Below are 52,123 nucleotides of genomic sequence, written 5' to 3' on the forward strand. Positions count from 1 at the left end.
GTAAAGACTCTTTTAAGGGAAATCATACCAGGACATGGGATCCCTTGGGATGGGTTAAATTCAGATAATGGGCCACATTGTGCGGCTACAGGGGTTCAGGAGGTGGCAAAATTTCTTGACACCCCCTGGATGTTACGTGCCTCTTGTCGGCCAGAGGTATCGGGGCAGGTTGAGAGACTGAACCAGACAATAAAGGCACACCTCAGGAAATTGTCACAAGAAACTAAACTAGGCTGGGTGGATTTGCTCCCACAGGCACTGCTATGAATTCGAATCCTGCCTGGAGGAAAATTGGCAATAAGCCCCTTTGAAGCCCTCCATGGAGGTCCATATAGAGTCAGTTCCCTGCCAGGACACAAGGAGAAAGAAAGTCTCAAAAAGGGGGGAGCTGATTTGAAGGGGTATTTAATAAACGGGTGCTCTTGGAGAAACAACTCCAATCCTTATCTGAGCCTCTGCATCCATTTCAGCCCGGAGATTGGGTATATGTGAAGGCGTGGTCTAAAGGCTCTGACCATCTGTCTGAAAAGTGGAAAGGCCCACTCCAGGTGCTCTTGACGACCCCATCCAGCCTGAAGGTTGAGGATATTCAGGCGTGGGTGCATTATCAGCGGGAGAAGGCTGCCTCCCCACCAGGTGACAGCGTTGTCCCATCACAACATCAGCAACGGAAACCAAAAGCCCAGTGGAAAGTTCAAGGAGTGGATGGCCTTAAGCTGGTTTTCTCAAAGGGACACTAAAGACACTGAATACATTTGTGGGCAATGAAGGTTCAAAGCATCTTTGACTTGTAAGGATTTGTAAGGACACTCCTTGCCCTTCCCGATTTCCGGAGGATCCGGTGGATGGAACAGAGAACAGAAGGGGAGGTATTTGGAAAATCCAGCATGTCGCTCTTTCTTTTCTGTTTGTCATTTCTTTTCTTCATTTCCCAGGTAGTGATCGCTGACTGGTCACATAATACTTTGATACAACTTCATAATTTGGTTGTTAATGAAACCAACCCTCCTGCTTGCTGGATTTGCAGTTATTTCCCTACTCATAGCCAGCAAGGGTTAGTTGTTTTGCCAATACCCCTAGGCTTGGACAGAGGGTATAATTACTCAGTTCAGAGTTTTAACTCAGGCTATGCGGATCCCAAACCTTTCCAGTTTCTCCACCCCATACCTGATGCCCCTTTTTGTTTCCAGAAGAGGGGGGGAAATGATTTTGTTGGGGACTGGGAGGGGTGCGTGTTTAAGTTTCCATGGGATAGTCCTGGATGGTTGCTGTTTAACAAGTCAGTTCCTATATTTGATGGTTCCTTTACTCGATGGCTAGAAAACCTTTTTCCCCAGGACTCCTTTAAATCAGGCACCTTTCTTCCTACTCTCAAGATTATTCTACAGGTTCTAACATCTAAACGACCGATCCGTTTAGGTTCAGGAGTCTGGTGGTTATGTGGCAATGAGGGACTTAAGGAAATGCCACCTGCCTGGTCGGTGACTTGCACTATAGGGTGGTTATGGCCCGGTGGCATTCATATGGTGCCAGTGGAAGCCATTCGATACTCTACTAGGCATACTTTCCACTGGGAAAGGAGAGCAGAACACCTAGAATGGTCTACGGGAACCTTCATTGGCAGGAGTCTCTTCCCTGCGGTGGGAGTTGCTCAGAATTACAAAGATATACATAAACTTGCCTCCTTTCTTTACAACACTTCTATGGCATTGGAAAATGGGAGAATATTACATTGAATCTGGAGGAACACTTACAAGATGAAGTCCTCTCCCTTAAGGATGTGGTCCTCCAGAATAGGACGGCCCTAGATACGATCTTGAAGAGTCAGGGGGGTGTTTGCGTGTATATTAATCAGTCATGTTGCATGTTCCACGACCAGACAAAAGGACTCCTGGTTGACCATAAACTGATTGCTCACACTGTGGCAGAAATACGAAAAGATAGAGAAGAGTATCTTGAAGACTGTAATAATTCTAGGGGGGACTGGTCTTGGTTAACCTCCTGCCTGCCTAATTTTTCATGGCTGCGCTCTCTTTTTATTGGCTTAGTAGTTGTAATTGTTTGTGATTTATTAATCTGCACATGTCTGTACTGCTTCCCCATCTTTATTTCTACACATAGCACCTGTACACGACCAAGTTCTCTGCAGAAAAACAAGTACCTTGCCTTGGTACAAAAAACCTTTCCTTACAAGGTTTAAATTCTTGGTTTAAAATATTAAGAATTTAAAAAGGGGGGACTGAAATCTTATGAAAAAGGGCTCTTAGTTTCCATCATATTCACTTCCTTACATTTGAAAACCAAAGGGATAGCACAGACACAGACATCCATGAATGTTCACACATTTCTCTCATTCAGACATCCTGTCTCCATAAGGGTCGAGCCCATAAAGACAAAGGGGGGGGGGGGTGCCCTGAACTCTGACTTGTATCCAATAGGTCATCAGGAAGATAAATTTCCCCAATCATAAGAAGGATCCAAAACTTATGCCAATTTCAACCAATCATTTGTCCATTGCTGTATCTCTCTGTAAGAAACATGTATAAAATTGTCTTCTTTGGGCGTGGGGGGGGGGTTTCCTCTGCCTTAAGGGGAGACCCCAGCTGACTCTATTGGCAAGCTTTCAATAAAACTTTAAAATCTCAGCTGGTACTTTCGTGTCTGATCTTCTGCTGGACTGAATCCTAACTGGGGAGAGTCAGAAACTCTCAGATTTTGCTAACAACAACACAGCCCACTTCCTCCTGACCCCATGGAAATAACCCCCTTTCTCCCTTCTTTGCAAGAGGCCCTGCATTACACACGGCCACCACCAGGGGGCTCGCTCTAGAAGGAGAGGGGAACACCATGCGCCTCAGTGTTAGGCCACTGGAGGGCGGTAGCCACAGGTGGCTTCCCAGAGGTGGGTGGGAAATGGAGTGACATCACTACGTCTTGCCTCTCTAGGACGTCACACTCTCTCTCTTTAACCCTCTGAGCTTCGTAGGAGGTAAAAAGGCTGCAGGAAAGTCTTGCAGGGAAGAGATCCTGGGAGAGGGAGAGTTTGCATTGAATCTCTCCAGCAGGAAAGAAGAAAAGCCCTGCAAGGAAAGAGGTGCCCGAGGTTGTGTCTGCATTCTCACCACGCGCTGATGAGGCTGAAATAGGGCTGGATCCTCTGCAGTTCGACATGTCTTAGGAGGGTGAGTGAACCAGGAGACCCTCTTAAGCTTCGTTCCTGCAAGCCCTGTGCTTTGTGCGAACTCGGCCCCTGCGGTTGGGGGACGTGTTTGGGCTTCGGGCAGGTTGTCTGAACCCGCCTGGGTGTTCTGGAGTGACTTGGCTCTTAAAAGCAAACCCTGAAGAAAGGGAAATGGAACATCCCAAGCCAGGCTCATTTCACTGGCATTGCATTTTATCTGAACTGGACTTTGGGGGTTTGTTAACCTGTTTGGGATTTGGCACACATGTTGTGTGACTCCCGTTTGGAGGGAAACGTAGATTCTTTGGTTGGTTTGTACTTCCTCCCTGAGATTTATTTTTATTTTATTTTATTTTATTGGATTTCTCCCCCGCCCATCTCCCCCACAATAGGGGACTCTGGGCGACTTACAAAAAACATTAAGACTATACATACATCTAAAACACATAAAACATCCAAAATTTAAAACAATGCTAAAGAAAGGAAGATCCAAGCAGATGGAAAATCAGGCTGCGGAGAGCTGGCCACTGTGGGGCTACCCATCCCCCTGCTGGAAGTATTCCCTCCCCACCCCAGGCCAGGGGGCAGAACCAGGTCTCCAAGGCCCTTCGGAAGGCCAGGAGCGAGGCGGCCAATCGCACCTCCGGGGGCAGAATGTTCCAAAGGGCGGGGCTACAGCAGAGAAGGCCCGCCTTCTGGACGCCGCTCGCTCGGTGGAGTTCTTTTACTGAGGGGGTCCGAAGCACGCCCTCTCTGTGCGATCGGGTGGGACGGGTTGAAGACATAGGGGAGAGGCGGTCCCTTAGGCAACCTGGTCTTATTAGGATATCTTTTTTTTTAAAGACCAGTACATAACTCTCCTTTTGCTACTTACTCTTCCTACTATTAGTTTATAATAATTAATTTATTCAAAACTTTCTCAAGAGATAGGAATAATATTATTAGGAACTGCTAAACAGAGACCCATTCATTTTTCCATTCTTTGAGTTGGAATTGTGCAAGACTGCTCAAAAATAACTAAATACTCAGACTGGCACATTGCCATTTTTAAAAAGCCTTGTTTCCAACCAGTGATAAGAAATATCAGCACATCAGATTAAGACATAAGACAGACTATTAAAATCCAATGAAAGTGGCCAGAGAGAAAAGTCTAGAAGTAAAAATGTTCTGAAATGTTGTTGAGCGTGGGCACGACTGGTCCTTCTGGGGACACCGTAAGCCCTTTGCTGAAATGCTAGAAAGGATCCCCCTGCCCCCCGATTTCCTTCTGCAAGCACAGGAAGCATTGGAGACACTGATAGGTGGATTTTCTGAACACCATCTGCCAGTTGGTCCTCTCAAGATGTTGAGAGGTTTTTGAAGGTGCCTGCATGGATTGACTGATTGATGGATTGATCCAGAAGGAAATTGGGGTTGCTATCACTGAATGGCACTGAAAGTCCTGCAGAAGCAATCAAGTTGAACAGCCCTGCCTCAAATATTTCTTCAGTCAAAAGTTTTGGCTCTTTCCATTTTCTCACCTAAACCCTGGAATCCCACAAAGCCCAGCCATTTAACTTGGTGCATATCTTTGCTTTGGGAATTTGTGGAGAATAGGACAGATCTTGCAAATCCTACGGGCCTGTTCTGTTCTTTTTTTTTCTTTCTTCAGGAGGGTCTTGTGTCCTTCGAGGAGGTGGCTGTGTATTTCTCCAAGGAGGAGCGGTCTCAGCTGGATCCTCACCAGAAAGCGCTGCATTGGGAAGTCATACTGGAAAATTATCACAACGTGGTCTCTATGGGTAAGGGTTTGCTTCTCCCCCACCAGAGAGTTTGGGAAGACATTTTGTAGTTAGATGCCATCAGCTATATCTTATTTAAAAAATCGCCAACCAGATGTCCACTCTTGGGAGGGAGAAGGAAAAGATCTGGCCTTCTCCTGCTCTGAGGAAGGAAGGACGTCAGTGGCTGTCTGCTTACATGCATTTCTTATCTGGTGAATTTTTCAATTTCTATTTAAAGGTATCAGTGAGAAACTCACTCCTTGGCTTGAGGAGAGGCTCAACTCCATCACACTGATTTCAGCTTTTTGCGCCCAGATGCTTCCCTATCTGTCCTATGAAGGATTCTCATTTATTCAGGCTGTTGGGTTAATGACGTGTCTTCCTTTTCATTTCTATCCTGAGCCTTGGGGTGAAGGGCAAAATGGTGCTGTTTTGCCATTGCAAACGTGCTGTTTACAGTTAATAGAAGAGCACTAGAATTTTTTTCTCTGCAACCATGTGATTTTGGCAAGAGAAAAATGAATAGCAAATGGAAGGTAGTTTGGGTAGGAAGAATAGGTAAATTTTCAAAATTGATTCAGTTCTCACTGGTCTTTCCTGTGATTGACCCCCCACTCCTCCAAAAAATGTTAGGTTTTCTCCTAATGCCTCGTTGGATGTTTCCCCGGATTTTTGCTGAACTCAACACTGACTCCGGGTAAGGTTTGACTATAGAATGATAATTCTAAAGTAACCGGATGTTGTAGATATTTTCAACGTTTTTATGGGTTATGAATATAGAAATTATCATTTCTATACCATGCCATTGTAAGGATGCAAACATGCCATTCCTACAGTTTGATCTTTCCCCCAACCTTGCTATCATTTTCATTTCTCTTTTCCTTTGAAGGTGACCATGGCTATAAGAATAAAGATTCCAGTGAAAAAATCGAAGTGATCAGGCATGGAGGAAGAATGGACAAGAAACTAGAGATGCAACTAGAGAAGCATGAGAGAAACAACTCAAAACATTGGAATCAGGAAAACCCATCTTCCATGGATGCTGAGACGCAAGGCTTTCTTGCCCAACCAGGAAAAATAAAGGAAAGGTACATGGGAAAAAGTGTAAGACTATTAAAAGACAAATTAGTGGAAAATGAACACTCTCCAACCCAAATCAAAGGAGAAGATTATATCTCCAGAGAAAATGGAAAAAATCACACTTTCACTCTTTCCTGTGAAAATGGGTCCCTTACGTCTCATAAAAGGCTCCACACAGGGGAGAAACCATATAAATGCATGGAGTGTGGAAAGAGCTTTACTCAGAAGGATCATCTGAATTGCCACAACAGGATCCACATAGGAGACAAACCATATAAATGCACAGAGTGTGGAAAGAGCTTTACTCAAAGCAATAATCTTACTTCCCATAAAAGGATCCACACAGGGGAGAAACCATATAAATGCATGGAGTGTGGAAAGAGCTTTACTAACGGCGGTCATCTTAATTCCCATAAAAGGCTCCACACAGGGGAGAAACCATATAAATGCATGGAGTGTGGAAAGAGCTTTTCTCAAAGCGGTAATCTTACTTCCCATAAAAGGTTCCACACAGGGAAGAAGCCATATAATTGCACAGAGTGTGGAAAGAGCTTTCGTACTAGGAGTGCACTTACTTCCCATAAAAGGCTCCACACAGGGGAGAAACCATATAAATGCATGGAGTGTGGAAAGAGCTTTACTAATGGCAGTCATCTTAATTCCCATAAAAGGCTTCACACAGGGGAGAAACCGTATAAATGCATGGAGTGTGGAAAGAGCTTTACTGACAGCGGTCATCTTAATTCCCATAAAAGGCTCCACACAGGGGAGAAACCATATAAATGCATGGAGTGTGGAAAGAGCTTTTCTCAAAGCGGTAATCTTACTTCCCATAAAAGGCTCCACACAGGGGAGAAACCATATAAATGCATGGAGTGTGGAAAGAGCTTTTCTCAAAGCGGTAATCTTACTTCCCATAAAAGGTTCCACACAGGGGAGAAACCATATAAATGCACAGAGTGTGGAAAGAGCTTTACTCAAAGCTGTCATCTTACTTCCCATAAAAGGATCCACACAGGGGAGAAACCATATAAATGCATGGCGTGTGGAAAGAGCTTTACTAATAGCAGTCATCTTACTTCCCATAAAAGGATCCACACAGGGGAGAAACTATATAAATGCATGGACTGTGGAAAGAGCTTCAGTCATAGTAATTCCCTTACTTACCATAAAAGGATCCACACAGGGAAGAAGCCATATAATTGCACAGAGTGCGGAAAGAGCTTTTGTACTAGGAGTGAACTTACTTCCCATAACAGGATCCACACAGGGGAGAATCCATATAAGTGCCTGGAGTGTGGAAAGAGCTTCAGTCATAGTTCTTCCCTTACTTACCATAATATGATCCACACAGGGGAGAAGCCATATAAGTGCATGGAGTGTGGAAAGAGCTTTACTGACGGCAGTCATCTTACTTCCCATAAAAGGCTCCACACAGGGGAGAAACCATATAAATGCATGGAGTGTGGAAAGAGCTTTACTAATGGCAGTTATCTTACTTCCCATAAAAGGCTCCACACAGGGGAGAAACCATATAAATGCATGGAGTGTGGAAAGAGCTTTACTCACAGCAGTAGTCTTACTTCCCATAAAAGGCTCCACACCGGGGAGAAACCATATAAATGCATGGAGTGTGGAAAGAGCTTTACTAAAAGCAGTAGTCTTACTTCCCATAAAAGGATCCACACAGGAGAGAAACTATATAAATGCATGGACTGTGGAAAGAGCTTACATCATAATCATTCCCTTACTTACCATAATAGGATCCATACAGGGGAGAAGCCATATAAGTGCATGGAGTGTGGAAAGAGCTTTCGTACTAGGAGTGAACTTAATTCCGATAAAAGGATCCATACAGGGCAGAAACTGTATAAGTGCATGGAGTGTAGAAAGAGCTTCAGTTATAGTTCTTCCCTTATTTACCATAATAGGATCCACACAGGGGAGAAGCCATATAAGTGCATGGAGTGTGGAAAGAGCTTTACTGATGGCAGACACCTTACTTCCCATAAAAGGCTCCACACAGGGGAGAAACCATATAAATGCATGGAGTGTGGAAAGAGCTTTACTGACGGCAGTCATCTTACTTCCCATAAAAGGATCCACACAGGGGAGAAACCATATAAATGCATGGAGTGTGGAAAGAGCTTTTCTCAAAGCAGTAGTCTTACTTCCCATAAAAGGCTCCACACAGGGGAGAAACCATATAAATGCATGGAGTGTGGAAAGAGCTTTACTGACGGCAGTCATCTTACTTCCCATAAAAGGATCCACACAGGGGAGAAACCATATAAATGCATGGAGTGTGGAAAGAGCTTTTCTCAAAGCAGTAGTCTTACTTCCCATAAAAGGATCCACACAGGAGAGAAACTATATAAATGCATGGACTGTGGAAAGAGCTTCCATCATAGTCATTCCCTTACTTACCATAATAGGATCCATACAGGGGAGAAGCCATATAAGTGCATGGAGTGTGGAAAGAGCTTTACTAACGGCAGTCATCTTACTTCCCATAAAAGGATCCACACAGGGGAGAAGCCATATAAGTGCATGGAGTGTGGAAAGAGCTTTACTAACGGCAGTCATCTTATTTCCCATAAAAGGATCCACACAGGGGAGAAACCATATAAATGCATGGAGTGTGGAAAGAGCTTTCGTACTAGGAGTGAACTTACTTCCCATAACAGGATCCACACAGGGGAGAATGCATAAATGTGTCGAGCATGGAAAGACCTTCAGGAGGAGGAGTGACCTACTTTCCCATGCACAGATCTGTTTGGGTGAGAATCCATGTAAATTCTAGATTCAGTTTGTTAAATCTATACATTTTCTACAGGTGCAACTCAAAAAATTAGAATATCGTGCAAATGTTCATTTATGTCATTATGGCAATTCAAAAGGTGAAACCAATAAATGAGATAGACGCATTACATGCAAAGCGAGATATGTCAAGCCTTACTTTGGTATAATTGTGATGATTATGGCGTACAGCTTATAAAACCCCAAATTCACAATCTCAGAAAATTAGAATAGTGTGAAAAGGTTCAATATTCTAGGCTCAAAGTGTCCCACTCTAATCAGCTAATGAATCCATAACACCTTCAAAGGGTTCCTGAGCCTTTAAATGGTCTCTCAGGCTGGTTCAGTAGGAATCACAAGCATGGGAAATACTGCTGACCTGACAGTTGTGCAGAAAACCATCATTGACACCATCGATAAGGAGGGAAAGCCAATTGCAAAAGAAGTTGGATGTTCCCAAAGTGCTGTATCAAAGCACATCAATAGAAGGTTATGTGGAAGGGAAAAGTGTGGTAGAAAAAGGTGCACAAGCAGCAGGGATGACCGCAGCCTGGAGAGGATTGTCAGGAAAAGGCCATTCAAAAGTGTTGGGGACTTTCACAAGGAGTGGACTGAGGCTGGAGTTAGTGCATCAAGAGCCACCACACACAGACGGATCCCGGACATGGGCTTCAAATGTCGTATTCCTCTTGTCCAGCCGCTCCTGAACAACAAACAATGTCAGAAGCGTCTTACCTGGGCTACAGAAAAAAAGAACTGGTCTGTTGCCCAGTGGTCCAAAGTCCTCTTTTCTGATGAGAGCAACTTTTGCATCTCATTTGGGAACCAAGGACCCAGAGTCTGGAGGAAGAATGGAGAGGCACATAATGCACGATGCTTGAAGTCCAGTGTGAAGTTTCCACAGTCTGTGTTGATTTGGGGAGCCATGTCATCTGCTGGTGTTGGTCCACTGTGCTTCATTAAGTCCAGGATCAATGCAGCCGTCTACTAGGAGATTTTGGAGCACTTCATGCTTCCTTGTGTTTTCCCATCAGTTTTCCCATGCGGTCTGTGACAGATGGACGGTGTCGCCATGGGAAGCCCCCTGAGCCCAGTCGTAGCAAATTTCTACATGGAACTTTTTGACAAACGGGCTTTAGAAACCGCACCCGTTACCCCAACAGTCTGGTTCCGATTTGTGGATGACACCTTCGCAATTTGGAGTCAGGATGAAGAAGTCCTAGAGAAGTTCCTGAATCACCTAAACAGCGTCCACCCCAATATACAATTCACCATGGAAAAAGAAGAGGACGGCCAACTTCCATTCCTAGACACGTTGGTCATACGCAAACCAGACCTCAAATTAGACACAAAGTCTACAGAAAACCCACCCACACAGACCGGTACCTACACAAAAACTCCAACCACCACCCACATCAGAAAAGAGGCATTATCAAAACCCTCATGGATCGTGCCAATCGGATCTGCGAAACCCAATTCCTAAACTCTGAACTTAACCACCTTAATTGGGTCCTATAAGCGGATGGCTACTCCAAGAATGAAATAAAAAGAGCCATCAAACCAAGAAAGCAACATGAGACTGAAGAAGAAAAACAGCCACCCACCAACAAAGTATTTCTGCCCTACATCAAAGGGGTCACAGACCGCATGGGAAAACTGATGGAAAAACACAATTTCCAAACAATCTTCAGACCCACCAGAAAAGTACAAGAAGTGCTAAAATCAGCAAAAGACAAAAGGGATCCCCTCACCGCCGCAGGAGTATACCGTATACCATGCAGTTGCGGGCAAGTATACATCGGGACCACAAAACGCAGCATCCAGACCAGGATAAAAGAACACGAAAGACACTGCAGACTACAGCAACCAGAAAAATCTGCAGTAGCTGAACATGCTCTCAAGCACACTGGACACAAAATCCTATTTGAAAACACAGAGATATTGGACAACACCAACAGCCACTATACTAGGCTATACCGGGAAGCCATTGAGATTCACAAACACCAGCACAGTTTCAATAAAAAAGAGGAGAGTCTAAAAATCAACAAAACCTGGCTACCAATCCTGAAAAATACAGCCTGCAAAAGGTCAAGGAACTCAGCTCAACCACCAGGACATGTGAACAGTTCACACAATGAACTTGCTAATCACCCCCAGCAGCCCCTCGTTAACAATTCAATAGAAGAAAAAACCCTGCCTAATCCCCAGGAAGATACACACAGATTCAGACACCAAAACAAGCAGCCACTCAGTAACCCAACCCTCCCCCCCCCAATCCCCCCTCCCCCCCCCCGATCTCTATAAATACTCACAAAAGGTACATCACCCTGGACACAGAGAGAACTGCTCCTGTCTGTGCTCCTGCACTCTGAAGATGCCGGACACAGGTGCTGGCGAAACGTTAGGAAACAAAACTTCCAGAACATGGCCACACAGCCCGGAAGACCCACACCAGCCACAGAAGAGGATCATCTGTGGGGCAGCCTTGCTCGTGTTTCCCCAGGAGTTCCTTTATAGGGCAGATCATCTTCTTCCTGAAAAGGTGGGAAGGAATCCCGCCTTCCAGGAATTCTTGGAAAAGGTGATTCCCAGATTCCAAGAGAGGTGAAATTGATTGGGTCTTTAGAAGGGAGCGTTTTGAGGTCAGGCGCCCTACTGAGTACCGGTTTCCTGTGGTTCCCTTACCTGGCATGGTCTAATTGGCACCTAGATCCCTAAAGAGAATAAATCTTCTTACAATTTGATTAAGGCTTCAAGGAATGTTGGGCCTTCCTGCCAGGTCCTTGTTGTTTAATTTTGGGCTGGGGTGGAGGACTCCCAATTCTTCCTGCTATGTTTTCAATCTTTTTCGGTGAGCCTGTTCTTACTATAGTTTAGTCATATGACTTCATTGCTGTTCAGATAAAGAATGGAAGCATGAGACAAATGGGAAGCTTTGACTTCCTGCTGACATGATGGGGGTGGGGGAGAATTGGATTTCCTTCTCACAATCCCTCCTTTTTCTTTTGTGCAAAAACAGAATATTTTTTGCACAATCAGTTAGGGAATCTTTTGGCTATACATCATCCTGTGACTCAGATTCGTATTTTTGGCCATTCTGCATCAAGATTAGGGATCCCTGCCTTGGGGAAAGGGTGTTGATCTTGCTTTGAGAACAGAAGAGCATTCCCTACAGCACCCCGAGCAGGAGGGTAAGCCCTGAGCAAAACAGCAAACAAATATTCCTATTACCACCAAGCCCATCATCCACAGAAATGTTGTCTTCAGCCAGGCAAAGTATGGTAACCAGGAGGTAAGCTGTGAGAAATCAGAGAAGCCCTGATTGTAGCCAATGTTGTGAACCAAAGTTTTGAAATCCTCTATGCTTCCCTCTATCAATTTGGAATTATCAATCGAATTAAAAGAGCAAATGTCTCCCAGAGGGAGAAAGACAATGGCTCAGGCGGTTGAATACAGGGCAGTCCACCCCTGGGGAGTCCTTGGGGCTCTCTGAGCTTGGTTGTTTTCTTGCAAACGTTTCTTGCTAGCACTGAAGAGGTTACCTAGCCAGGTATCGAAACATTTGCAAGAAGACAACCAAGCTCAGAGGACCCCAAGTTCTCCACATTTGAATCCTGAGCCGTACATATTCTCTTCTATTGGTCTGCCCACCCCTCAGAGCTCTCTCTTGCAATCAGCTTGCACAGCCTTCCGCAGGATGCCCCGAGTTTCACTTGAGGGGCTTTACCTGCCCATCGTATGTACTGTAGACAACAATAAAAGCACATTTAGAGGTTTGGTTGATTATTAGAGACTGCTGAGTTTGCAACCACTCTCTCACAAAGTCAAAATAGTCACCAATTTTAGAGTCATTCAATGGCTTTGTGTAGACAGGGAGCCTTCCTTGCCAGTGATGAGGCACAGACGTGGAGACCCAATATTTATACTGCTGTTCAGCGATGACAATCTGGCAGTTGAAATGTCCGTGTATGCAGCGGTCAGCGGGAGGAAGAGGCAGGCGTTTTCAGCCAGCGCAGGGACCTTTGCTTGAAACAGATCCACACCCCAACTCAAGAGCTTGGAAGACTCCTCCTGAGGTGACTGCAATTCTCCTGGTGAGTTCCTATTGAAGTCCACTGAACAACGGGACTATCATTCGCAACTCTTGTCAGGGAGTCATCTTCTATCTGGAGATGTGAAGCATATTTTTCCACCAGGGCAGAATACTTTGCCTGCTCTCAAACGCCCGATGCCTCCCTTCATCCACACTTTTGCTCCTGTGGCCTCAAACTGTCTTTTCCCCTTTCCTTCCCTCTGGGCAGGGGGTTCCCTTTGTCACAGGAGGGGAGGGGATGTTGTGCAGGATTAGTTGCACCGCTCGCTCTCCTGCTGTGAGGCTCCCTTCAGGTCTCTCTGGGCCTAGCTGGAGAAGCATTCCTTGGTGCCCAGGGTCTCTTGCATCCTCCCCCGTACATCTATGCCCAGTAACACCAAGTCTGTTGTTTTTTATTGACATTGATGTCGCTGGGCACTCTTGGTCTGTTCCTGCACCTTATTGCAACCGCCAGCAGGAAAACATCAGAGTCTGACATCCACACATGGAGCGTGAGGACCTTCTCTCCTGGGGGAGGTTTTGATATTGGGCATAGACTAGGTGGGGGTCAACAAAGCGTTGGAGCTTCAGGATGGCTTGGTCCAATAATGGTCTCCTCCCCTTCAACCATTTGTCCCAGAGAGGAGGTGGACTGGATGCCTTGGGAGGCCTTCCGTGTGAAAGCCCAGTGCCAATATCCCAAGAGATCTCCAAAGGTTGGCTTTGCCTCACAGGGCAGAGAGTGGCCGAGTCCCAGATCCAGTTGGTCACCTTCGTAGGGATCCTTGAGCCATGTTAGGATGAATTCCCTGATCATGCAGTGTAAGATGAAGCTGCTAGGCTGATTCTTACTGCCACAGGGAAGACAAATCATGGGAGGTTAGCATAATTGTAGAAATGCATCCCCAGATAGCAGGCCATTGTGCTGTGAAAGGGTGGGTGAATGCACGCAGCCCTGAGGCAGAACGTGGACTGCTCATCACATTTCTAAGATGAAAACATTTTTATATACTTCAACTGCAAAGGACTTTAATATCTCCTCGTTCCTGAAAAGGCACTAGAATCTCAGATCTGTTGGAGGGTGGGAACTAATTAGGTAATTACTTAATTAGGTAATTAATTCTCATCTCTGGTAAGGAAGATCTCCAGGACCTGCATCAGGTCTGCCCAAGATGGGTATGGCTTTCAGTAATGGCCTGCAGGCTCCTAGTGACCATCTGTGGGTCCTTTGGAAAGGGAGGAGTGTCTTCTGTCCAAATTTCCAGGTCAGACGGGTAGAAAGGCACGTGGGTAAAAACAAAATGCAATTATCTTCTGCCTGGCCAGCTACGGGATTCTTTCATAAAGGCGCCATTCAATTTCCTTGCAGTCTTCCGTCCAAGGCATGCAACTCAGGATGGGCTGGGGGGGCACTGGGCGTGGAGGAATTAAAAGTTACGCTCAGGATTAGAAAGTCCTGCCCAGCAGAACCAACAGGGCAGATGGGAAGGTTTTAGTTTCGATCTCAAAGACTTTAATATGGTACCGTCAAAGGTCCCCATTGCAGGCCGAATGGGTCTACCAGCTGTGTCGGTCACCCGAGCCCATCCCAGACACAAACCTCGAGCACAACTCTTCCTCGTCCCCGTCTGTACGGGTAATAACCCCCGTCCCAGGCGAGAAGCATCCTTTCCAGGGGGGAGGTCGGGAGACCTTGGGCTGCTCATTCCCCATCTTCCCTAACCAATGACACGCGTGTTGCTAGGATTTTCCCATGGGAAGAAGTGCAGCTCGTTATCTTCCAAAACATATTGTTATGGCTAAGTAAGTCATGTGAAAATTGTATTGTCGAAGGCTTTCACGGCCGGCATACGATGGCTGGTGTGGGTCTTCCGGGCTGTGTGGCCGTGTTCTTGAAGTTTTGTTTCCTAACAAAAGGGAAGCCATTGAGATTCACAAACACCAGCACAGTTTCAATAAAAAAGAGGAGAGTCTAAAAATCAACAAAACCTGGCTACCAATCCTGAAAAATACAGCCTGCAAAAGGTCAAGGAACTCAGCTCAACCACCAGGACATGTGAACAGTTCACACAATGAACTTGCTAATCACCCCCAGCAGCCCCTTGTTAACAATTCAATAGAAGAAAAAACCTGCCTAATCCCCAGGAAGATACACACAGATTCAGACACCAAAACAAGCAGCCACTCAGTAACCCACAGATCTCTATAAATAACCACAAAAGGGTCACATCACCCTGGGTACAGAGAGAACTGCTCCTGTCTGTGCTCCTGCTCTCTGAAGATGCCGGTCACAGGTGCTGGCGAAACGTTAGGAAACAAAACTTCAAGAACACGGCCACACAGCCTGGAAGACCCACACCAGCCATGTGAAAATTGTTATTATAATTGTGCACATATACTGCTATTTACTGCCACCTATTGGTGTGTGTGTGCTAGTTACCTATGGGGTGGCAATATAATGAGAGGATTATATGCTCAGCCTCTCAGTAGAGTTATAGCCACCATGTAGTCAGTTTTATGGGTTATGTAGTAGTAACTAATAACCAAGTAGTGTACCTCTTCTCTGAGAGTTTTTGGCTAGAGTCTTTGTTAAGCTTGTGTAGTAGATAAGTCTTGGATGCTAAATACATGAGAAGAAGTGCTTTTTCCTATATTTTGTATGCAACTTGTATTTTACGGAGTTTTACATTTTTTATCAATAAACAACCAGATAGTATATATTTTCTGGCTGGATTTCTTTGGAGGACAAGATATGGACATTGCATTCTGTAAATCTCTCATGCTGATGTGTATTTTTTCCTGGGCAAATTTTCTGGGCGTATTCTGCACTCTGCACAACACGTGTCCCCCAAGGTGTTAGGTGTATCCTTTACACCCGGAGCCTTCCCAGTGAACTCCTGGCCGTCCTCCTCACTCCCTGCTTCTGGACTGAGAGAGGGACAAGTCAAGCAGGCCGGTATTTGCCCAGATAGAGTCAAGCGCACGACCTTGCGCTACCTATTGGAGCACATGAGTCTTGTCAGCCCCACCTGCTTTCTAGGACCTCCCAGTCCTTGGCCAAGAAGGAGTCATGGAAGTCTGGGGGCGGCTGGAACTGAATTTTTAGACCCACAGCCCTGGTCAACAGCGTGGATTGAAACCTAAAGAGGGAGTCTCACACTCACACATCCGCTGGGCACAAAATGCAGAAAAGGGCACTTACCCACTCTGAAGTCTCAGGTTCAAGCAACTGTTTGGCTCAAAACCAAAAGTCCTTTTACTACCAGTGTCGAAGCGGGCAGAGTCCGGGATGGCACCCTCCGGACAAATGGTCTGGTGCCGGCTGGGTGAAGTTGCCCAGGCTCGGTCCATTGACCCGGTTAGTCTCAGGCTCCTGGCTGCCTCGCCAGATTGTATAAAGGAAGCTGAGGAGGTTCATCTCCAAGCCGGGAATAAACACGCAGGCGGTTGCTTGAAGGAGAGGGAGGACTTCTACCATCAGGCCCTCTGGGAAGAGGGGAACCACTGCAAAGCAGGGCATTCCCTCGGACGCGTTGCAGAAGAAGGCCACGGTCAGGGGTACCAAAAGCCACTGGGAGACCTAGGAGGACTGCACTCCCCCAACCCTGGTCTCTCCATAAGTCATCCATAAGTGCAACCAATGTAATTCCCACTGAAGGGATCAAAAACTAAATTGACAATATCTAAATTGGCAATATTAACTTCATAGCTTTAGAGCATGCGCAGAGTTCTCTATAGCCAAGCTTCAATACTAAGAGCACTTAGCAAAATTGCAAGAGGAAGCAACTAACCACAGACGAGCTAGCTCAGATAATAGGGAAAACTCCTCCTGAAGAGACTAAGTCTGAGGCCTGATGAGGAGGGAGGGACCAGAACAAGGGTCTGACAAGGTATAAGAGTTAGGGGGAACTCCTTTAAATTAATGTAAGCAAACAAGGGTGGGGAATAATGTATTCTGCTAAAGTTTCTTTGACTGGCTGAAAAAACTCATCTTCTTTATAATGGTAATAAGTTCTGCCTTTTTAAAAATACTATACAAGGCTGTGGTTTTGTCTCCAAGGGGGTGCCACCCTGCTCTCTCTTGGTGCATGGTGTGGGCACCCAGACTTTTGCTTGGCCAAGTAAAACGCTGCTTAGAGAAGTCCCTGCTTGAAGTCTTCTATTTTGTGCTGCTGATTGATTTCAGGTTTTCTGGGTAGCCGTGAACCTTACACCATCCTGTATCCCGGCCGGAAACCGATTGCCAAGGAGCCAAATCGTCGGCTTCTTCTAAGGCTCTCTGCAGTTGCAGAGCATCAGCCCTTTCAGGCAAGCCAGGTCAGGAATTGGACACCACAGAGCCTGTTGGAGCTCTGCGATGTTCTCGTGGGGCACAAGGACAGCAGCTTGAAAGCCTTTCAGAGTGTCCCACTGACCACTTTTACGGGATGCAGAATCAAGGCAGGATTATTTTTACTCTCTTAAGCAAGAAAAATGCTGAATTCCATTTCCTGTCTGCTGCTTTGCTATATCTGCCCCCTCTACCCGGGACGCAACTTTCTCCAGAAACTCTCTTAAAAATGGAGGCTTGGAGATGTTCTAAAGTTGTTGAAAGCAGGTGGATGGAGAAGGCTTCCTGATCAGGGGGGACACTGAAACCTTATGGAAAAGGGCTCTTAGTTTCCATCATATTCACTTCCTTACATTTGAAAACCAAAGGGATAGCACAGACATCCATGAATGTTCACACATTTCTCCCATTCAAACATCCTGTCTCCATAAGGGTCGAGGCCATAAAGACAAAGGGGGGGGGGGTGCCCTGAACTCTGACTAGTATCCAATAGGTCATCAGGAAGATAAATTTCCCCAATCATAAGAAGGATCCAAAACTTATGCCAATTTCAACCAATCATTTGTTAATTGCTGTATCTCTTTGTAAGAAACATGTATAAAATTGTCTTCTTTGGGCGTGCGGGGGGGGGGGTTCTCCTCTGCCTTAAGCGGGGGGCAGCTGACTCTATTGGCAAGCTTTCAATAAAACTTTAAAATCTCAGCTGGTACTTTCGTGTTTGATCTTCTGCCAGACTGAATCCTAATTGGGGAGAGTCAGAAACTCTCAAATTTTGCTAACAGAAATGGGGGCTCGTCCAGGATCTTGCTAAGTGTCCAGTGATCCTGAAAGGGGGGAGGCTCTTTGGGCCCGGTGACCCCTAAGGGATCCACAAAGGGAAGGTCTGACGATTCCTGCCTGGGAATTTCCCTTGAGCTGCGCCAGAACAGGTGAGTACATTCGGGTACTCTGAGCAGGATTTCCCAGTTAAGTGATCCTGAGGGGGGGAGGCCCTTTGGGCCCGGTGACCCCTAAGGAATCCCCAAAGGGGGAAGGAAAAACCGACAGTCCGGGTAAAAGGAACGGGGTGTGTGTGTGTCTATTGTCTTGTCTCCCGGAGGTGACCAGGACTGCTCAGTGAACGGGGTATAGATGCCCCAATTTTGGCACGAGGTCTGAGACCAACGACTGCCAGAGTTGAAAGCCAGTGTGCTCCGTTCGCCAGTAGCGTGTCCCGCCTCGCAGCGAGTGACGGTGTGTGTGTGTGCGTGAGTGAGTGAAAGCAACCGGACCAGGGAAGAAAATCCTAGCGCTAGGTGTACAGAAGACTTCTGGCATGGGCAGCTGTGCCAGCAAGCCACACCTTCACAGGGGGACGCCTCTTGGGTGTGTAATGAAAAATTGGCGAGCTCTGGGAGATTCCCGGTCCGGAATGACAAAAGAAAGATTAATTTATCTTTGTAACAAAGATTGGCCATCTCAAAAGGAAATTCTCCCTCCGTGGCTGGAGGAGGGAAGTCTGGAGGCAGAGAACATTGGGGCGCTGATTGATAGGCGCAGACTAACTCCAGGCAAAATGGAAAGAGGAGATTTGGCATATGCAGGATGCTTTGCCTCAATAATGATGAACCCAAAATGCTACCCCAATGATGGGACTGTGCTAATAGTTCAGCAAAAACCTCTGAAACTCCATAATCCATATGGGGATGCAAGCTCTGAGGAGCCAAAAAGGATCCTTTATGGGTCTCTTGAAAGCATTTTGCCAGCATACCCCACAATCCCAACTGCACCCCCAGAAGCTCAGCCTTCTTTAATGGCCCAACAAAGGGACAGAGCCGGGGCAAGAGGAGAGCCGAGTGCCTCAGACATGGGGGCTCAACAGTCTTCTCCTCCCTGTCCTCCTCCTCCTCCTCCCCAATGTGACATACTGTAGTTACCAGTCAGGGAGACCAGGAAGGGGGGGGGAGGTTCTTCCAGTCGTATGGACAAGGAACATTTTCCATCACCCCCAGAAGATTTTGCTTTCTCCAGGGAGGAAATAGCTATGAAGGAGGGAGGAGAAGGAGAGCAAAGTAAAAGATGTTTTGGGTTGGGAACCCCCTAAAACCCGGAGGCAATTACAAAGTTTCTTGGGCTTTGCCAATTTCTATTGCCAATTCATTCCGAACTTTGCACAAGTGGCTTTGCCGTTAACAGATTTACTAAAAACGAAAGGCAAAGGCTTAGCGAAAGCTCAAAAGCCCGGGGCCCCATTAACATGGACAGAGGAGTGCCAAAAAGCATTTGAGGCTCTAAAAGTTTTGTTTATGGTAGAGCCTATTTTAAAACACCCAGACCCTGACAAGCCATTTGTAATTCAGGCCGACGCCTCGGACGTGGCAATAGGAGCTGTTCTGCTCCAGAAAGATGAACAGGGTGTACTCAAACCCTGTGCATATATTTCTCGCAAATTTACTGAGACAGAACGAAGGTGGCTGGTTTGGGAAAAGGAGGCTTTTGCAGTACGCTGGGCCCTTATGACCTGGAGGCACCTCCTTGAGGGGGGAGCTCATCCTTTTGAGGTGTGGACAGACCACAAGAATTTAGAATCTCTCACAACTCCATGGAAGTTCTCTCCCAAGCAAGTACGCTGGGCCCAATTTTTCAGTCGATTTAACTTCACTTTAAAATTTTTACCAGGAGGGAAAAACTTTTTAGCCGATGCATTATCAAGATTGCCTCAACATAACAGCCAAAGGGAACAGATGGTCGCCCCGGTAATCCCTAAAACACCACCTCAGACAGAACCTGGCTCGGTGGCCCTAACCAGAACTCAAGCAAAACTACAAAAACAAAAACCTACCAATGAGCTGCTTCAAAAAATAAATGCTGCTTTAGATTCTGATGAATGGTTCCTGAATAATAAAAATACCCTTACCCATGACAGCCAAGCTTGGTGGATGGGAGACAAACTTTATGTTCCACTTACAATTCGTAAACAAATTCTAGAAAAGGGACATGATGACAAAACCTCAGGGCATTTTGGATTTATAAAAACCTTACACCTATTACGTAGACAATTTTGGTGGCCAACCATGAGGAAGGACATTTCTGACTATGTTTCTACATGTCCTGTATGTGCAATGTCAAAGAAGAGAGGGGGAAAACCTTTAGGCCTAGCATCTCCAAAAAAACCTTGGGAAGAAGTTTCTATGGACTTTACTGTGGATTTACCTCTAAGCAATCACAACACGGTAATTTGGGTTGTCGTTGTTCTGTTTTCTAAACAGGCGCATTTTGTTCCATGTTCATCAATTCCAAATGCTAAAAAATTAGCTAAACTGTTTATTGCACACGTGTACCGCCTCCATGGCGCCCCCAAGAGGGTGATTTCAGATCGCGGCCCACAGTTCACCTCCAAATTTTGGAGGGAATTTCTCACATTAATTGGATCTACTCAAGCCTTGAGTTCCAGTTTTCATCCGGAAACGGACGGATCTACGGAGAAAATTAACTCCTTGTTGGAACAATATTTAAGATGCTTCACTAATCATCAACAGGATGATTGGTCTGAACTTCTTCCTTTTGCTGAAGTGGCCTATAACAACACAGTGCATCAGAGCACTGGTTTTACACCATACAAAATAGCTTCTGGCCAAGACTTCCCGCCTTTTCCAGAATTACCACCTAAACACCTTCCTGAGCTCTCAGCAGACCAATGGATAAATAACATTACAAGTCTGTGGCCACTAATTGTGAAATCATTAGAAAAAGCAAAAAGCCAACATAAAAATTCCCTGATAGAAAACGCACTGCAAACCCTCCTTGGAAGGTAGGCGACCTAGTCTGGCTTTCTACAAAAAATTTAAAATCTTCCCAACCATCTAAAAAACTTGCTCCAAAATATGTCGGGCCTTTTCCAATTGAGAAGGTTATAAATCCTGTGGCATTTAAATTATCGTTACCAAAACATTATAGAAACATTCATCCTGTTTTCCACGCGAATTTACTAAAATCATTCAAGCAATCTGAAACTTGGCATCCAGAAACAGCTCCACCAACACCCATCATGATTGAGGGACAAAGCCATTTCGAAGTAAAAGAAGTCTTGGACTCTAGAAAATACAAAGGCAAACTCCAATACTTGATTCAATGGAAACATTTTCCCAAAACTCATCACGAATGGGTGGACAGTATTAATGTTAAAGCCCCTAAACTAATTGCTCGCTTTCACTCAAAATACCCTGATAAACCTAAGTAACCAAATTACTGATTATTGTAATATCTCTATGTTTTTCCCAGGTTTCCCAGAATGTAAATGAAATCTCAGATTTCCCAGAATGTAGTTATATTCTTTCTGTTGGAGGGCGGCATGTCAGGATCTACGCAACCCAGAACCTTCGATTGGTTTTATTTAGCTTTTATTGCTAACTGTACTTTTGCTTTTATTGTTAACCATAGATTATTAGTGCTATGCTGGGAATGTTATTCTAACCCGTTTGCTTGACCTGCCATAAAAGGGGGGAAGAGGAGGCCAGGTGCTGTTATCTCTATCTTGAAGCAGACATCCAAGGCCAGGAGGTGTGAGAACTGGTGCAAGGCGCAAAGAGCTGAAAGCGGGAAAGAGAAACTAAGGAGGGGGGGAAGTTGGGCTTAAAAGGACAAGGTTTTGCTATGTAGAATTAGACTCAACAAACTATGATGCTGTATGCTTCTCCTGAATAAAGAAATCTCTGATGGAACCCTTGGTCTCCAGAGGATTTACTGAACTTTGGGATTGAGTGTGCAGACTCTGACATTGGGCTAGTTCTCCTCCAGTCACCAGAAGTAAAACGGCCCTTAAGGGAAAGAAGGGACAGGAGGAGGAGAGGGATGAGAGGGAAGCAAGGATGCTCCCTTTGAGAGAACAGGTGGTGGTGAGACCTAATGGTGAAACCACTAAAGCCTATGTATACAGTAGCTACCCTTTTCCACGGCAGACCTCTTTAATTGGAAAACTCATACTCCCTCATACTCTAATGACCCGGAACGGATGACCCAATGCTTTGAGGGGATAATGCTCTCTCATCAACCCACTTGGGGCGATGTAATGCACCCATTGAATGTTCTCTTGACAGAGGCAGAGAGAATCTTAATTTGGCAGGCTGCCAAAATGTATGGGAAAGATAAACGGAAGGCTGAGGATAATCAAACTTATGTACCTGTAGAAGACATACTGAGAGACTCCAAGCCAGTTTGGGATCAGGGCCAGACTGGAGAACACCAAAGGTTTTTGTCCCACTTCTGTGAGTGCATTCTTGAGGGGCTCCAAAAGGGCTTCCCAAAACAGCTGGCGAGCCACAAAGTGTATGAGATCTTTCAAAAGGCAGATGAGAATCCAGCTGACTACCTTGAACGCCTTATGCGAGCCTACCGGCAGTATACAAACTTAGACCCGGAAAGCGAGGGGGCGAAAACCATGCTTAATTCTGTCTTTATTCCAAATTCAACTCCTGATATTAACAGAAGGCTGAATAAGATGGATGGGGCTTTAACTGCCCCTATCCACACTTTAGTTGAAGTGGCTTTTAAAGTCTTTAACCACAGAGCTCAGGAGGAACAAAAGAAATGGACAAAGGATAAGAGGTCCCTCATTGCTGCCTTACAGGGCGTTGATGAAGAGGCAGGAAGGGGGAGAGGGAGGGGCAGAGGCCGGGAAGCCAGCCTTCCCTGAGAAGAGACCAGTGCAGGATCTGCAGAAGGACGGGGCACTGGGGTAGAGACTGCCCAGAAAAACAGAGAGGCGCCCAACTAGCCCTTCGAACCAAGAATAGCGCCTGACGGGGTCCCGGGGTTTTTGCTTTACCCCCCGGGGACCCCGTGGTAGAATTGATGGTGGGGGAACAGCCAACTCAATTGTTAATAGATACTGGCGCCACGTATTCTGTCTTGACTTGCATCCCCCAAACAAAACCCACTTTGTCAATGGCTAAAGGAAAAACTGTGGTTGATGCCTCAGGGAAAATGGAAAAGGTGGCCCTGATGGAGTCTGTGCCCATAGAAGTAAACGGAAAGAGGCTGGAGCATCAGTTCCTTTATATGGACAAATGCCCTGCCAGTCTTTTGGGGTGAGACTTATTGATGAAATTACAAGCAAAGATTGAGTTCTCTGATGATGGTTGTACTGTCCAATTTGGGACGCAATTTTATTTTAACACTTAAAAGCCAGCCGTGCTCAAATGGATTAGATGAAATCATAGATCAGGTTGTCCCCTGGGTGTGGGCAGAGGGGTTTCCAGGAAGGGCGAAGAGAGCCACCCCAGTAAAAGTACTGTTGAAACCTGGGAGGGGCCCTGTGAGAATAAAACAATATCCCTTGAAATTGGAAACAAGAAAAGGTCTCCAGGAGGTGTTGAAGTCCCTTATTGCAACCAATTTAGTGGCACCCTGTGAATCTGAGTTCAATACACCAATCCTGAGTGTTCCAAAAGGGGAGGGGAAATACTGTTTGGTTCAGGACCTCCGGATCATTAATGAGTTAACACAAGACATTAGCCCTGTACTGTAGTTCCTCACCCATACACCTTGGTGACCCTTATCCCAGGGACCCATGAATATTTTTCATGCCTGGATCTTAAGGATGCATTTTTTACTATTCCGCTTGATGAGGCATCCTGGAAAATTTTTGCTTTTACATGGGAAGCAGTTCCTGGCTGTAATGAAATCCCCTCTGGAAGGTATTCCTGGCGATACCCTCCATGGGGGTGGAAGAATTCACCCACCCTCTTTGGAGAAGGTTTAAGTGCCATCCTTCGGGATTGGACTCCACCGACAAAGTGCAGAGTGATCCAATATGTTGATGATATTCTGGTGTCTACTTTGGACAGGGATTCGTGTAAACTGGTCACGGTAAGTCTCTTAAACTTCTTGGGATGTGAAGGATTCAAAGTTTCAAAAAGCAAGGCACAGATTGCGCTGACTGTGATTGTGTATTTGGGATTTGTACTTTCCAGAGGACAACGGCAACTGAGTCAGGAGCGTAAGGAAACAGTCTGCCGGGTGGGCCTACCAGAGACGAAAAGGCAGTGGAGAACTTTCTTGGGAATGACGGGTTTTTGTAGACTCTGGATCCCAAATTATTCCATAATTGCAAAACCTCTATATGAGGCTTTGAAGGGACCTGGTGAATGGGTTGAGGCAACTCCTGAAATGAAACAGGCTTTCAAAGTACTGAAAGAAAAGCTTCTTTCGGCGCCTGCCTTAGGCTTACTCGACCCGGAAAAACCACATGAACTGTTTGTGCTTGAGAGGGATGGAATGGCCCTGGGGGTCCTCACTCGGCGGATTGGGAGCTGGCGGAGGCCGGTTGCCTCTCTCTCGAAGCAACTGGACCAGGTGGCGAAAGGCTGGCCGACGTGCCTTCGAGCAGGGGCAGCCACCATATTACTCTCTAAGGAGGCAGGGAAGTTTACCCTTGGTGCTCCAATTACAGTTCATGTGCCTCACGCTGTCACAACGGTGTTGGAGCAGAAAGGGGGTCTGTGGATTTCAAACGCCCGATTGGGGCAATATCAGGCAGCCTTATTGGACAGCCCGGAGTTGCGTTTCATAACCAGTACTTGTCTCAACCCGGCTACCTTACTCCCAAAACCACAGCCAGATGGTGATCCGATTTTACACGATTGCATTCAGACTGTAGATCAGGAATTCTCTAGCAGGCAGGACTTGAGGGATGTCCCCATTAGCCACGCTGACTGTGAATTCTTCGTTGATGGGAGCAGCATAGTCAGGGATGGGCTTTGGCGAGCAGGATATGCAGTTGTAACAGAATGGGAGGTAGTGGAGGCTAAACCCCTCCCTCCCGGCACCTCAGCTCAGCAAGCCGAACTAATTGGCCTCACGAGAGCTTTCCAACTGGGAAAAGGAAAGAAAACCAACATTTTTACTGACTCCAGGTATGCCTTTGGAGTACTTCATGCCTTTGGAGGGATGTGGAAGAATAGAGGGTTTAGAACAGTGGAAGGGGAGGAGATTAAAAACCTAAAGGAAGTTCAGGCCCTCTTCGAGGCTGTGCACCTGCCCCTCAAGGCGGCTGGGATGCAGGTGAAAGGACGTGGAAAGGCGCTTCAGCAGACGGAAAGGAACGGGAACTGACTAGCCGATGAAGCCGCTAGGAAAGTGACAGAGCCTCAGGCAGAGGGGATCATGGTGGTTAATGGGGTGCCAGACCCATCTGCGGGGCTGCCTTCGAATCCTAGATATTCCAGGAAGGAAAAGCGAAGAGCACTGGGGGCTGGGGCAACTTGGGACGACTCCGGCTGGCTCAAAACAAAGGATGGTCAGCTGGTGATACCACATGCCCTCTCCGGGTCACTATTGCAGCAAAGGCACCAGCGAACACAGGCCAGCCCATCGGCGCTCTCTCGGCGCGTGCAACCCTGGGCTTCCATTGAGGGAATCGCTCAGGAGGGCTCAGGAGATTTGTGAATTGTGCTTGACCTGCTGCAAGAATAACCCAAATACAGGAATCAGAAAAGGACCCATGGGCACTCAACCCAGGGGCAATTGCCCAGGCATAGAGGATATCGGTATTGCCTGGTGTTTGCGGACTCTCTAACGGGGTGGCCTGAAGCGTTCCCTTGTAAAACCAACCAGGCTAGGGAGGGAGTTAAGACTGTTTTAAGGGAAATTATACCACGACATGGAATCCCTTGGGAGGGATAATGGGCCGCACTTTGTTGCTACCATCGTTCAGGAGGTGGCACAATTTCTTGATGTGCCCTGGAAGCTGCACGCCTCTCATCGCCCACAGGCGTCGGGCCAGGTGGAGAGACTGAACCAGACAGTAAAGGCACACCTCAGGAAATTGTCACAAGAAACTAAACTAGGCTGGGTGGATTTGCTCCCACAGGCATTGCAACGAATTCGAATCTTGCCTAGAGGAAAATTGGCAATCAGCCCTTGAAGCTCTTTATGGGCGCCCCTATATAGTCACTTCCCTACCAGGGCACAAGGGGAAGGAAGACCTGAAAAGCGGGGAGGGGCTGATTTGAAGGGGTATTTAATGGGGATCTCTGTTTTGTTGCACGGAAAATAAACGGGTGCTCTTGGAGAAACAACTCCAGTCCTTGTCTGAACCTCTGCATCCATTTCAGCCCGGGGATTGGGTATATGTGAAGGCGTGGTCTAAAGGCTCAGACCATCTGTCCGAAAAGAGGAAAGGGCCACCCCGGATGATCTTGACGACCCCATCCAGCCTGAAGGTTGAGGGGATCCAAGCGTGGGTGCATTACCAGCACACAAAGGCTGCCTCTCCGCTGGGTGACAGCGTTGTCCCCTCACAACATCAGCAACGGAAACGAAAAGCCCAGTGGAAAGTTCAAGGACTGGACGGCCTCAAGCCGGTTTTCTCAAAGGGACACTAAAGACACTGAATACATTTATGGGCAATGAAGGTTCAAAGCATCTTTGACTTGTAAGGATTTGTAAGGACACTCCTTGCCCTTCCCGATTTCCGGAGGATCCGGTGGATGGAACAGAGAACAGAAGGGGAGGTATTTGGAAAATCCAGCATGTCGCTCTTTCTTTTCTGTTTGTCATTTCTTTTCTTCATTTCTCAGGTAGTAATCGCTGACTGGTCACATAATACTTTGATACAACTTCATAATTTGGTTGTTAATGAAACCAACCCTCCTGCTTGCTGGATTTGCAGTTATTTCCCTACTCATAGCCAGCAAGGGTTAGTTGTTTTGCCAATACCCCTAGGCTTGGACAGAGGGTATAATTACTCAGTTCAGAGTTTTAACTCAGGCTATGCGGATCCCAAACCTTTCCAGTTTCTCCACCCCATACCTGTTGCCCCTTTTTGTTTTCAGAAGAGGGGGGGAAATGATTTTGTTGGGGACTGAGAGGGGTGCGTGTTTAAATTTCCATGGGATAGTCCTGGATGGTTGCTGTTTAACAAGTCAGTTCCTATATTTGATGGTTCCTTTACTCGATGGCTAGAAAAACCTTTTCCCCAGGACTCCTTTAAATCAGGCACCTTTCTTCCGACTCTCAAGATTATTCTACAGGTTCTAACATCTAAACGACTGATCCGTTTAGGTTCAAGAGTCTGGTGGTTATGTGGCAATGAGGGATTTAAGGAAATGCCACCTGCCTGGTCGGTGACTTGCACTATAGGGTGGTTATGGCCTGGTGGCATTCATATGGTGCCAGTGGAAGCCATTCGATACTCTACTAGGCATACTTTCCACCAGGAAAGGAGAGCAGAACACCTAGAATGGTCTACGGGAACCTTCATTGGCAGGAGTCTCTTCCCTGCGGTGGGAGTTGCTCAGAATTACAAAGATATACATAAACTTGCCTCCTTTCTTTACAACACTTCTATGGCATTGGAAAATGGGAGAAAATTACATTGAATCTGGAGGAACACTTACAAGATGAAGTCCTCTCCCTTAAGGATGTGGTCCTCCAGAATAGGACGGCCCTAGATACGATCTTGAAGAGTCAGGGGGGTGTTTGCATGTATATTAATCAGTCATGTTGCATGTTCCACGACCAGACAAAAGGACTCCTGGTTGACCATAAACTGATTGCTCACACTGTGGCAGAAATACGAAAAGATAGAGAAGAGTATCTTAAAGACTGTAATAATTCTAGGGGGGACTGGTCTTGGTTAACCTCCTGCCTGCCTAATTTTTCATGGCTGCGCTCTCTTTTTATTGGCTTAGTAGTTGTAATTGTTTGTGATTTATTAATCTGCACATGTCTGTACTGCTTCCCCATCTTTATTTCTACACATAGCACCTGTACACGACCAAGTTCTCTGCAGAAAAACAAGTACCTTGCCTTGGTACTGTATGGCACCTTTTATTTCCCAAGTCTCAATAAAGCCAAATAAAAAGACTTGAGACGAGGCTTCTTTAAGATAACAGATGTATTTTGATCAAGACACAGCTGGGTGAGCCCAATCAACACATTCAGAAGAGATGTTGATGAAATCACACCTTACAACACAAACATCAGAGACTTTATAGACATGTAAATCTGTAATCAGATAGTACATCCCCTCACACCCATACAAGGGATTTTTGGGACGGTCTGAGCAAGTGAAAGGTGGTTCTTAGGAAGGTAAACTTAAATGTAACTTATTCTTCTGGTTACCAAGAGAATGGCATACAAGATTTTTCTTATCTTTTCTCTGGAATGCAGGGCCCCAGGACTGTTGCAAAAGCTTGGTAAAACAAACAACTTGTATTCATCTAATTGTTTCTTCAAAGACAATCGGGCATTCAGCAAAGAGATAAGGGGGGGGGAAGAAGAAACCAGTGCTCTTTACAAAGCAAAAGCAAGTTAACCCTTTAGAAATAAAATAGAGTGCACTGTTACAGGTATGGTTAAACATTATGTGAAGCATATATAAAATTGTGTATATATAAAATATAAAATTGTATATATATAGAATATAAAATTGTGTATCAAAATAATGCCCTTCATTTCCTCCCTTTGCTTTTGAACATAAGATGCTTCTTATGTAGTCAGTTTCACAACTTGGGTTGTGACCAAGCCAGCACATCTAGGTGTTTGTGTGGCTGGTAAAGTCTATGGTTTCAAATCTTCTGTTCCTGAATTAGGCCTCTACCGGTGGACCTAATTAGTCCTTGAAAAGATCTGCTGGTGAAGCTAGAGAGCGCTGCAATTTTAGTTTAAGTCCATCAACTGAGGAAACTTGCCAGGTATCTGGGGGTTCCTTCACCTGCTTGATCCTGGATCCATGCACCCAAGCTTTGATGCCTTCGACTTTTACAGCAGTGGGTGTGCTCAGGAGTACTTGCTTCGGCTCGGACCACTTTGGATCAGTGCAAGATGGGAACAGCTCCTTCACTCTGACCCACTGGCCTGGCTGGGCGATGGGTGGTACATCAGGAGCAACTGGCAAGGCGTCTCGAACCTGTAGTGAAATAAAAGATAGGACGTGCGCCAGCTTCTGCAAATATTGAGAAATGTTCTTTTCACCTGTCCATGCAGTTAGCACTTCATGAGATACAAACGGTCTCCCATAAAGCATTTCAAAAGGTGACAACATCAGTGGCCCTCTGGGCATGGCCCTAATACGTGTTAAAGCAAGGGGCAGCATCTTTGGCCAGGGGAGCTGAGTTTCTTGACAGAGCTTTGCAAGCTGAGTCTTTAAAGAGCGGTTCATACGTTCCACTTTGGCTGAAGCCTGGGGCCGATAACTGGAATGTAGATGCCAAGGAATGTCCAAGAATTTGCTAACTTGTTGAGTGACATCAGAGGTAAAGTGTCTCCCATTATCTGACTCTAACCCTTTAGGGACTGAGAATCTTGGGATGATGTGTTCCACCAGGGCCTTGACCACTTCTCCTGCACGTTGAGATGAGGCAGGAAAGGCTTCAGGCCATCCAGAGAACAAATCTACAAAGACCAAAAGATGATTTTTGGGTCCCTTTTGGGAAGCTCAGTAAAATCCACTTGCCAGGCTTCTCCTGGGTATTGAGCAGTACGAAGGTGGCCTGAAGGAGTAGATTTACCACTCCTTGGATTATTTCTGTGGCAGATAGCACATTGAGCCACAGCTGTTTGGCAGAGGTGCCTCAGCTTCTTGTTACTGTATCTTTGAGAAAGCCACTTGAAAAGAGGTTTGGGGCCACAATGGGCCATAGCATGACTTCTTTTGACAGCCATCCATAGGATTTGAAGAGGTAACTGAACACGATTGTTAACAATCCACCACCCATCCTTCCACTTTCCTTGTGGATCAAGATGATCTCTTTGATCATAAAGAGGGGGTAGTGGGTGATCAGGCTCTATAGGAATGAGGGGTAAAAGCTGGTGAGTTTCTGCAGGCATGACATCACCCTTACGAGCAGCTTGTTTGGCCCAATAATCAGCAGCACGATTGCCTCGGGAGATTTCACCTCGATCAGTCTGGTGACCTCTGCAATGAACTATAGCTAATTGAGTAGGCAAACGCACAGCCATAGCTAGTTCTTCAAGCAGTGGTTTCATCTTCAGAGCTTTTCCATCTGCCCCCACATAGCCCCGGGCTTTCCAGAGAGCTGCATGTGTGTGTGCAGCTAAAAAGGCGTATCTGCTGTCAGTGAAAATATTGGCTGTCTGCCCTTTGGCAAGATAACAGGCTTCTATAAGGGCTAACAGCTCAGCTGCCTGTGCTGACCAGTGAGAGGGCAGCTTACGTAACAAAATAGGTCCATCAGTGGTGACCACAGCCAAACCTGTCTGGCGGACCCCATTTTCAATAAAGGAAGAACCATCAGTCCAAAACTGACATTCTGCCAAGTTAAAAGGTTCAACTTGGAGGTCAGGGCGAATTCCAACAATAATCTCTAAAACCTGATGGCAGTCATGGGGGCCTTCCGATGAGCTAACCTCCTCTGATGGTCGAGGCAGGAGGGTGGCTGGGTTGAGCTGCTCACAGCGAAACAATTTAACTGAATCATTTTCCAAAATTAAGCTGGCATATTTAGTCAATCGGGCTGAAGTGGCCCATGCAGGAAGTTTTTGTTCCAGTAATGTCTGTACAGAGTGGGGTGTATATACATCAACTGTTGCTCCTAAAGAAATCTTTTCTGTCTCTTGAATTAAAAGCGCTGTAGCTGCAATTGAGCGAAGGCAAGCAGGCCAACCTTTTACCACAGCATCCAGAGTTTTGGATAGATAAGCAACAGGAACCTTTTCCGGGCCTAATTTCTGGGTAAGGACTCCTAGTGCACATCCTTGCTTCTCAGTGACAAATAAATCAAAGCCTTTAGACTGATCAGGAAGAGCAAGGGCTGTAGCTCTAGCAAGAGAGTCCTTTAATTCCTGCCAAGCAGATTGATGTTCTCCAGTCCATTCCCAAGCCATATTTTTCTGTGTGAGTTGGTACAGAGGCTTGGCAAGGAGGGAATACCCAGGGATCCAAAGTCTTGCATATCCAGTTATGCCTAGAAATGTTTGGAGTTGTTTGATGTTTGTTGGCACACTTAGGGCTTCTATAGCACTCAGGCGACTCTGATGAAGCAGCCGAAGGCCCTTCTTGAGTACAAATGATGCGTTGAACAAGATCCACATATTGCTGTGGAGACTCACGATAAGGAGGCAATCCTTCTCTCCAGTTAAATAAATCACTGGTAGTGAAAGGAGTGTGAATAAAAGCCAATTGGTTGCCCATTGGTACTTGTCTAAGAGGGGCAAGGAGATTAGGGTCCTGCCCCCGTAGTGGAGCAACAAAAATATCAGGAGAGTCCGTGTTGTAAACAAGTCCTGTCCTGGTATGTGAAGGGCTACTCACAGCCACTGGTGACTGTGAAGCTGCCACTAAAAATTCTTGAGAAGCTGGCTGAAAAGCAGCTGCAGAGGTTAAAGGCAGTGGGGGGGCAGTCCCAGCTGCGGGGGCTGCTGCAGCAGCAGAGCCAGTGGGGGCTGGCGATGGAGATGCCTGAGGAGCTGATGCAGGAAGCGGAGGAGGGGCCGTTGGAGTATGTCAGAAAACGACAGACACGGGTTCGGTTGTCCAGTAGACAGAAGTTTTTATTGGGCACGTTTGCAAAGGTGGGTCCCTCCTGCAGCAATGGAGGAACCCCGAAGCAAGGTCTGACAGGTTTTTTATACCCCCTATCTGTCCTCCCCCTCCTACGAGGGCTTGGCTCACAATCTCACCTTTTTTACCGCCCCGGAGCGCCGCTAATTAACCGCAAAACCGCAGACATTCCACTCAATCAGCGCAATACACATTCCAATCCCCACTTGACCCGACAGCCGCCCCCTGCCGTTTCTCTTCACTCTGGTGCGAACGTGCCTCTTGCCTGCAGTCTTTCCTCCCTCCTGCCGTCCCTCTCCACTCTGGTGCGAGTGTGCCTTCTGCCCATCCTCCCTCCTGCCACCCCCCCAAGGCTGCCCCATGGTGCACAGCGCTCTCCCTTAGCAAACATGGTTCGTTTGAGGCCCTCACTTCTCCCAGCCATCTCACAATCACCACTTTTTCTTTTCACGCCTCTGTTGGGCCTCAAACCTGGCTAACAGGATTGCTCCCTCGTCCCGGACCCGGGGCTTCACACACTGGGACAGGTAATTCCCACAAGCAGGGAGGCATTGCATTAAGCAACATACTAGGACCAGTAAGGCAATGAAGCCAATGGCTAGTACAGAAAGTTGTTTTAACCAAGCAAAGTTAGGTAACCAACTAGTGAGCCACGACCAATTCCATCCCTCTGGATCCTCGGATATGCGAGAGGCTAAGGTCTTCAACTTGGCTAGTTTTGCTTCAATATAATTCTCATTGTTGGTTAGGTTAAAGCAACAAAGACCTTGAAAAGATTCACAGCCTTGTCCTGCCCTTAATAGGAGATAGTCTATAGCTATCCGATTTTGAATGACCGCCCTCCTGATCTCAGTGACTTCTTCAGTGAGGGCTGCAATGAGAGAGGATGTAAGGTTGACACTTTTAGCCAGGAGGCAGGCCACCTTCCTTAGGTCCAGGTAAGCTCTTCCGCTTAGTGCAGGAACCCCTACTAAGGAGAGGGCCAGAGCCATGGCTTCTGTTTCGGACAAGAGTGTCACATCACTCTCACAATCAGATGGCAGCTCCCTTTTTCTTTTTTCTTTTGATGGGTGCGCTTGCATCGGAGGCAGGGCATATAGAGAGGTCAGGCGCCCTATGGCACAAGGGTCCCCTGAACTATAGGCTGGAACATAGGTGTAAGCTTCATGTCCACATAACAAAAAGAAACCTTTAGGTAGGTATAGAGGGGTTGAGGTGTAAGGGATATTATAGACCCCTCCACAAGTGAAAGCAGGACCTTTTGAGGGCAGTGGGTGGGTACGGTTCTGGGTATTGTTGAAATATACACATTGAGTTGCATTGGTTATCCCCAAGAGATTTAGAGCTATTTGCCTTTGATTAGTCCAGGGTCTTGGTGTGGGAGAAGACCCAAAATGATAGAACATCCCCCCCCACGGGGGATCATCCCCAGTGATATCAATATTCGCTATCTGAGTAACATTCTTCAATGCTTCCAAGCTGATGGGCATTCCAAAGAAACAGGTGGAGGTGACACCCTTCACAGTCAAGAGTTGCCCCACACAAAAAGTTGTGCTGTTCAAAGCTGTCTGTGCCAATTCTACAAAAAAATTGTTGTTAGAGCTGTGCTGTAGAGCATCTAAGCAGTGACATAACAGAATAACCTGGATGCAAGCCTTCATGTTGGTCATCTCCTCCCCTGCCTTAGTTCAGTTCCTTTTAAGTTTTACTTTGAGTCCGTCTCCCGGTTGGGCAGTCCACTGTCGGGGGTCGGGAGCTCGCTTAACCCGATGGTAGTGGGTCCAACCCCCCTGTCGGGTCCGAACCGCCGATTCAGTTGTCAGGAGAACTTGGTATGGTCCCTCCCAAGACGGCTTCAGTTTCTCATCCTTCCACGTCTTTATCAGGACCCAATCCCCTGGCTTGTGGGGGTGTTGGTCTTCCAGCAAGGGGGGCCGCTGAGCGAGGAGTCCCTGTTTTCTTAAAGATAAGAGAGATTGTGACAGTACCAGGAGATACTTTCTCAGGAAGGCATCCTTTAGCTCGGGGATAGGCTCTCCCATTGGAGCCAGGAAAGGTCTTCCCATCATCAACTCGAACGGGGAGACCCCCACATCCTTGCGAGGGGCTGTCCGCATTCGAAGCAGGGCAACCGGAAGTGTCTGTCCAAGGTAGCCCTGTTTCCAATCCCAGTTTGGTGAGATGTTGCTTCAATACCCCGTTAGCTCTTTCCACTTTCCCACTGGAGTCAGGATGCCAAGGGGTGTGGAGTTCCCATCGAACCCCCAGGCTTTGCATGACCTCCTGCAGCACCTTGTGGGTGAAGTGGGTCCCCCTGTCAGAATCCAGACTCTCTACTATCCCATACCGGGGGACGATCTGTTCCAGGAGAACTTTTGCTACTACCTGTGCAGTCGCCCTCCGGCTGGGCACTGCTTCCACCCAGCCAGTGAGGTGATCTTTGAGTACCAACAGGTACTTCAACCCAGCCACAGGAGGGAGTTCCGTAAAGTCCACCTGGACTCGCTGAAAGGGCCATACTGCCAAGGGCCTTCCTCCCCTCTCCCTTCTCCTCATGGCTTTGCGATTGGTTTTCTGACAAATCAGGCATTTCCAGCACACAGCCTGCGCCTCTGTCCACATCCCCAGGCTCCAGTACCACGGCTTTACAGTGTCTATCAAAGCCTGCACCCCCCAGTGAGACCCTTCGTGCAGTTTCTCCAACATCCCCCTCATGTCAGCACGGCTCACTACTGGGGTCCCCTCAATTGTAACCCAACGACCTGCTTCCTCCCTGCAACCTTCCCTTTCCAGCAGCACCTCGTCCAACTTCCCCGGCGTCCAAGCCGGAGGTTCTTCTATCTGGGGGATTGCAATCATGATGGCAATGGGGACACCCTCCGCTGCCTCCTTTGCTACTCGATCAGCAAGTCGGTTCCCTCTTGCCTCCATCGAGTCCCCCTTCTGATGTCCCATTATATGCACCACTGCAATCCTGTCGGGTTCTTGAAGAGCTTCCATCATCCCCTCTATCAGTTGCCGAGCTTTCACCTCCTTCCCAGCAGTTGTGAGTAAACCCCGTTCCAGCCAAATTTTCCCGAAAGTGTGCACTACTCCCCAGGCGTATCGCGAGTCTGTGTAGACGGTGAGGGACACTCCCTTTCCCAACTCTAGTGCCCGTTTCAAAGCGTGCACTTCACACAGCTGAGCCGACCAGTCCGCTGGTAGTGCCCCCTTCTCTATTGTCTCTCCCTCCGCAGTCACTATCGCGTACCCTGACTTCCTTTGTCCCTGCTCTACTCGACTAGACCCATCCACGAACCAGACCTCACCCTCCTCCAGCGGGACCTCCTGCAGGTCCTCCCGGGTCTTTGTTTGCAGCTGCAACAGGGTGGAGCACTCGTGCTCCGCCGGCTCCCATTCTTTCCGCTCCCCCGCAAGAAACTCCGCTGGGTTCAAATTCCTGTCTGTTCCTACCACCACATCAGGACTTATCCGGAGAACTGTCTCATATTTCAACATCCTCCCTTCTGTCATCCAAGCAGCCGCCTGCTGACTAAGCACACTTAAGATCTGATGGGGTGAATGGACAATCACGGGGCTCCCAAAAGTGAGTTTTTTCCCTTCTGTCACTAACACAACAGCGGCAGCCACTGCCTGCACACAAGTCGGCCATCCCCTCACCACTGGTTCTAGGGCTTTGCTCAGGAAGGCCACTGGTTGATAATTCCCAGCCCGTCTCTGAGTCAGCACTCCAATGGCAGTTCCCCCATGGGCTGTAACGTATAGGTGAAAGGGGGGGCCAAGTTCGGTAGAGCCAGAGCCGGGGCCGTCACCAGGCTCCTTCGTAATTCTCCCCACTTCTCTGTGTCCCCATCTGTCCATTCTACCCTGTCAGATGATCCTTTCAACTTCTCATACAGAAACTGAGCCTTGCTCATGTACTCATCTATCCATAGCCGGCAATATCCTACTAGACCCAGAAACCGCCGCACCTCCGTTTTAGTATGAGGGGGCTTCAACTGCATTATCCCCTGTATCCGAGAAGGATCAATCAACCTCTCGCCCTTCCAGAGTACATGTCCTAAATACTTGACCTCCCTTTCCACGAATTGGACCTTCCCTTTTGACACCTTCAATCCTTCTTCAGCCAACCAGTTCAATAAAGCCACTGAGTCTTCTCTCACCTTTACTTCCTTCTCTCCAGACACCAACAAATCATCCACATACTGCAGCACCCGAGAACCCCCAGGGGCCCGGAACCCCTGGAGTTTCTCTTCCAATGCCTGTCCAAACAAGAGGGGGCTCTCGGTGTACCCCTGGGGCAGCACCGTCCATCTCAGTTGTTGCTTCCTCCCAGTCTCCGGATCTTCCCACTCAAAAGCGAACAGATCCCTACTTTCTTCTGCCAGAGGGCATGACCAAAAAGCATCCTTCAAGTCTATCACCGTGAACCACCGATCCCCGGGAGGGATCTTCCCCATCAAAGTGTAGGGGTCAGGCACTACCGGGGTCCGGGCCAAGACCAAATCATTGACCCTCCTCAGATCCTGCACCAGCCTGTAACTATTGTCCTTCTTCTTCACAGCTAAGATAGGGGAGTTGAAGGGGGACATAGCCGGTTCCAACAGCCCTTGCCGCCTCAGCCCATCTATGATGGACTTCAGCCCACGCCTCCCATCCCGGGACAGCGGGTATTGGGCTTGCCGCAAACCCGTCACCCCTGGTTTCAAGGGGATGCTAACTGGGGCTATGCGGAACCGACCCGCCCCCCCTCCTCTGCCCATACCTCAGGGTTCACAACCTCCACGTCCGCCTCCCGCAACAAACACATCCTTTCTGCCTGTTCCACATTCCACAACTCTATTCCTAGACTACCCATTAGATCCCTTTCCAGCAGGTTCACTCTCGCCTGTGGGATCAGTAACACATCTGCAGTTACCTCCTTCCCATTCCACTCCAGTCTCACTTCCTCCAGTAAGTCTGCCTTGACCGGAGAGCCTCCCACCCCCATCACCGATACCGACGCGCCCCGGGATTTCGCAATCCCTGGGATCGGTTGGCACAGCGATGTTCGAGAGGCTCCGGTGTCCACGAGGAACTGCTGTTCCTCGCCGGTGGGACCCACCGTGATGTTTACCAAGGGTTCCCCGTGGGTCCCAGTTGGGGAACCATGACCCCCCTAGTCGTACAGGGGGAAACTCCTCTCATGTTCTCCCGATGTTCAGCATTATTGGGATCCCAATTTGGGTCTGCCAGAGGGAATTTAGTATTCGCGGCTGGGGCATTTGGGACATTTGCATTCCTTCGCTCCCAAGCCCCGAGCGCAGCTCGCCGAATCTGGCCCCTCTCTTCTGGCGTATAGAGGGGGGCTAAAATGTAATTCAGTTCCCCCAGGAGTATTCCACCGGGCCGAGAAAAAGTTCCAATCGTTCGGCGGCGGTATGGGCGTTCTCTTGCATACGAGGGAGGGTCTTTTTTTTTTTTTTAATTCCCTCAACTCACTGGGTTTGATGGCAACTGTTACGTAACTGGTGACGGTCACCCCCTGTGCGTTCGTTCCGTTCGGGACTTCCCGGACGGGGAAGGCACTGGACCTTAGACTAAAGGGCAAGTTCTGAATGTCTTGGTTCAGCTGGTCCAGCTCTTTCCGCAGCCCGGGATAGGGTGGGGGCGCCGGAGGGGGAGCGGTAGGAAGAGGAGGAGGAGGAGGAGGTGGCGGCCCCCATTGAGGTCTAGTCAGCCAGAGGTCCTCCTCCTCATCCTCCTGTTCTTTTTGGACAAAAATTTTGGCTAACTTGGGTCGAGGCCCCTCCCAATGAACATGGAACCAGACTTCCACATAGGGTTCCTGTGTTAACATTTTATGCTCCACAATGTAGTTTTTTAGTTGGGTCACCCAGTAATTACTGGGGATTCCAAGAGTATCCCAATGGTAGGGAAATTCGGGGTCCACTAGTGGATATTTTGGCCATTCTTTAGTGCACAAAGTTATCATGGTCGGTTTTTCCAGACCCCTGGTGAATGGACACAACCAGGGTGTCTCCCATTGTTGCAACAATTGTCCTAATGGAGAATCCGTGGGGATTCCCCCTACTGCGTTTTTCCCACTGGCCCCTGGCCTTACACTCTTACTCTGCGCCTTACCCATCCTTCCTGACTACGTTTCCCACCTTACAGAAGGTCCCGGACTCTTCTGTCCCCTTGCGGCGTCCAACGCCTCGTAACCACGCTAATCTCCCCGAGATTATGGGTAGGTTGTACTCACCAGACCTCCCAGAGGTCCCCTCGTCGGCCGACTTCCTCTTTACTTCTGTCTGACTGGCAATTGGAGTCCCGTCCCGGACCCGACTCCGGGGAAAACGGGAGACACCTCAACGGGGTGTTACGGCCGATTACTCACCGGTTCCCCACAGTCCGGTCCACGTCGAGGACTCCTGGCTGGCTCGCCAATTTTGTCAGAAAACGACAGACACGGGTTCGGTTGTCCAGTAGACAGAAGTTTTTATTGGGCACGTTTGCAAAGGTGGGTCCCTCCTGCAGCAATGGAGGAACCCCGAAGCAAGGTCTGACAGGTTTTTTATACCCCCTATCTGTCCTCCCCCTCCTACGAGGGCTTGGCTCACAATCTCACCTTTTTTACCGCCCCGGAGCGCCGCTAATTAACCGCAAAACCGCAGACATTCCACTTTCCGAATCCAATCAGCGCAATACACATTCCAATCCCCACTTGACCCGACAGCCGCCCCCTGCCGTTTCTCTTCACTCTGGAGCGAACGTGCCTCTTGCCTGCAGTTTTTCCTCCCTCCTGCCGTCCCTCTCCACTCTGGTGCGAGTGTGCCTTCTGCCCATCCTCCCTCCTGCCACCCCCCCAAGGCTGCCCCATGGTGCACAGCGCTCTCCCTTAGCAAACATGGTTTGTTTGAGGCCCTCACTTCTCCCTGCCTTCTCACAAGTACAATAAGGGGGGGGAAATTCCTCCTCCTCCTCCTCCGTTTTGTGCTTTAGCTTTGTTTCTGCGTCCTGCTCAGCTCTCGGCTGCAGGGAAAAAAGTTTTATAGGGTTGGTTTTCAGCCCACATAGAACTTGAAGGTCTGGGCGAAGGAAGAGGTTAAAGAAAAATTTAGCATATATCTCTTCCTCAATTCTGCCACTTGAAGCCAAAAAGCTGGCAAAAATATTTATGAACTCTCCATCAACAGTACCTTCTGGTGGCCAAAATCCTCCATTTGGGCCAATATAATAATGTGGCCAAACGAGTTCACAAAAAGTTTTTAGTTTATTCTTTTTAAAACTCAATTTCATTGCAACTCTGGGTTTTAAAATGTCCCAGTGCTTAAGAACACGCTGCAGCGGCGTAGGGCTTTTTGCCGGCATAAAGCTTTCTGCCGCGGCTTCCTTCCTTGCTGTTTCACTCAGGCGGCTGTTGCTGTTCCCCATAGTGCCACCTAGTGGATTTTCTTCTTTTTCTTTTCTTTTTCCTTTTTCCTCTTTTTTTTTTTCTTTTCTTTTTAAGCCTTCTATTGCTGTGAGTTATGGTGCGTGCTGCCTAGAGGATTTCTCGGGTCTTTCCGTTGACTCGGGATTCTTTGAGAGGCACAGGAAAATTTCTCGGGCTGCCTACTCCCTGTTCGTCTTTCCCTCGACGCAGGGCCTCAGCTCGGGATTTCTAGGAATTTCTCGGGCTGATTTTTCCTTCAATCAGCTCGGGGTCTGGCCAGAGTACCCTCCCTAATGTGAAATCCTTTTCCATCTAATAGTGCACCCTCCTACCTTGGAATCCTCCTCTAGGACAATATATTCCAACACACACACAAATCAACCACGCGGATCGTCGTGGCCTCCATCGCCTCACATGGGTAATAAGAGGAACCGCACTAAGATCCTCACACACTCACTTCATGGGCAGATCTCTAACAGAAGTTTCCCATGTCTCATTCACACACTCACAAGGCACCACTCCCCACCTAATAAAAGCATACTCACCCTTCCCAATCCGTCTTTATACAACGGAAGGGAGAAGCCTCAATTTTGTAGCATTCAGGCCCAGCAGGAGCGGAGTCTGCCGACGGCGATCAGCACAAGGTCACTGGAAAACTTCCCAGGCGCGCGCTTGACATTGATGGATGGTCTCCGTCGATTTTCCCCGTCCGCTGTTGTGAAGGCAATGAGGGGGGCTTAAAGCAGCCTCCCCAAGGAATCCCTGCCTTCGGGACTCCTGCCTGGCTCGCCAAAAATGTATGGCACCTTTTATTTCCCAAGTCTCAATAAAGCCAAATAAAAAGACTTGAGACCAGGCTTCTTTAAGATAACAGATGTATTTTGATCAAGACACAGCTGGGTGAGCCCAATCAACACATTCAGAAGAGATGTTGATGAAATCACACCTTACAACACAAACATCAGAGACTTTATAGACATGTAAATCTGTAATCAGATAGTACATCCCCTCACACCCATACAAGGGATTTTTGGGACGGTCTGAGCAAGTGAAAGGTGGTTCTTAGGAAGGTAAACTTAAATGTAACTTATTCTTCTGGTTACCAAGAGAATGGCATACAAGATTTTTCTTATCTTTTCTCTGGAATGCAGGGCCCCACGACTGTTGCAAAAGCTTGGTAAAACAAACAACTTGTATTCATCTAATTGTTTCTTCAAAGACAATCGGGCATTCAGCAAAGAGATAAGGGGGGGGGAAGAAGAAACCAGTGCTCTTTACAAAGCAAAAGCAAGTTAACCCTTTAGAAATAAAATAGAGTGCACTGTTACAGGTATGGTTAAACATTATGTGAAGCATATATAAAATTGTGTATATATAAAATATAAAATTGTATATATATAGAATATAAAATTGTGTATCAAAATAATGCCCTTCAGTACAAAAAACCTTTCCTTACAAGGTTTAAATTCTTGGTTTAAAATATTAAGAATTTAAAAAGGGGGGACTGAAATCTTATGAAAAAGGGCTCTTAGTTTCCATCATATTCACTTCCTTATATTTGAAAACCAAAGGGATAGCACAGACACAGACATCCATGAATGTTCACACATTTCTCTCATTCAGACATCCTGTCTCCATAAGGGTTGAGGCCATAAAGACAAGGGGGGGGGGTGCCCTGAACTCTGACTAGTATCCAATAGGTCATCAGGAAGATAAATTTCCCCAATCATAAGAAGGATCCAAAACTTATGCCAATTTCAACCAATCATTTGTCCATTGCTGTATCTCTCTGTAAGAAACATGTATAAAATTGTCTTCTTTGGGCGTGGGGGGGGGTTTCCTCTGCCTTAAGGGGAGACCCCAGCTGACTCTATTGGCAAGCTTTCAATAAAACTTTAAAATCTCAGCTGGTACTTTCGTGTCTGATCTTCTGCTGGACTGAATCCTAACTGGGGAGAGTCAGAAACTCTCAGATTTTGCTAACAACAACACAGCCCACTTCCTCCTGACCCCATGGAAATAACCCCCTTTCTCCCTTCTTTGCAAGAGGCCCTGCATTACACACGGCCACCACCAGGGGGCTCACTCTAGAAGGAGAGGGGAACACCATGCGCCTCAGTGTTAGGCCACTCGAGGGCGGTAGCCACAGGTGGCTTCCCAGAGGTGGGTGGGAAATGGAGTGACATCACTACGTCTTGCCTCTCTAGGACGTCACACTCTCTCTCTTTAACCCTCTGAGCTTCGCAGGAGGTAAAAAGGCTGCAGGAAAGTCTTGCAGGGAAGAGATCCTGGGAGAGGGAGAGTTTGCATTGAAACTCTTCAGCAGGAAAGAAGAAAAGCCCTGCAAGGAAAGAGGTGCCCGAGGTTGTGTCTGCATTCTCACCACGCACTGATGAGGCTGAAATAGGGCTGGATCCCCTGCAGTTCAACACGTCTTAGGAGGGTGAGTGAAGCAGGAGACCCTCTTAAGCTTCGTTCCTGCAAGCCCTGTGCTTTGTGCGAACTCGGCCCCTGCGGTTGGGGGACGTGTTTGGGCTTCGGGCAGGTTGTCTGAACCCGCCTGGGTGTTCTGGAGTGACTTGGCTCTTAAAAGCAAACCCTGAAGAAAGGGAAATGGAACATCCCAAGCCAGGCTCATTTCACTGGCATTGCATTTTATCTGAACTGGACTTTGGGGGTTTGTTAACCTGTTTGGGATTTGGCACACATGTTGTGTGACTCCCGTTTGGAGGGAAACGTAGATATGGGCCTTTAAAAAGCCAGCCCTCCCTTCTTAGAAAAAGAAACAGAAAATGTTTTCTTGTCCTTGAGCAACATGGAATGGCGAATGGAGGATTCAGATTGCTCTCAGTCAGCTCAGCCTGCCCTGAAGTCTGTGGTTGGTTTGTGCTTCCTCCCTGAGATTTATTTTTATTTTATTTTATTTTATTTTATTGGATTTCTCCCCCGCCCATCTCTCCCACAATAGGGGACTCTGGGCGACTTACAAAAAACATTAAGACTATAAATACATCTAAAACACATAAAACATCCAAAATTTAAAACAATGCTAAAGAAAGGAAGATCCAAGCAGATGGAAAATCAGGCTGCGGAGAGCTGGCCACTGTGGGGCTACCCATCCCCCTGCTGGAAGTATTCCCTCCCCACCCCAGGCCAGGTGGCAGAACCAGGTCTCCAAGGCCCTTCGGAAGGCCAGGAAGGCCAGGAGCGAGGCGGCCAATCGCACCTCCGGGGGCAGAATGTTCCAAAGGGCGGGGCTACTGCAGAGAAGGCCCGCCTTCTGGACCCCGCTCGCTCGGTGGGGTTCTTTCACTGAGGGGGTCCGAAGCACGCCCTCTCTGTGCGTGGGTGGGACGGGTTGAAGACATAGGGGAGAGGCGGTCCCTTAGGCAACCTGGTCGTATTAGGATATCTTTTTTTTAAAGACCAGTACGTAGCTCTCCTTTTGCTACTTACTCTTCCTACTATTAGTTTATAATAATTAATTTATTCAAAACTTTCTCAAGAGATAGGAATAACATTCTTAGGAACCGCTAAACAGAGACCCATTCGTTTTTCCATTCTTTGAGTTGCAATTCTGCAAGGCTGTCCAAAAATAACTAAATACTCAGACTGGCACATTGCCATTTTTAAAAACCCAGTGATAAGAAATATCAGCACATCAGATTAAGACATAAGACAGGCTATTAAAATCCAATGAAAGTGGCCAGAGAGAAAAGTCTAGAAGTAAAAATGTTCTGAAATGTTGTTGAGCGTGGGCACGACTGGTCCTTCTGGGGACACCTTAAGCCCTTTGCTGAAATGCTAGAAAGGATCCCCCTGCCCCCCGATTTCCTTCTGCAAGCACAGGAAGCATTGGAGACACTGATAGGTGGATTTTCTGAACACCATCTGCCAGTTGGTCCTCTCAAGATGTTGAGAGGTTCGAATCCTGCCCAGAGGAAAATTGGGAATAAGCCCCTTTGAAGCCCTCCATGGACGTCCATATAGAGTCAGTTCCCTGCCAGGACACAAGGAGAAAGTCTCAAAAAGGGGGGAGCTGATTTGAAGGGGTATTTAATGGGGATCTCTGTTTTGTTGCAGGGAAATAAATGGGTGCTCTTGGAGAAACAACTCCAGTCTGTCAGGTTCAGCCAGCGCTGCACGGGGAGGAACTTGCCCAGCCGCGCTTTAGTCAATTTCACCCAGCGCTAGCGCAGGAAGAGGAAATGCAAAACTGCAAACTAATGAATGGTCCACCTGGCGCCACTTCACTAATCTGGAGCGGATGCCTTGTGTTAACGCCAGAGGGCCGTGGGCGCCATGGACAAAGGAAGGAGCCTCGGAACTGAGGAAGAGATCAGCGCGCGAGGGGGAGCTCCCGGCAGTGCGCGCGACAGAAGCCCCAACGAAGGCAACGACCACGCAACGACCACGCCATAGGCAACAACAATCAAAGAAACAAGAGAACTGGGCTGAACCTGCCATTCCAGTAGAAGGGGGGGACTACAGGGGGAAATCTGCAATCTAATTTGTAATATGTAACCTAGCAATGCGGGGATTGAGACAACTATAAAGGAGTAATGTAAATGTACCAAGCCAGTCCTGGCTTTGCTTGTAACCGCTACCTTACGCATGAGTAAACCTCTTTTGTGAACCACACGTGTCAGGGGAGTTTCTCTGTCGAAGGGGCAATTCTTACATTAAGCCAGGACTCCCATTGAGTGCTACCCGGTACACACCGAGGAGCGCTCACCTTTTTTCCCTGCAGCCAAGACTGGAGAGGAATCGATTAACGGCACCAGGAGATGGCAAGCGACAGGGAAACTGCTTGCCAGCTGGGCAACCAGGAGCCCAGATCCGAAGGCGTGATGGCGGGACCAGTCCAGGGCGAATGGCGCACGGACACAGCCAAGAGGGCGCCAGAGGACGGGTGGTCGTTTGGCGGGGGCAGGAGCCCCAACGGGTCGCCAGCATGGGGGGTCGCGACGAGTTGTGACTCGGAACCCGAGGCCCGGGAGCTGGAGGAACGATTCACCCGACTGGAGGCCAAGATCGAGCAGCGGATGGGCGCTGTCCAAGTGATGTTGCAGACCATCTTCCGGCGGGGCAAGGCCCCAGGGGCAGAATCGCAGGTGAAGAAGGAATCGGGCGAGGCCAGCAGCAGTGAGGGTACAAACTCAAGAAGCTGCACGGAGCCTAGACCAGAGGTTGCGCAGATGGCTCCAGTCCCTAGAGCCTAGACCAGAGGTTGCGCAGATGGCTCCAGTCCCTAGCGTGAGGAAGAGGGGACCCACAACCACGGCTACTTCGCGGGGCGCCAAGCGGGCGCTCAGCAGCGGGACGGAGCCAGAGGGCTTGACGGGATGTGCGATCCCCAGGAGTAGTGGTGCAGGGTCCAGGAGCCAGGAGCCGGAGGAGAGGCTGGACCGGCTGGAGGGCGACCTCCAGCAGCAGACGACAGCTGTACCGGGCATGCAGCAGGCATGGCGTGGCGGACCCAGGGCCCCGGCTGGGGCAGCCGCAGAGGGCGGCGTGGAGACCAGGCTAGCAGAAGTGGTCAGCCTGACGGGGAACGCGAAGGAGGGGCGGCGGCCAGCAGAGACGCCCCAATTCAGGGGCTCAAGGAGCGAGCTCTCGGGGGGGAACCCCGAGCCACTAACCTATCCCCGTATGCAGGACAGGCTCCACTCAGAGGTCCAGGGGGGAGCACCCAGTAGGGACGACCTGGAGGCTCTAGTGAAGTGGAGCTGGCTGGCAGAGACCGCGGGAGATGCTGGAGACCGGGGGAAGCAAGAGGTGCGAGCCCCGATACGGACCAAAATGAGGCGGCACCGGAGGCGAGGAAGATCGAGGTTGGAGACGCCCGGCAGACTGCAGGGACTTGCTACCGGTGTGGAGGCAAGGGGCATCGGATGGTGCAGTGCCCCTCGAGGCAGGGGGTCTTGGCGAGCTGCACAAAGGATGGGGGCCAGCGATTCCCAGCTACAAGAAACCCCGACCGATCCTGGGAGGAGACAGCAGCTCGTGGAGCGGTGTGCAGCGGAGCAGGCTGGCTCACGAGGAAGCCCGGCTCTGCGAGGAGGGGAGAGTGAGCCAGCGGGAGGCGACGGCCAGCGACGCTGAGGCGCACCCCGGAGCAGCCAACGGAGTGGCAGCATGAGGAAGAGCGGGACAGCAGAAACTACTCGCCCATGAGGATCAGGGTCCACCTCAAGGGGGTGAGATCGGAAGCAGAGGCGAAAGTCAACGCCTTGCTGGATTCAGGATGCACCCACTGCCTGATCCACCCGGTATTGGCATCCGTGCTGGGGCTCAGAGTGAGGAGACTCAGGGAGCCCCTCGCACTCAGCCAGTTGGATGGATTGACCGCAGGGGGGGACCCGGCGCAGTATCGCACTGAGCCGGTCGGTTTGACAGTGGGGACAAGCCGGGAGGAGCTAGGCTTGGTAGTTGCCCCGGTGGCCGACCACGCACTAGTGCTGGGGCTGGCATGGCTTACGCGCCAGAACCCGCACATCGATTGGGTGGCCAAGACGGTGCGGTTCGGCAGCACCACCGAGCAGACGGGGTTGAGCCGCGGAGGTGGCACGAGAACAGGGGGCGGCACAGAACTTGGCGAGGTGGCGACTGCGCGACGGAGAGCCGAGGGCCGGCAGGCCGCAGCAGCGACGGCAGCGGGGCCCGGGTGATCAACCACACGTGAGGCGAATACGAGGATGGCGCCGAGGGCGAGCGACAAACGAGAGGGGTCAGAGACTGCCAAGGTGGTGGTGGCATTGACGACGAAGGCAGAGACGGCGGCAGCGGGACTCGAGGGCCCCGTGGCAAAGCAGGCAGCGATCACACTGGCGTCAAGAGCGGGGGCAGGAGCGGCGCCGGGAGCTGACCGTTCCGCGCCAAGCGTGAGTGAAGCAGCCGGCGGTAGACCGGGACCTGGCTGTGGCCAGGGGAACCTGGAGGGTTGTAGGACCCTGAGGGAGCTGCCGCTCGAATCGATGGACCCAAAGACTTCGAGGCGAAAGGCGGAGGGAGAAGCAGGGGAAGGGAGCCGAGCCAGAGCTGAGACAGTGCTGTGCGGAGGCAAGCGAGGGAGACCCCTGGTTGGTAAACAACAAGGACTCCCTGGAGAAACAAGGGACCTGCTGGGAGCACAAGGGGAGGCTCTACGTTCCAGAAGCTTGCCAGGTGGATGTGCTCAGGAGAGGGCACACCGAGGACACTACGGGACATTGTGGGTTCCTTAGGACTTTCCACCTCCTGCGTGAACAGTTCTGGTGGCCGTGGCCATCTCTCCGGAGGGATACGAGGGAGTACGTGGCCAGCTGCTCGACGTGCGCAGCGGTGAAGGAAGGGAAGGAGAACCTTCGGGGACCGGTCCTATAAGTGACTCGGCCATGGTAAGGCCAAAGCCCCAAGCCGAGGAAAGGCACACCGTTATGGCAAATGGGGGGGGGCAGCACCCTAGTAGCCCAATTAAGAGGGGGACTTGTCTTCAGGGGGGCGGTATGTCAGGTTCAGCCAGCGCTGCACGGCTAGGAACTTGCCCAGCCGCGCTTTAGTCAATTTCACCGCTGGAGCGCTAGCGCAGGAATAGGAAACACGAAACCGCAAACTAATGAATGGTCCATCTGGCGCCGCTTCACTAATCTGGAGCGGATGCCTTGTGTTAACGCCAGAGGGCCGTGGGCGCCATGGACAAAGGAAGAGCCGCGGAACTGAGGAAGAGATCAGCGCGCGAGGGGGAGCTCCCAGCTGTGCGCGACAGAAGCCCCAACGAAGGCAACGACCACGCAACGACCACGCCATAGGCAACAACAAACAAAGAAACAAGAGAACTGGGCTGAACCTGCCATTCCAGTAGAAGGGGGGGACTACAGGGGGAAATCTGCAATCTAATTTGTAATATGTAACCTAGCAATGCGGGGATTGAGACAACTATAAAGGAGTAATGTAAATGTACCAAGCCAGTCCTGGCTTTGCTTGTAACCGCTACCTTACGCATGAGTAAACCTCTTTTGTGAACCACACGTGTCACGGGAGTTTCTCTGTCGAACGGTTTCTCTCGAACGGGGCCATTCTTACACAGTCCTTGTCTGAATCTCTGCATCCATTTCAGCCTGGAGATTGGATATATGTAAAGGTGTGGACCAAAGTCTCCGACCCTCTGTCTGAACAATGAAAAGGGCCCCTTCAAGTGCTCCTGACAACCCCCTCCAGCCTGAAAGTTGAGGGTATTCAGGCGTGGGTGCATTACCAGCGGGCGAAGGCTGCCTCCCCACCAGGTGACAGCGTTGTCCCATCACACACTCACAATCAGCAGCAAAAGCCAAAAGACCAGTGGAAGGTTAAAGGATTGGACGGACTCAAGCTTGTTTTTTCGAAGGAACACTAACAATACTGGATTGGTTTACGTGGGGTTAATGATTCGCAGTATGGATATTTTTTTGCCGGGTGTTTGATTTCTGGGGGAATTCCTCGCCCTGGTGCATTCCAAAGGATCCATTGGCTGGAACTGAAGACGCACAGGGGAGGTATTTTGAACTTCAACATGTTGCTCTTTCTTTTCTGTTTTTCATGTCCTTTCTTACTTGTTAATGTAGTGGTGGCTGGTTGGACGCATAACACTTTGATACAGCTTCATAATTTGGTTATCAATGAGACTAATCCTCCTACTTGCTGGATTTGTAGTTATTTCCCTACTCATAGCCAGCAAGGGTTAGTAGTTTTGCCAATACCTTTAGGCTTGGATAGATGGTATAATTATTCAGTTCAGATTTTTAACTCGGGCTCTTGGGATGTTAGACCTTTCCAGTTTCCCTACCCCATACCTGGTGCCCCCTTTTGTTTTCAAAAAGGGGGGGGGGAGTAACTTTGTGGGGGATTGGAGGGTGTGTGTGTATAGGTTTACATGGAATATTACTGGATGGATGCTATTCAACGTATCTGTTCCTATATTTGATGGTTCTTTTACTCAATGGTTGGAAAACCTTTTTCCCCAGTACACCTTTAAATCAGACACCTTTCTTCCTACTCTCAAAATTATTTTACAAGTCTTAACATCTAAACAACCAATCCGTCTAGGTTCAGGAGTCTGGTGGTTGTGTGGCCATGAAGGATTTAAAGTCCTGCCACCTGCCTGGTCTGGCACTTGCACTATAGGGTGGTTATGGCCCAGGGGCATTCATATGGTGCCAGTAGAAGCCATTCGATACTCTACTAGGCATACTTTCTACCGGACAAGGAGAGCAGAATACCTAGAATGGTCTACAGGGACCTTAATTGGCAGGAGTCTTTTCCCTGCTGTGGGAGTTGCTGAAAATTACAAGGACATACACAAACTTGCCTCCTTTGTTTACAACGCTTCTATGGCTTTAGAGAAATTAGAAAATATTACATTGAATCTGGAGGAACGCTTGCAGGATGAAGTTATCTCCCTTAAAGAAGTGGTCCTCCAGAATAGGATGGCCCTGGACATGATTTTGAATAGTCAAGGTGGTGTTTGTGTGTATATTAATCAGTCATGTTGTATGTTCCATGACCAGACAAAAGGACTCCTGATGGACCATAAACAAATTGCTCAGATTGTAACAGACCTCCGCAAAGATAGAGAAGGATATGTTGAAGACTGGAACAATTCTAGGTGGGACTGGTCTTGGTTAACTTCCTGGTTACCTGATTTTTCATGGCTACGCTATCTTTTTATTGGCTTGCTAGTTGCTGTTGTTTGTGGTTTATTAATCTGTGCATGTCTGTATTGCCTTCCCATATTTACTTCCTCGTGTGGCACCTGTACACAGCCCAATTCTTTACAGAAAAATAAGTACCTTGTTTTGGTACAGAGAGCCCTTTCTGACAGGGTTTAAATTCTCGTTTTAAAATGTTAAGAATTTAAAAAGGGGGGACTGAAACCTTATGAAAAAGGGCTCTCAGTTTCTCTCATCCTTTTCCTTACCTGTGGGGAGTCAAGGGATGACAAGGAAACGAATGTTCATGGACCTCCACACATTCCTCTCATTCTGTTATTGTTGAAAGACATTGGGCAGACATCCTGTCTCCTTAAGTGTCGAGGCCATAAAGATATGGGGGGAACTGACCCCAATTGATAGCCTCCAGAACACTCTTCAGCTGCTCTGGAGATGCCCCTGCATTCCAGGAAACCATAAATATCAGAAGACAACTGAACTTTGACTGGCAACCAATGGGTCATCGGGGAGAGAAGTTTCCCCCAATAATAAGGAGGATCCCAAATTTATGCCAATTGTAGCCAATCAATTTGTTAATTGCTGTATCTCTGTGTAAGAAACGTGTATAAACTCTTCTTCTTTGAGTGTGATCCCGGTACTCCTCTGCCTTAAGGGGAGAGCCCAGCTGACTCTGTTGGCTTACTTTCAATAAAACTTTAAAACCTCAGCAGGTACTTTCGTGTCTGATCTTCTGCCAGACTGAATCCTAATTGGGGAGAGTCAGAAACTCTCAAATTTTGCTAACAGAAGTGGCAACCTTCAGTAGAGGAAGACGGAAGTCTGTGTGGACTGCTTTGAACTGCTGGGAGTGGGTCTCAGGGAAGGCGGAAGGGCTGGGCGAGGCTGCAGAAGAGGGAGCGCGAACGGGCAAGGTGGTCTTTTGAAAGGCAGCAGACGATGCACATAGACGGAAGCAAAGAAAAGCACATTGTATGTTGTAAGAGGGTTTGTGAGGGGTTAGTGTGTTGGGAATGGGGAAGATGAAGGTGGACGTCTGTTTACCGGCAATTCTGTTTAAGGGCCTGATCTCAAGGTGGGAAGGCAGTTGATCTAAATGCAGAGCTGCAAAAAGCAGCTATAAGCTTTTTGAACAGCCCACCTGAAATGCTACCAAGAATTATCCCAGGAAGGAGTGAAGGAGTGCACGCTCCTGTTTCCTTTTTTTTTTCTTCCTGGCGCAGAAGAACATCTGCCCAGAAGTGAGGGTAGGGCTAAAGGTCTGAAGGCTCAAATACTATTCTAATGGCAAACAATTTTGCAACACTCTCCAGTATACACACTATTACAAAATAACTCCAGCTCCATGGGATATGTTTTATTTTAGAAACATCAGGGGGGAAACCCTAGCCCAATGTTTTTCAGGAGAATGTTATGAAAAGTCTCCTGCCCTTCCTATGGCTTTGGAGCATTAGTTCCCTGAAGACAGAAGCCCCGAAGCAATCTTCTCCTTCCAGTCTATCAGACTTGAAGCTGTGGGGGTGGGGGGACTTGCTTCCCCCTCTAATGTAAAAAAGGTAATTGCAGTAAATGGGCAATTTGAGTGTACTTTTTTAGGATAAAGATCTGCATTTCAAATGTTTTCTTTTGCAATTTTATTTTCTTCCAACTCCTACTGTTAGGAAAAAGTGGTCACATCTCTCAAGAAGACCTAGAAAACCTCAGAGGAGCAATAGTTTAAGAAGGGGGAGGGAGGTACATTTTTCATTCTATTGCTGAAGTGCTGGGCTGCCCCCAGGAGTGCTTTGCATCTCCACCTTTATCAGCTATCCCATTCTCTGCTTTGCAACAAGAATCCAGCCTTGGCCCTCAAGGGGGTCTTCCTGTCTTTTACTTTTAAAGTAAAGGGGATATGAAGAGAGATTTCCTAGGTTTCATGTTTCTCCCTCAATATGGATATTATGAACAAAAGGGAAACAATGTTTAGGGCAATATTTGATAGAGCCTCCATGGACTGGTATGGTCTAGCTGAAAACAAAAGAAATTTTTTTAAAGAACTTTTGGGTCTGGAAGCAGTCAAGGCACTTCATAGATTCCTATGTCAATGTAGATTCCTTCTTCCCAGGTTGTCAAGTTCTCATTCTAGAAAATTATTAGGAACAAGAAGATATTAGTCCTTAGCAGTTGACGTATATAATAATGTTTTCATCCAATTAGAAATGGGATGAGCAGTCCATGTTTTGTCTCAGGGCTGCTTGAATTCACCCACACCCTTTCACAGCACGAGGGCCTGCTCTCTGGAGATGCATTTCTACAATTATGCTGACTTCTCAAGATTTGTCTTCCCTGTGGCAGTAAGAGTCAGCCTAGCAGCTTCATCTTACACTGCATGATCAGGTAACTAATCCTAATAAGGCTCAAGGATCCCTACGAAGGTGATCCACTGGATCTGGGACTCGGCCACTCTCTGCCCTGTGAGGCAAAGCCAATCTTTGGAGATCTCTTGGGATATTTGCACTGGGTTTTCACATGGAAGGCCTCCCAAAGCAGCCAGTCCACCTCCTCTCTGGCCACAAATCGTTGAAGGGAAGGAGACCACTATTGGACCAAGCCATCCTGAAGCTCCATCAATGCTTTGTTGACCCCCACCTAGTCTTGTCCAATACCGAAACCTCCCCCAGGAGAAAAGGTACGCACGCTCCATGTGTGGACGTCAGACCCTGATGCTTCCTGCTGGTGGTTGCAATGAGGAAGGTGCAGGAGCACACGGAGAGTGCCCAGCGACATCAATGTCAATAAAAAACAACAGACATGGCGCTACTGGGCATAGACGTAAAGCGGGGGGGAGGGGGATATGTGATAGACCCTGGGCACCAAGGAGTGCTTCTCCAGCTAGGCCCAGAGAGACCTGAAGGGAGCCTCACAGCAGGAGAGAGAGCAGCGCAACTGATCCTGCACAGCATCCCCTCCCCTCCTGTGACAAAGGGAACCCACTGCCCAGAGGAAAGGAAAGGGAGAAAGACAATTCGGGGCCACAGGAGCAAAAGTGTGGGTGAAGGGAGGCACCAGGCGTTTGAGAGCAGGCAAAGTATTCTGCCCTGCAGGAAAAAAAAAACTGCTTCACATCTCCAAATAGAAGATTCCCCTACAAGAGTGGCGAAGGATTGTCCTTTTCTTGAGTGGACTTCAATAGGAACTCACCAGGAGGATTGCGGTCACCTCAGGAGGAGTCTTCCAAGCTCTCGAGTTCAGACGTGGATCTGTTTCAAGCAAAGGTCCCTGCGCTGGTGGAAAATGCCTGCCTCTTCCTCCC

The 52,123-nt window shown here is 48.2% G+C and overlaps 1 protein-coding gene across 4 annotated transcripts; it reads left to right on the forward strand.

Annotated features, from left to right (window-relative positions):
• The first annotated feature begins 2,953 nt into the window (after positions 1 to 2,953).
• Positions 2,954 to 50,125, forward strand: LOC103050780 (uncharacterized). Of its 4 annotated transcripts, none has more exons than XM_088129371.1 (3): positions 2,954 to 3,182; positions 4,833 to 4,962; positions 5,834 to 8,867. In XM_088129371.1, exons 2-3 carry the CDS (start codon positions 4,959 to 4,961, stop codon positions 8,734 to 8,736), a joined length of 2,907 nt encoding a protein of 968 aa, XP_087985497.1. In that variant the 5' UTR covers positions 2,954 to 3,182; positions 4,833 to 4,958; the 3' UTR covers positions 8,737 to 8,867. The 4 variants fall into 4 exon arrangements, with proteins under 4 accessions (XP_087985497.1, XP_087985499.1, XP_087985498.1 ...); XM_088129373.1 differs by lacking the exons at positions 4,833 to 4,962; positions 5,834 to 8,867 and adding exons at positions 43,232 to 44,337; positions 44,378 to 50,125 and having other exon boundaries at positions 2,956 to 3,182; XM_088129372.1 differs by lacking the exons at positions 2,954 to 3,182; positions 4,833 to 4,962; positions 5,834 to 8,867 and adding exons at positions 41,364 to 41,591; positions 43,232 to 44,337; positions 44,378 to 50,125.
• The last annotated feature ends 1,998 nt before the right edge of the window (positions 50,126 to 52,123 follow it).

This window comes from Python bivittatus, unplaced genomic scaffold, assembly GCF_059951505.1.
Source record: "Python bivittatus isolate LINGU-HERP-01145 unplaced genomic scaffold, Pbiv_v1 ctg000810_np1212, whole genome shotgun sequence".
In the NCBI taxonomy this organism is placed as follows: domain Eukaryota; kingdom Metazoa; phylum Chordata; class Lepidosauria; order Squamata; family Pythonidae; genus Python; species Python bivittatus.